General features: G+C 43.8%; 2 protein-coding genes across 6 annotated transcripts; both read left to right on the top strand.

The window, feature by feature from the left end:
- The first annotated feature begins 255 nt into the window (after positions 1-255).
- On the top strand, positions 256-9597 carry LOC121620289 (fructose-bisphosphate aldolase A-like). Its single transcript, XM_041956286.1, has 8 exons — positions 256-382; positions 2029-2145; positions 3958-4224; positions 5077-5237; positions 5502-5585; positions 7228-7402; positions 7482-7681; positions 9012-9597. The coding sequence occupies exons 2-8, from the start codon at positions 2034-2036 to the stop codon at positions 9108-9110; spliced, it is 1098 nt and encodes a 365-aa protein (XP_041812220.1). The 5' UTR covers positions 256-382; positions 2029-2033; the 3' UTR covers positions 9111-9597.
- A 13822-nt stretch (positions 9598-23419) lies between these two features.
- Positions 23420-47031, top strand: LOC121620571. 5 transcript variants are annotated; one of them, XR_006007581.1, is made up of 11 exons: positions 23420-23458; positions 24143-24211; positions 24358-24407; positions 24518-24615; positions 29021-29151; positions 30347-30574; positions 30688-31760; positions 31862-32025; positions 32186-32357; positions 34425-34793; positions 46582-47031. XR_006007581.1 is itself a non-coding variant. In XM_041956670.1 (3 exons), the coding sequence occupies exons 2-3, from the start codon at positions 34452-34454 to the stop codon at positions 46831-46833; spliced, it is 594 nt and encodes a 197-aa protein (XP_041812604.1). In that variant the 5' UTR covers positions 33559-34079; positions 34425-34451; the 3' UTR covers positions 46834-47031. The 5 variants fall into 5 exon arrangements, 2 of the variants coding, with proteins under 2 accessions (XP_041812604.1, XP_041812603.1); XR_006007580.1 differs by lacking the exon at positions 23420-23458 and having other exon boundaries at positions 23881-24211; XR_006007582.1 differs by lacking the exons at positions 23420-23458; positions 34425-34793 and having other exon boundaries at positions 23881-24211.
- Positions 47032-54237: the final 7206 nt, after the last annotated feature.

The following is a 54237-nucleotide window of genomic DNA, read 5'->3' as shown; positions in this document are numbered from 1 at the left end:
TTGTGGGCTACATTTGAGAAAGTAACTTAAATTTGACTATCTTTGGAATATTTGAACCAAGCTTGAGGACCTCTACAGATCTATCCGGCAGGAGTTTTGATCAACTCTCGAACTACTTGCCTGTAAGACAACGAGTAGGGTTTCAAGCAGCGGCTGCTCAGCATCATCGCTCAAACCGTCAGAGTCCGACGACACAGTGACGACATCCTCCTATTGGATGAAGCCTTGAACTGTGATTGGACAGTCGCCGATGAGGCCACGCCCATCTGCTCTGCTGTTATACTGTTCGTCCTTCTCGTGCCCCCTCCATCTCTCTCGCTTTACGACAGCAGCTTCCTGCATCTGTCTGCGTCCTCCTGTCACTGCTCGTAGCAACAGTCTGGTGAGTTTTATTTTCCCCATCCGACAATGTCAGAAGCTTGCTAAGAAGACGACAGTTTTGCTCATATTCACTTTATATAGAGTTTATTAATCTGACTTGCCAAGTGTTTTTATAGCGTATTCTTTTCAAGCGCTTGGTAACATTGCTGTTATGATTATAGTAACGTTATTTCAGTGTTTTTCTAAAGCCATAAAATATTGCTTTGCCACAGTAAAGTAGCCTAATGAAGTGGAAGTCGTTCCATAAGTTTCTCTGAGGGTCCATTTGTACTTGAACTCGGTACAACTCAAAGTCATTCACACGGTCCGGACGCGGAAGTGCCGTCATGAGAGGCTGCTCCGCTGTGCGCAGTGTTAGCATGGCCACCGCTGCGGAGCGCGAGCAGGAGCGGGCTGTCGGCAGAGCTGGCCGCAGTTCCTGACAGCCCAGCAGCCAGTGACCCTCCAGAGGGTCACCAGATAATTATGAGTGGTTGTGAGGTAATAAATAACAGAGGAAAGAAGAAAAAACTGAATATCTGATCATCAAATCTGTTTTTGTTTTGGGAGTTTGTGTAATCTTTTTTTTCATCTAAAATATTTTATAATTAAGTACTTCAATCCTAGAACAATAACTGCGAGAAGTTAAGTGGGCAAATGTCTCTTTGGTGGAATGTTACAGCCACCTGAAACATAGAACATGATACAATCAGACAATGCCTTTTTCACAAAATACAAATCAAACAGGTAGTGAACTGTTTATGGCACATTGTGCTTTCCAAGTTGTCCAGTGAAGATGAATCTGGGGCGTTCTTAGCTCCGTCAAAGGTTCAGGGTCCAACATCCCCAGTTCAGTTCTTGCAAAGAACCATTGTTTCATGTTCTACTCCTCTGTCCTCCCTTGCTTCCTGTCAGGCTCTATACTGTCCTATCCTATGATGGAGAAAATACCCACGAATTAATCTTAGATAAATAAATAAATCTTAAAGTAGCTTTAGCTATCACATAGATGTAGTGGAGAAAAAATGGACCGTATCTTTCTCTAAAATATAGTTGAAAAGGTATAGAATTGCATATAATAGAAATACTGATGTACCTGGAAATTGTATTTAAGTGTATTACTTGGAAAATGTAATTGCTCACATTCCACCACTGCATTTTATAATGTGAAGGTACACTTAATATTGTAATAAATGCTATTAACTTTTGCTGTTCTCCTGCTTTGTTTTTAAACCTAGTTTCCTCATTGTATTTTATTATTACAGTGCTGAAATACGATGTGTGTATTTTTGGAGGGGTGAGGGTGTGGGAGTTGACGCAGAATGTGTGCATGGGCTGCTTTTCTGTTTTGATTTTGTATGTTTTTGCATATGGAGGATGAAATATAACCTATCCATGTATGAATAAGTGAAAACTAAAAAAAAAACTTCAATTTTCAGGCCAAGAAAACTAAAGAAATATTCTGTTTAAATGAATAAAAAGAGCTGTTCAGTTATTTTCCTTGCTAGAATTAAATTCTTCTAGTTCTAGGGTCTCTCATAGCATTTCCTTTTCAGATGTAGAGAATTTAGTGTTGTCATCTTCTGGTTTGATTTTGTAAGACTGCACAATCTCCTGTTTCCTTTACTAAGAAATAAGTCTGTCTTTCTCTTCTTGTCTCCATCCCAGTCAACATGACTCACGCGTACCCCTTCCTGAGTACTGAGCAGAAGAAGGAGCTCAGTGATATCGCTCAGAGGATCGTAGCTGCGGGGAAAGGCATCCTGGCAGCTGATGAATCCACAGGTACAGCCACAACAGCGTGACCTGCAGATAAGGACGAGGCAGTAATGCATAGCGTGTAACTGGGTCACACTCATCCTGTTAACCACAATGACCAACGACAGTCCACTTCAGTTCAGTCGTACGATAATCACATTAAAACAGTTTATAAAACAGTTATATATATATGTGTCAAATAACTGCTCAAAGTATAGGAATCCGCTTAAAATTTAAAAGAACACACACATTTTTGTCCTAACATGCACATTTATCCCAGAACCTGACTGATAAATTATTATTACTGATGTCATTGGCTGAGATTAACTCATCTCAGATGTATCAGTATTGATGTAGAAATCAATATTGTCAACAGAAGATTTTACTGAATATACAGAATTTGAGTTTTGTTCACCAGAGAGCTCTGACAATTTCACTGTTAAATGTCCACCCACGACATATCTGGCCACAATTCTTTAATAACCACATTAAAAACTCCTTATCAACCTTATTTGTTCATGTTATGTTTCCAAGAAAAAAAGAATATTGGCTGATATATTGTTATTGAATTTTTTTTAAACCAATGGCATCAGTCACTGTTACCGGGTGACATGTCAGTTATACTCATGGGCTAAAATGTTGGTATAACAAACATTCCTTGACGCATGTAGTATAGAGGTTATGTAGTAGGTATAGGTTGTGGTCAAAATAACAGAGACGCCACACAAGTGTGATACAGACAACACACTTGGTGATATACCCCTGTCGTGTTTGACTGACATATCCTTCCAGCTACACAACTCAAATAATTACAGTGAGCTTTAAAAGATGATTGGCTGTCACCACTTTTAAGTTTATGTGGGGATGAGAAGTTTTGGACCCCTCTTCAGTTTTATTAAGATGCATGTCTACTGCTCTCTCAAAACACTTCCTCTAATTCATGTCTTGGTGACGTTTTTTTACCTTCAAAGGATATGACCAGTAAGAACTACTAGAACTACTAATCATACTTATCATTTTGAGGACCATTTTAGAATGAATGCGGTGAAGGTTAGGAGTTTGGATGACTGTTTAAGTTTAAGATGGATTTTGGTTTCTATTCATTTCTGTGCAGTATAAAAGTCAATTAGCAGACTCCTGAAACTGCTTATCTTATGAAATGCATTATGAACATCAGGTGGTTAAGCTTTAGGATTGACAGATGTCTTACACTTTAACCATGGTGGTATCGCTCTAGACTCCAGTTACTCTCAAGATCATGGTTGCTTTCAAATTTCCCTTGAGTACAACACCTCACTTCCTGTCTACCAGATGATTTTTGTTTTGATAGATTTACCAGATACGGAATGTTTAGACCATAGAGTTGTGATTAGCAGGACAAAAAGACAAAGAAGAAAAACATTTCTGCTGCCAATCAACAGTAGTGTTTTATTTTCTGACTTTTCCCAAACTTTTGCTGTTTCTGTGGAATAATGAAGACTTTTACCTCTTGAGGTAGTAAAAAGAGGCCATCTGAGGGGCCGTCACTTTTGCTCGTAGATATAACCTGTGATGAGGGGTCAGAAAAAGATGTGATTTGGACTTAAAGGTTCAAAGTTTTGGGAGTCAGGGGAGACGGATTTAAAAAAGAATGATCAAAATCAATGCTGAGATATCCTTTCTTTTAGTCCTTATATCCCTGAAGCTCCAGAAATGCTGGATTGTACGCTTCCTAAAATGCAGCTTAATAGTATTTGTGTTAGACCCTTCCTGACTGCTAAATGCCCGTGTCTATTGAACTCCAGTTTGTAATCTGAAGTGTCTCTCACACCTGCCTTTCCTGTCTACTGGCACTTCCAGGAAGCATGGCCAAGCGCTTCCAGGGCATCAACACTGAGAACACGGAGGAGAACAGGAGGCTTTACCGCCAGCTCCTCTTCACCGCCGACGACAAGGTCAACCCCTGCATCGGCGGCGTCATCTTCTTTCATGAAACGCTCTACCAAAAGACGGACGATGGCAAGCCTTTCCCCCAGCTGATCAAAGAGAAGGGCATGGTGGTGGGCATCAAGGTGGACAAGGGCGTGGTTCCCCTTGCCGGGACCAACGGAGAAACCACGACTCAAGGTACAGAGGTCCTGTTACAACAGTGAAGGCAGGAAAACCACTGGTGTCGCAAGATAGATTAGTTCTCCTGGAACAGGTGTGCCCTGAGCAAATATTGACCAGGCTACTGATTACTGCTGGGCTTTACTGTTTAGGATTATAGTGGAGGGATGCTGCACATTTACATTAACACCAGTATTATGAATGTGTATGTGCAGGCAGTGTAGGGGAGTAGTGCTACAAGTTAAATTACATTTGATTTAATGACATTGACCAGTAGCGGCTGGGTAGCGTAGCTATTTTTAGAATCATGTCACAATAATCATGTTTTTCCACCCAGTAGCATTGCAGAGTGACCAAAAGCTATGTCACTTGCTTCATTAAAAGAACCCAGAGGACCAGAGAGAGTTTTTGAGATTGTTTTAAATGTTGCTCTATATCATCCTGTTAGTGTACAAAGTGAAAACCTTTGTTTGGTTTTGGGGAAGTCGCATGTTGGAGCAATGTTAATATCAATTTTCTCACGTCACTCTTCTAAGGAAATATGTGTTTAACTATTCCTTAACTACAGCTATTGACTACAGGGCAGATGCACCTTGATATTTGACATTTAAGCTGATTTCTCCACTGCTTGCAAATCTTCCCAATGATACCAAGTCATGGACGCCTAGTATACACACAAACATCCCACTCACCTCCTGTTTACTTGTACCTGGAGGCACAATAGCAGAAAACACTTTTGAACAGTACTAACATTATGTATGCGTTGGAGGTGAATTTATGAGCTTAAGTCAGCCTCCTTTCTTCCTCATTAAGAAGGGTCCACCCCTTCTTTCATCACTCAAACCCACCGTCTGTGCTGTGTCCTGTCAGGTCTGGACGGGCTCTACGAGCGCTGCGCTCAGTACAAAAAGGATGGTGCTGACTTTGCCAAGTGGCGATGTGTGTTAAAGATCACCCCCACCACCCCATCCAAGCTGGCCATCATGGAGAACGCCAACGTGCTTGCCCGCTATGCCAGCATCTGCCAGATGGTGAGACACACACACACACACTCAAATGCCACACACATTCACATTCAAGTTTAAGAACTGTGTTTCCTCAATACAGTGATGTAATAAGAGCCGTTACACAAGTCAGTGTACGATTGGCCCATGAGGTTGCCTCAACTAACACAAGTACACAAGTCACAATCCCAATAGAGGAAGTGCTGTTGTCTGTTGTCATGACACTGGATGCTGTGTTCTCTTCCATCCATTACCTAACTTCCTCCCTGCTGTTCACACCCCCTCGCCCAGCATGGCATCGTGCCCATCGTAGAGCCTGAGATCCTTCCAGACGGTGAACACGACCTGCAGCGCTGCCAGTATGTGACTGAGAAGGTGAGTGACGGAGGCTGCAACAGATGGATGAATTGGCCAAGATCTGCTTTAGAAATAACAGCAGATCTGAGACTGTCATTGTGGTTCACCTCTGATATAATGGATAGGATGTAACTGGGACTCTTCATGGGGGAAAATGTCATCATCACCCTGAATTTGGCATGTTTTCATGAGTGTGTGTGTGCTGGCCAGCAGTCCAGTAACATGTAGTGACGGCCTCATCTGATAACATCATATCTGCTGACACCAACAGCAGAAGAAGTAGCAAAGGCATACAGAGGGTTTTTAAGCAAGCAGCTGGAGTTAACAGTGAATTTACTGGTGTTCATTGTTTCACAGCAGCCATTCCATTCAAAACACACCACGTTCAGTTCAGGTTTGAGTACATTACCAACACCACAAAGTCGTGTCGGGGTTATCCATGAGAAGAACAAACAATTTGTGTGAAGCACCCGAGCACTCTCTTCAGAAAACTGCTTTCTTCATCAGCCATTTATCTACTTTATCACCACTCCTGCTGGTGTCAGCCACAAACTATAGCAGCTTCAAAACTACTAAATGAGAACCCATATGTGGTTAGAACAGCTTTCAAATTATCTTCATGGCATTATGTTTTGACTGTAGAATTATGAGACATGCATTAGCTTCTGCACTACTGCCACTTTTCTTGAAAATCACATGAAAAGTCTAAGAGTCCACAGTGCAAAGTATTTTAGAGAGCACAGACGATAAAGCCACAGATAAAAGGAACCTTCCAGTGTGTTAATGGGAGTATTTTCATGCAATGTAGAGGCAGCAGCATGAGTACAGATGAGACTGTCCATGCTGACATCACTGAGCAGTGTCTGCTCCATTGCCAATAAAAGCTCAGACTGACCTACCTGTTTTCCAGACTGCTCGGCATCCATTAAAGGATAACTTTCGTTTTTTACAACCTGGACCTTATTTGTAGCATTAAATACGAACATTTACTCACCCAGACAACTTTGGTGGCATTTGGAATCGTTTTGAAGAAATTAGCCCCAGAGGAGCGGCGCGTATATCCGTATAATGCGAGTAATTGGGGCATCCACGCGCAGCCTCTATATAACGCATAATCTGCGGCGAAACTCGTTCATATTCCAATATTTTGTTCTGATATGCTGGTGCTATTCCCCTCTGAGCCGGCGGTCGGCTAGTTTAGCTGTAGTTTGGCACAGCTATGGTTCGTTATTGCGTATTCGTAGCCGACCGCCGCAGAGTCAGCCGTGTCGTGGCTGGCCGCTCGCAGCGCGCGGCGTTCAGAAATGACATCATCCACGTCAGAGGTAGTTGCCTAGAGACGCCGGATGTTGATAACATGCCACCACGGGCAATAATAATAGACGAACAAGAGTCTTAATGTATCTTGAATGCTTGAATGCGCATGATTCCTCTGCAACTGACCAACCAACATTGGGGGGGTGAGGGACACGTAGTGAACTACGTTGCTGTCACCGTGGTGTCTGTTTTGATGCGACCATTTAGGGGCACCAAAGAGAAGGTGCTTACAAACCCACAGCACTCATCCTCCAGCACAGTCAGATCTGTGACTGTGTTCATGAAAACAGAAGGTTTTAGTTGAACCAAGGCAGTGACAGAGGTGCTCCTCTCGCTCTCTCAGGTGTTGGCTGCTGTCTACAAGGCGCTGTCTGACCACCATGTCTATCTGGAGGGCACACTGCTCAAACCCAACATGGTGACCGCTGGACACTCCTGCCCCAACAAGTACAGCCCTCAAGAGATCGCCATGGCAACTGTCACCGCCTTGCGCCGCACAGTTCCCCCTGCTGTTCCAGGTGAGATGGACATACAGATATTAGTTCATCACAAGTATACTTTATGTCTGCCGTCCTGCTTCACATTCTCATCTCCCAGGTGTGACCTTCCTGTCTGGCGGCCAGAGTGAGGAGGAGGCCACCATCAACTTGAACGCCATCAACCAGTGTCCCCTGCATCGGCCCTGGGCCCTCACCTTCTCTTTCGGTCGAGCCCTGCAGGCCTCAGCACTGAAGGCCTGGGGAGGCAAGAAGGAAAATGGCAAGGCCTGCCAGGAAGAGTACATCAAGAGAGCCTTGGTAAGGAGGAGGAGGAGGAGAGAGTCCTGACAGAGTAGAGGGACTGCACCCGAGTGTTTATTTCACACAGGAAAAATCATATAAACAAGACCATACCTCCTTCTCTGCTCAGTACTGCACAATTTGTGTCCAGTTTCCAGTTGTGTAAGAGCGATTCACATCCTCGAATTAAGTAAAAGTAGCATCTATCACAATATAGATGTACTCCATTACAAGTACAAGTCCTACATTCAGATTTGTTGCTGAGGCATGATCTTAAATCACCAAGTAGTCATTTATTACATTTTATCTCATATTAATGAATCATTAATTATTATCATTATTCGTACCTTAACAAGTAACGTTCATGCCACTTCCTATGTGTAGCATGCTTTATGTGGGGTTTATAAGCAGTAACTAGTGGCTTAATGAATGGTTAGCAGATAATGTATTAATGCTATATAGATCAGTAATAAGCTATTTGTAAGAAGTGAGAAACTCTCGACCCTTAATTTATACTCTTTATTACATGGCTGACATGGCCATCATGTCATGTGTTACGTTCAGGGACCACTCGGAAGAATGCGTTTTTCCATGAACTGCCTCATGGGTTAGATCAAACGGTGTAACAGGGTCCCCAGCCCTGGGTTAATTGGTCAGTCTGTGTTACTGCTTAAACCACAAAATATTAAAGGATAAGACTGGTGTTTTTTCATTTTTATTCTTTTTTTCTGATTGTCAACAAATTCCACACAAAGACTAAAACCAACAATTAGTTTTACTTTCTGACTTCCCTACCCCGTCTGTGGCCCTCAGCCCCAAGCCCCAAGCCCATTGGTTCCTCCTTAGGACATAAATATTTAAACTCGCCTCAAAAATATATAGTTTAATTAAAACGCTCAGTAATTTCCTAAAACAGCTGGTCACTGTAGTTTTTATCAAATGTTGCTCAAACAGGAGGAAATAGTGCTTTTGTTGGGGACTATTTTCAGTACATTCATCAAAATTTGGGGTGTATGTGGGATTGAGTCAAACTAAACTTCAGTGTGTGCGTGGAGGAATATGTCACCCAGCGCAACAGTGTGGCTCAATTATATGTTTTTAATAGTTTTTGGACAAAAAAGGAGCTCAATGGCACACAATACATTCAGTAATGCTCTGGCTCTGCACATTTGTTGTGAGATTTGTTGACAATAAGAAAAAATATACAGTATTACCAGATGTATCCTCAACTTGCTGAAAAGAAAGAAAATCATGAGTCAACAAAACTTCTAACCGAGTAATTTAAAGTCATGAAGAAAATGAAAGCCATGTTTTAACGACTCTCTGTTTGCGTTGTGTTTTTCCACAGAACAACAGCCAGGCGTCTGTGGGGAAGTACGTGCCCTCTGGACAGAGTGGAGGAGCAGCAGCTCAGGAGTCTCTGTTTGTGGCTGACCACGCCTACTGAAGTCAGCTTCTCCTCAATGCACTTCATCCCCATTCCACCCCGTCACTCCACTCCTTCCTAACACATCCAGCTGGAACAGGCTGTAATCTGACACACACAGACTAACCAACAGTATTCTGTTAGTGATGAGAGCCTCATGAGTTCCTGGATTTAAAAAAAACACGATGGCTTGTAAGAGAAGACTATAATACCCATAAGCCCAGTTTCCTTTAAGCTTGTCTTTGAAAGTCAGTGTTACCCTCCAGCTGGTGTGTTGTGTCACTTTATTTTGTTTGTGCACTAAAACCCCACAGAAAGAGTTCCTCTGCAGAGTTGTCCTCAGTCTGTAGTTCCATCAGCAGTTTTCATCGTTTTAATGATTCTTAAGAACACGTGCCTTCATTATTGAACTGAGCCAGCTGCTGGAGGGACACTTTGTAGAGGATTTTAAGAATGAATACACAGTATTAGAGTGTATACACTGGAAATTAAAATGTTCCACAACAAATTTTGTCCTGGGTTTTTTTTTTAATCCTCTGTATGTTTGTTGGAAATTGTCAAGGGGCAGTGGTGACTTTTCAATGCATTGTGGTGAGGAGAGGGTGCAGCTCGAACTTAACCCTTCTATGTTAGAAAGTTCGATTCAGTTTTTAGATTTTCCAGTTCAGCATCCATATCATCCATATCATATATATATGCTGAGCATTCAGAGGTACCACTGGAACAATTTACAGCTCTGTTGCCTGCTATAATTTATTTACTTATTAATCTTAATATATCATAATCATAAATATTAGGAATACTCCCTGGTAAACAGCTGATCATGTGCGAGGTGCTGCTGCCTTGAAAAACCGGGTTAGAGTGTCAGGAAGGGGAAGAAAATGAAACAACAGTAAAATGTATTGTCCAGCACACAGTTATTATATTATTATTTGTCAACCACATGTTCAGTTCACCAGTCCAGGTCTGAATCTAACATTTAGTTTGTCATTGTTTCAGGGCTGCTGCAGCTCAGATAGCAGAGGTGTAATTTCCGTAAAAGACACTGAACTCAATGTAATGTTTAGCATGAAGGACACACAAATATGGTCGAACAAGAACATAATTGACCAAACGTGTGTCAGTGTGGCAACGTGGTGGTGGGTACTTTTATATTATAAAGGGGCTGTAATACAATGATACAAATTGCAAGCCAGACAACGCCACCTAGGGATTTTCACCCAAGGAGTTTGACCCAGTTCCAAGCAGTAAGGCAAACACAGGTTCGAGGACTACAAGACAGAGACGTGGCTCAAAAACAGATCAGGATTTATTTATTAATAATTATTTAAGCAAAAATAATTACTAAACTGGAAGTGTCTGTGGAGGGAAAGAAGGAATTAGCACTGAGCAATGAATGTGGGTCAAAATAACAGTAGGATGTATGAACTTTTCTTACAATTTATTCTCTTAACAATAACTGTTTAATTAAAACACTTCCAAAGTGAATTATTAAAACTATCAAAAAAAGGGAAGGGGGAGGCAAGCTACCAAAGGAAGTGTCCCAGGAGTGCACTTGTTAACCACTCGTGAACTCACAGCAAACACACAGCAAACTATCGCGTCCCAGTGCCCTTATCACTGCAACAGAAAGGTGCCGGGAACCACCCAGAGTGCCTAGGCTCAACCGCTAGCCAGCAACCACTGAAAATTTTAATAGCACTTACAAAACCATTGTGTCTGAGCAGGTAATACAATTACCCTGATGTCCTTCAATCAGTCTGGAACAATTCACCACTCAAATCCATTTTAATGGACACCACGACAACCAGGCCATCAGTGCACAACAGACAGTAAAATATTAATGATGATGCTCCCAGTTGTTCAGACAAAACCAAACAGGTTCAAATCACACATAACAAAGGGTGACGTATGGAAGACTGGTTCGCCTTTGACGGGTAAGATCCTCCTCCAGAACCTGCTAAGGGCAGACATGGCCAGGATTTCTTAGCCTATTTGCCACTGTGAGGAGGCACAAAACCATTACTTCAGTTAGGACCACTGTAGTCAAAGCATATTTCACTTGCAGGTGACAGAAACCATCTGCGCTTAGCCATGATCACCACGGCCCTTTTAACAACTCACATGATAGCGAGGCGGGTCTATGATCCTGCAAGTGGATAAATACCTGAGACTTCCCACCAGAAACATATTTATTAATACTTCATAATTTATACTTGGCAGTATGGCTCTGTGCTGGGACCTCCCTGTCCTTTCACACGCTTACATGAAAAGCCTGAAGCAGGAGGAGCACCTCTCTGCTCCTCCATGTGCCTACAGAGCAGGGAGAGCAGCAGCAAAGACCCCATAGGAAACAGAACAGAGCAGGCATCAATTAAAGGTGGAGCTGGGGTGGAGCTGGGTAAGCAGGCTATGACAGCTTAAATAGAGCGCCCTGTTTGAGATGTGCCAATGGGGTGCAAGCAGAGAATCAGCTGTGCTGTCAGCTGTGGGCTGGTTTGAGATCAGCTCAGCCACCAGCCAGTGAAGCTAGAATTCAAATTGAGCTTGACCTTGGCCTGCTTGAACTTGCGCTGTGCTTCATTTGTGTTTTTGTCCAATGTGCAGGAACACAGGATGTGGTTTGACAGGAGATGAAAAGATAGAGAAAAGAAGTGGGAAGTACAGAAGACTGTGGCTGGTAAGATCCTCCTGCAAAACCTGGAGCCAGCCTAAGGCAGGTACAGACATGTGTACTTGGCCTACTTGCCACTGTGAGTAGGCACAGTTTGAAACACCACGACTACTTGATTTTTGTACAATGTGAGGGAACACAGTGACCTTTTGATGTTGAGGGGAAAAAATGGCCTAACTCTTCACTCTATCTTAAAGTGCATTGTAATGTTATTGTGATTACTTGTTATTGAAATGCTGCCTCTTCTCAGAATTTAAAGCATGATCACATTACATATTACACAGATATTAATGCTTCTGACCCTGATCAGCACAACACCAGCAGGTCCAGAGCCACAACCTGCAGCACCATCCACAGCTACATCAGCTGCAGAGTGTGAGAGGCTTTAGACCTCACAGCTGTTCCAGCTGGGATGAAACAGAAGCTTTATGTGTTGCAAATCATCAGTGGCTGCAGTTTCCAATTATATCTAAAGCATCTCAACTTTTATTTACTTTCACAGTCACATGACGCTGCAACAGTAAAACAAGTAATGCTTCATCAGAGACATTCAGTGTGTTTCTGGCCTCTTCTTCCTCTCGTTCTCTCCCTCTTTTCCCTTCATATCAGAACAGTGAATTTGAACAGAACATCGGTCTACATGTGGAGGTCTGAACTGTCTATAGCTCCACCCTGTCCACAACCGGAAGATTTTAAAACCACATGTTGACACACAGGCCCTCTTCAAGACAGGGCCTCTAAGTCAGGTGGGGGGGGGGCATCATGTTACTTTATTTTGTTTTGTTGTCACAAAAACATTTCCAGTTAGATTTCTGCAAAGCAGCATATCACCATATAATGTATGAAGTTACTGCTGAGTTCAAGGTCACAGTATTTATGGTTCAGATTCAGAGTATGGGATGGATCTGAGCTGATAGAAATGAGTGATTTGATTCTTTTATTGAACAGTTTTAAAGATGAATTCATTATCAGTCATTTGAATGATTTTCTCTGCATTTCAGTAATTTCTTTGCTTTTTACCTCTTTTCCTGAGCGACTGAGCTTTTGTTTTATTTTTTAAATGATGATCATCGAGAAATGTTGTCCCTGGAGACAAAACATAGCAACCATCCATTTTGTGAGCATGTCTGCAGGCTTTTCCACCATTTTGTCATAGAAAACTACAGTTCAAGCACATTTATTCCAAAATGTTGACAGAGGATGTTGTATTTTTCCTCAGTCTGGATCTTTTGGGACTTTTCAGGACATAAACATCACAGAGAGCGAGCAGCAGCTTGTGTGGCTTTATTGGGGGCAGTCCACATACACAGACCACCACACAGCCACAAAACCTGTTCATGTTGAACGTGCTCTCGTTTTCTGAATAAAAACATGCACTAAAGTTCTCACAGTATTTGCAGCAGCTGCATTATTGTGCGCATAAAAGCGCGACATCCGAATCCCTCAATGTGTTTATACTGAAACTGGTTTGTTACAGGATTTCTTCCAGTAGACAAACTCATTAAAATAAATGACAAAAGCAGGCTGAGTCATTATTTCACTGATCCATGTTCCATCATATTTAGATAAAGATGGAAAGAAATTCAGTGTTAAACTTTCCACTCAGCTAAATATCAGAACTGGATGAAATCAAGCGCACATTTATGAACTTTTCCAATAAAGCAAATTTGAATTCGACAGTTTTGTTGAACCAAAATAAATATTTGCTCTAACAAAAGGCCACAGAAGTCAAGAATGGTTACGTGCAGACATTGCAACGGGCATCCCTCATGACAGAGGGCTCTCGTCGGTGTGGTAACAGCTGGGTTTTTCAACAGGACAACGCTGCAGCTCACAATGCTCGCTTGATAAAGGACTTCTTCAGGGAGAATAACATCACTCTTTTGGACCATCCCGCATGTTCCCCTGGTTTAAATCCCATAGAGAACATTTGGGGATGGATGGCAAGGGAAGTTTATAAAAATGGCCATCAGTTCCTGCAGAGGTTTTGCAGCATCAATTTAGCAGACAGGGTGAAGGGTGCAAGAAAACCAATGGGGTCATACACTGAGCTCACCATGGACAAGATACCCCGTCTCGTGGGTGGCCTTTACTCGATTGTCAGTTTTAACTTGAAGGTGTCCGTTTCTGCACACCATAGCAGTCCCAGAGTTCTTTCAACTGGGAGACTTTCTCTGTCCAAATCAAGCTCTTTCACCTCCTCTGCCCTTTTTTCCATGTCAGTGGACTCCAGAACTGACCTGCTGTTACTGATCCATTTTACCAGCTGAAATCCTCCCAAGTTGCAGACAGCTGCCAGGTTTTTCACTAGGGCTTTGGCCTCTGCCACTGAAGACACAGACTTCAAACAGTCATCCACGTAGAAGTTGTGCTTGATGGTGTCAATCACATTTGCTGGGAAAATTGCTCTATTGTCCTTAGCAGTCAGAGCAAAACTAGCACAGCTGGGTGATGATACTGCACCAAACAGATGAACAGTCATTCTGTATCCAGCTGGATGTTGTGTCAGTTTGCCGTCTGGCCACCACAGGAAGCGTAAAAAAGTCTGCATCCCCCTTTGTGACTTTTACTTGGTGGTACATCGCTTGATGCCACTGGCTCTTGACGAAACCTTGTGAGGACTCCAAGCAAGGAATTTGTCGAATCAGGTCCTGGCACCACAGTCAAATACCACTCTCAAGGTTCCCTTTTTTGGATGATGCACACCGTGATGAGGAATGTACCAGACCTTTCCTTCATCTCCTTTAAGTTGGTGTTCTGGCACCCTTTCTGCGTAGCCTTTGCTTATGATGTCATTCAAAAACTGTATGTACTCCTCTTTAAATGAAGCAGTTTTCTGCAGTTTCCTTTTCAGACACAAGGCCCTTTGCTCGGCAACCTGGCGATTGTTGGGCATAATGACATCATCATTTCTGAAAGGTAATCTAAGAGAGTAATGGCCGTCACTGAGGTCAACTGAAGTGTTCATAATTTCCAAAAACTTAACATCCTCTCTGGACATTTCTGGCTATTCATCAGCTGATTTCTCATTGAAGTCGTGATTGTACTGCTTCACCAACCATTCCTTCAAGGCGCTTTTAGGCGAAATTCTATTGGCTGTAATGGTGGGACAACTGTTTCCAGCCTCATCCTCTTCTCTCAGTAGTCCATTGATAACCCACCCCTGCAGGGTTCTCACGGCATAAGGTCCATCACCTTTGCTTATTTACAGCCTCCCATGGTTCCATTAATTTTGAAACATTGGTTCCAATTACCAGCTCCACATCAGCATCTATAACGGGAATTTCCACTGAGCTTAAGTGCAGCCAAACATCTAATTCTTCCTGTCTTGGAATGCTGTCACGTGTCACAGGCATTTCATTTTGTGTCAACACATCAGGCAACTCATGGTAGATATTACTGTTGAGCGCAGAGACCTCCAAACCAGATATGATGTAACTATCCACAAACTTTTCTTGGTTCATTGTTCTTAACAGGAACCTAGCTTTTCTTCCTCTTACCTTTAGCTCTCTCATCAGTCGCTCTGAGCAAAAGGTTGCCGTGCTGCCAGGATCTAGGAATGCATATGTCTTTAGTGTTTTACTGCCTTTCCTAGCCTTAATCTGAACAGGCACAATTGACAAGGCACAATCCTGTCCTCCGGCCCCTATATGGCCACATGTTTTGGGAGAAATTGCTTGACTCTCTCTTGTTGCTTCCTGCTGTGTGTCCTCTGTTTTAATTTCCTTCTCCTTTGAATGGATATGGAGGACGGTTGGATGTTTAAAATTACATAACTGGCAGGACAGACGACTACGGCAGTCTTTACTCATGTGCCCAACAGATAAGCACCCAAAACAAACACCTCTTTACTTTAAGAAGTCAATTTTCTCTCTGTGGAGCTTCCTTTCTAGTTTGGGGCACATCTCCAATTTGTGACCCTCTCCACATAGCAGGCAGGACATCTTCATAGGCTTATGAGATGAGTTTTTCTCCTTTTGCTTTTGAGTTACAGTTCCAGGATTGACAGCTGCAACAGAGGTAGCAAAACTACTTCCTTGATATGATTCTGTGATACTCTGTTTCCACTCTTATATTTTGGTGAAGTATCGGATGTGTCCTGAATATTTCCAAACAATGGATCAGAAGCAATCGACACTTGCCTCTCTATGAAATTAACGTTGTCACTGAAACCGGCTTGACGACGATGCCTCTCCTGCAGCTCATCAGCAGTGTTCCTCCATTTTTCTCTTATTTTGTTGGGTAATTTTGAGATTATGGCATGCATGTTAGAGGGCATATTCATCTCTGACATGAAGCTCACATCCTCCATAGCATTACAGCAGACACGCAGAAACAAAGCAAAAGCTTGCAGAGCCTTGACGTCCTCTGACTTCAATGGTGACCATCCAAGAGCTTTCTCCATATATGCAGTGGCTATTCTTTGCTCATTTCCAAAACGTTCTGGCAACAGAATCTTTGCTCGTTGATAGCCCCTGTCAGGTAGCATGTGATGACAGCTCTTGACCAACTCTCTGGGTTGCCCCTTTGTGTACTGTTCCAAAAAATATAGGCAGTCTACAGTACTAGTAGCCTTTGCCTCCACTCCATGCTCAAATGCTCTTATAAATGCTCTGTACTCCAGAGGGTCTCCATCAAAGGTTGGTATATCCCTTGGAGGCAATGACAATGTGGACTGTTGCTGTACTAGCAAGGCTGTGATGTCATTTTGCCTTTTCATGATGTTAAAGAGATTGTCTTGGCCCTTATTGGCCTGCATTGAATTTGCATATTGGTTAGTGTCCTGCATGAAATGAGTGGCGGATTCCTGAGTGTAACCTGTAGTATAGTGTGTTTGTTGGCATTCTTGAAACAGTTTAGGTTCATAAGCTTGAGATCCATTTACTTTCAAATTTGTTTCTTTTGTCGCTGCCTCCATTGGCAGTATGACTTTGCTGCCATCTACTGATGGATGATGGAACAGATGATATGAATGCTTGGGCCGTGCTTCCATTGACACAGCAGCTTTGTCTCCTGCTGCTGGGTGATGGAATTGATCATCCTTAAGATACTCTTCCATTGCCATTGCAGATTTGCTGCCTCCTCTTGGTGGATGATGGAACTGAGAGCTTGTGTCTTTCTGCTGAGTCTCCATTAACAGTGTAGCTTTGCTGTCTCCTTTTGGTGGATGGCTGAACTGATGGTTTGAACCTTGTGGCACAAATTCAATGGCAGAGGGTCTGAGAGAGGATTTCCTTTTTGAACTTTCCAAATAAGTATTCATTCCATCCGAATGAGCTCTGGAGCTCTGTACATCAGAACCTCTGTATTTAAGCACAGTAACCTTTGCTGTGTGGGCAGCAATTTTACTTTGCAACTCAAGCATTTCTCTCCTTTGCCTGATCTGCTCCTCTTGAGCCTTCAGAGCATGCCTTTCTTTGAGGGCAGCTGCCATAGCATTGAGCGCAGCCACTTCAGCCTCTGCCTCTAGGCATGCAGAGGAGGTTGATGACCTTGCAGACTTTCAGCTGATGAGCATGTTTTATCACCAATATTAGAAATGCTGTCATTAGGATCAATATCATCATTAACCACAGTTGTATTTGTTGCAGCATTAATATGAGCATCACCATCATCATGTTTAAATTGCTCCTTTGCAGTTTGCAACCATTTTCATCGTATGCATCATTTCTCTGTTACTGTGCATTCGGGCATCAAACCATGTATTTTGTTTCATAATTTCCTCTTCAAGTATTAATGGTTTCAAAGACTCATGCAGCTCCGTTGTTTCCACCATCAATCTCAAAAACATTTCAGACATGGACTGCACTTCAGACACATTTTTATTTGACATCAGCTGTTCAATATTTTTTGTTGGGTTGTAAAGTGTCTTTATCCTGGCATTTCAATCCTTTTGAGTTTATATTATTTTTGCCTCCAACGCTTTAACCGTGAGTCGGTCTTTTACCGAGCGCATCTCCTGCTTCACTTTGATTGACAGATGCGATGCTCTTCACGCGACTCATTTTGATAATTATTAATTGCTGCCGAAGGCTTTATTTAGAATTGTAGCAGGATTTACCTGTATCCTGATGCAAGAAGGCCAATCTGAAATAATCCTACCGTGATTCTTTGGTTGCTTTCACCAGACTTTCATTTGTCTGCATTCAGCAGGAGCAGAGCGCTGTCTTCTCGTGTCGCAGATCAACGCCATTCATTCATTGAAGCTGAGTTTTTCAACAAGATGTAGTGGCCATCTAACCACAAAAAAGCGCACTGGTGGGAATCAGAAGTCATTTCCAACGCGTGGTGTATCCAAAAACGAGGTCTGCCATGTTGTGCCGTTCAAACCTTTATTAACTTTTTCAAAGATTAAAAACACCTACAAAAGACCGGGTGCACCTATTTAAAAGAAGTGTAGTTTAATAACCTTTACTGAAGATGCTGAACATCGGACAAAGTCCTTGAACTTCACAGGAATCTTAATGGTTCTCCCTGATGACCTCATGACCATAGGAGCTGGTGTAGACGGTGCCTGGACCAGCACTCCCTCTGGTGATGCTTGGTCTGGAGCCTTTGGTGCTGATGCAGGCTGAGCTGGCTCACTTGCAGTCACACCTGCTGGCTGAGCATGGTCCTCTGGTGGTGTATGTCCCTCCAGGCTGGGTTGCTCTGGGACAAGCTGCAGGTGACGTCGATTTCGACGTGTGACTGTGCCTTGCTCAGTCCTCACCACGTATGACCGTGGCTCTGGTGCATTTGATGCGATTACACCAGGAGTCGTCCATCTCTTTTCCCCATCCAGCTTGACTTTTACCTGCTGACCAGGGTGTAGAGCTGGAAGGTCACGCGCAGAGTGTCTCCTGTTATAGAAGAATCTGTAGGCCTGCTTTGTCTGTCTGTCTTTTGCTTTCAGCTGCTTAAGATTAACCTTGCGGGGCTGCAGATGTTTTGTGAGAGTGGGGACTCTCGTTCTGATCTGGCGACCAACTGCAAGCTGGGCAGGGCTCTGTCCAGTAGACTGGATTGGGATGGCTCTGTAATTCATCCACGCCAAGTGTGGGTCTGGTTGGCGCAAGATCTGTTTAGCAGTCTGTACTGCTCGCTCTGCAGCACCGTTTGCCTGTGGGTAGTGTGGGCTTGATGTTGTATGCTTGAAGTCAGAGGTGTTCTTGAACTCACTGAACTCAGCTGAAACAAACTGTGTGCCATTATCAGTGATGATCTCAAGGGGAATACCCCAGCGTACAAACATGCTCTTGAGGCAGCTGATCACCTGCTTGCTAGTTGTATTAGAAAGGTGGGCTATCTCTATATCACGGGAATAATAGTCGACTGCGACTAAGTACTGCTTCCCGTCTAACTCAAACAAATCAGCAGCTATCTTCTGCCATGGCCCATTGGGTAATGGAGTAGTCATTAATGTCTCTCTGTTCTGAGTAGGTTTATGTGTGATGCAGAACTCACAGGTTGTAACACACCTGGTAATGTCTGTTCCTATGCCCAGCCACTACACTGACATCTTGGCTCTCTTCCGGCTCTTGGTCAAGCCGAAGTGACCCTCGTGGAGCTTGGACAGCACTTCCATGCGCTGTGACCCCGGGATGACGATTCTGTTGTCATACAGCAACAAGCCGTTCGCTTCAGACAGATGAGCTCTCGCTGTGTGGTAGCCCTGAAGCGTGTGTGGCAACTGCGACTTTGAAGTTGGCCAGTTGTGACGGATGTAGTGGGTGACTCTCTGGAGATCCTCATCCTGGACAGTCGCCGCTCGGATCTTCTCCAATCTGTCGTCCGACACCGGCAGGGTAGCCATCACGGCCTGCACGTAGGCTTTCCCATCGTTGTCAGTATCTGACGCTTCACTGACTTTCAGTGGGTTTCGGGACAGTGTGTCTGCAATTATGAGTTGTTTGCCTGGCACATGTACTGCCTTCACATTGAATCTCATGAGACGCATTAGCAAGCGCTGGCATCTCAGCGGTGCTTTGTCCAGGTCGTAGGTGTTGATCAATGGTACTAACGGCTTATGGTCTGTTTCCAGACAAAAGCTCTCCATGCCGTGTAGGTAACGTGAGAACCGTTCACATGCCCAGACTCCCGCCAGACACTCCTTTTCAATTTGAGAGTATCTGCGTTCTGTCTCAGTCAAAGTGCGTGAGCAGAATGCCACTGGACGTAGAGCTTCTCCCTGTTCTTGGAGAAGGGTGGCTCCTAAACCATAACTACTACCGTCGGCACTCACCACTGTTCGCTTGCTGGGGTCATAGTAGGCCAACACTGGTGCCGTGACCAGCATCTTTTTCACCTCTTCGAGGGCCTGTTCTTGGGCGGCACCCCTCAGCAGGTAGGTGACTGGATGCAGTACGGTGGCCAAGTAATTCACCATACCCAGCATTTGGCGCAGCTCACTGACGTTCTGGGGGCTTGGCATGTCTGTTATGGCTTTGACCTTGTCACCATCAGGCTTTATTCCATACGCTCCAATGATGTGTCCAAAGTACTGTAGCTCCGGCTGTGCAAAGTGGCACTTGTCTTTGTTGAGCTTAAGCCCTGATGCCTTGATTGTCTGCATTACAGCCTGCAGGTTGCTGTCGTGTTCTGCTTTAGTCTTGCCTGACACTAATATATCATCCATCACCACAACTGTGCCTTTGTGTTCACGTAGCAGGGTGCTCATTTCTCTCTGGAGTATTTCAGGAGCAGAGGTGATTCCGAAGGGCAGTCTTTTAAAACAAAATCTCCCTATCGGGGTAATGAAAGTAGTCAGCCTCTGGCTGGCTGGGTCTAGGGATAACTGCCAGAAACCACTGGACGCGTCAAGGGTTGAGAAGACAGCGGCCCCTGACAACTTCGGCATCACATCCTCCAGAGTAGGCAAGATGAACCTCTCTCTCCTGACTGCTTCATTTAGTCGCTTTAAGTCCACGCATATCAAGACTTTGCCGTTCTTTTTGACCACTGGAACCATCGCCGCACACCAGTCCGTGGCCTCTCTCACCTCTTCGATAATGGCTAGCAACTGCATGCGGGCCAGCTCCTGCTCCACCTTTGTGAGCAGTGGGAAGGGGACACGCCGTGGGGTGGTGACGCTGTAGGGCTGAGCATCCTCTCTGAGCTCGATTTTGACTGGTTTACAATTTAAACGTCCAATATCACCGAAGACACTGTCACACTCCAACTCGTCCACTCTCAGTACCAGTCCCATCTTGCATGCAACTGCACGGCTGAGCAGATTGTTTGTGCATGCGCCACTCACAACAAAAATCCAAAAGCTGTATTTTTGCTCTTTTCGTTCAGTAGTAGCTAGGAACTTCCCCATGCATTGAAGCTTGCCACCAGGACTGCGCACGTCTGCTGCGGTCTCAGACCTGCTGTCTGCTGTATCAGATCATACCGACCAAAACCCCATCAAAATAAAAGCTATCTCATCACACATACAAATTAATTCTGCCGCACATACAGGCCGACCCACACACACACACACGCACGGTTGAAAAACTGTGTGGCTTCCCCTGACCTAATTTCCATCCGTGGATCACCTGTGACTCCCATATGTAGGTCAACTGATTGTTTACCTGCCAATCACCGAGTGAGACAACGACATTCACACAACCTATCCCACTCCCACACACACACACCATGCACAACATGATTAGCCACAACACTGAGTCCTACTGAGAAAATGTTTTGTTCTGGTTTGGAGAGTTTTTTGTAATTTTTTGAGTGATGGTCTTAAACTTTTGATCAGCTGATAAACAGCCTATTTCAGTTTACTTGTTGATTTCAATAAATTACTTTTTCCAAGTGCTTTTTGTCACACTCCCCCTTCTTGCTTTTGCATATTGTAGCTCTACTTAAAAACTCATTAAGATCCAAATGTGCAAAAGGTAAATACTAGCTATTTTTCAACTGGTCTTAAGATTTTGATCAGGTCTGTATTGTAGAGGTGTTGTTTTAGCCTGGCCTGTATAGTGTTGACTGTCTCTCCTATGTATAATAAATTACATTCTGCACACTGTAGACAATAAACCACATTTTTTTTTTCTTTTATGGAGAAATATCCATTGACTGAGGTGCCTCTGCCACTGTGAGGGTTATAGAGGAATTTGGTGTGTTTAAATCTCCATTGAGCTTGTGGTTTATTGATATTTTTGTCTTTCCCAAAGGAGGCTTTTACTAGGACATCTTTTAAGTTTTTATTCTTCCTCAGTGCTGAAATTACTCTATATTTGTTCAAAACTGGGTGGTCTATCATGAGGCGTTGGAAATTATTTTTCTGAATATCATGTAATCCTGTGTATCTGTTGGAGAAAGTTGTGATTAGAGGGACTATTTCACCTGCGCAGTTGTCACTATCCTGTACTGGACTGTCGCCACTTTGTAATGAGCTGTTTAAATCTATTGCACCTGTCGCAGTCGGAGAGACGCCAGCGTGCTGCTTTTGATGGAGCGGAGGAATCACCTGGAATAACTTCTTCGTCTCAGACTGGTAAATAAAGTTGAGATTGCATTTTCGAAATGCGGTGGAATCTAATAATTTGGCATTTGACTGTTCCTTTGAAAGTGTGTTTGGGGTGAAAGCTAGTTTTATGGGCTTAAAGTAAACTCTGATAAGTAGTTTTTTTATTTCGTTCATTAACGTTGTGAAAATAAACTGTAGTGTCCAGAAAATTGACCTTTTGCGTCCAGATTGTGTTTGACTTTGATAGAGGGGTGATGATTTAGAATTTGTATAAACTGCAGAAACTTCTCTTCTCCATGTTCCCAGGCCCGATAATATCATCCAGGAAACGGAGATAAAATAGAGGCTGGAGGGGACACTTTTGGAGTGCTTTTCTCTCCCACTCGCTCATGTAGAGGTTGGCGTAGGAGGCAGCGTATCGGTGTCCCATTGCTGTTCCTTGGACCTGTAGGTAATTATCAAAGGTGAAGTCGTTGCAGGTTAAACAAATTTCTAATAGTTGTAGAATATCGTCGTCTGGTCTGTTCCTATCATGAATATCTGTTGAAAATTGTACGGATCGTTTGTAAGCCCATACGCGTGTCAACGTTGGTGTATAAGCTGGCAAATAGGACGGCGTTGCTCAGCAAAATTAGCGGCCGGATTTTTTCAGTAAAGTGTTATGTGTCTTTTAAATAACTGGGGTGTCGAATGGAAAGAGGACATAGAAACGAATTAATATATTGAGAGATATTGTATGTAACACTATTGCAGTCGGGGACGATCGGTCTGCCCGGGGGGATTTTAAATGGAACCGTCCACGTCTGCGGCTCTTTATGGATTTTGGGAAGTAAATAAAAGCGCCGTTCACGGGGATCGTCGGGGCCGAATAGGAAATTGCGCGGTTTGGCTGATCTATATTTCCATTGATATAAATTTTGAGTTATTGTTCGGATTCTGCTTTGTGTTGTATGTTGGAGGCTAGACTGTATGGGTTTATAATAAGTCGTGTTCGATAACTGTCTTCTAGCCTCCAGAGCATACTGTTGTTTATCCATGATAACAATTTTCGATCCTTTATCTGCAGGTTTTATGATTATGTGGGGGTTGTTCTGAAGTGACCTCACAATTTGGAGCTGTTCCTGGTGAGACGTACTATTATTTGATATTTCACGCGGAGAATAATTGTTCAAACTGCGCACGTCTTGTTGAATTAACCGTTTTATTTTTTCATCCAGGTATTCCCATGCGGGATCCCAATTAGAAGGAGAGGTAAACGGCGTTTTGTTTGATTTTGCGTTTTGAAGATAGTCCAGTAGTTTTATTTTTCTGTGATATTGATATAAGTCCCTGCGCAATTCCTCCGTATCAAAAGAGCGTGGAGTTGGAATGAAAGTGAGTCCTTCTTCTAACAGGTCAGTTTGAGCCTGATTGGGTCGGAATAATGTCGCTAGATTTAAAATGTTGGATTCCGAGGCCCAGTTGAAGTCCGGGGCAGCGGTAGCGGTCTGGCTCCGTGTGTGAGCCCGTGAGTTAGTCGGGCCCGGTGCAGCGGCAGAGGTGGAGGACGGGGAGGGGAGGGGCAGAGCGGAGGAGGGAGAGAGAGCGCTGCTCTCTTCTCAGGATGCCTGTGTCGGCTGCGGTGGATCTAAAAATTTAACTGCAGTTCTGCACACCAGTGTTGAAATATTATTTTAGCTGTGGCAGTTGTCCAGTGAATATTGTCGGGGCGGTGACAAACTGTTTTGCAGGGATTGGGCTGAGGAAGGGGAGGTGAAGAGAGATGCAGTGATTAATGGCTGCCAAGTTCCTCTTCTCCTCCTGTTGAAGATTGGGTGAGTGGTTGATAAGAGGCACAAAAATGCCAGCGTTAGGGAAGGCAGTCTGTGCTCTCTTAAATAACATTCTTAATTGTTTGTTGGTGGTTTTATGTGGGTCTTGATTTCTGTTGTTTAGCCCCACGGACAGCACCACCACCTTTATATGTGGATGAGGGGGAGTGTTTTCCAGGAGCCTCCAAAAATGGTAAGTTGAGGCCCCTGGGTAACTATTTGTATTTGTTTGTTGTTATGGGCCGGGATGTGATTCAGATTGGTTTTACACCTTGGAGGCTCCTGGTCTGGCTCTATGGCATACAGGTGAGAAAGTATCATTAGTGGAGTGTTTTTCAGGTGCTGGGTGCGGCAGGATCGGGTGGCTTTGTGGATCCCGCTGGCCAGAGGTAAGTGTAGTTTTAAAGGTGGGAGGATCAGAGAGGTTGTTTTTGTCTGGGTCATCAGCATCGTTATGCTTTTCAGACTCACATCTCATCATATGTTTCCTCTCCACCAGTGTTACCACTTTCTCTGGCTGAGGATCCAGACGCAGGCCCGATGTTACTGCCGGTCCTGTAGGAGGAGCAGATGGAGCAGGAGTTAGGACTCTAATGGGTGAGTTTTCCTTCAAAACAGCTACATTTGACAGGGGGGGTGCAGCTGACACTGACTGATCTTTGAGTTGACATTTCTGTTTTTTGGCACGTTTACTGAGGCCGGCCCTCCTTTTCTTTTTCTCCCTCCATGGTTTCCCATTTTTCTGGGGGCTGATGAAATCTTCTTCTGAAACTGATTGGGACAGGTCAGTGGATTTCTCTCCCGGGGGAGTCTTCCCCTGTCGGGTACTGGTCCGGGAGAGGGGAGCAGAGGTCCCATGTGAGGGGGGGGGGGTGGCGGGAGGAGGGAGAAGTGCTGGAGGAGAAGGAGAGGAACCAGGACCCACTTTGGGAAGGGTGGGACTGACTCTGGGATACCGCTTTCTGTGTTGTTTCCACCCCAGTGAGTTTTTTAATATAAACAATGGGGGAAAGTGGCAGCAGGGGAAGTTGGTTCTGTTTCTGGCTCAGGAGGGACCCGGATGTGCCTTCCATCACCTTTGGTGTGGACTGTTCCTGAGGGGGAGGGAGGCCTGTAAGTCAATTTTCATGACTATTTAAGATGTGGTCAGTTAAAGTTGGTTTGGGCCCCAAATGGAGGGATTTCTAAAAAGTCCCCTGTTTTGTGGGCATGGGGAGGGGTGGAAACTCCTGTGTGTCTCCCAGATTCAGTTCCCTGGGGCCCCTATGAGTGGCTAGTGGTTCTGTAGATGGTCGGGGTGGGGTCCTACAGTAGGTGCTGCAGGCTGTAATAAGGCCTGTGTTTTCTCAGTGGTAATGGTGGAAAGTCTGCGTAGCCTACATGGTCTATTTCTTGTATGGGGGAGAGGGGACGATTGTTCCAGGCTGGTAGGAAGGAAAGGCTGCTGGTCGGTCAGTGGGGTGATGTTAACAGTATGGTGGAGTGTGTGAATAGTGGTGTTGTGGAAAATTTTCCCGGTCTGCCTATAGAGAGCCAAACAAACCACTCTGGAAAGCAAGTAGCATGCACAAAGTGTTTAATCTCTATAGAGAGGAGACACAGCCACAGAACCACACGGCAGTAAGAGTTGTGCTCACTGATCAGATGTTTTCACCCCGTTCTTATACTCTGACATGCCTCTGGCCTTTGGTTGAACTTAGCAGAACTTGTTTAACAGATGGCAACAGAAAAACAGTTAAAGCTTATGGTATCCTCATCTCAGGAATTCACAGTCAGGTATAATTTCCTCATGCCATTTGCTCAGTACCCAGGGGTTAATTGCAGTGGGGTTACAACAGCTAATCCACCAGGACATCCTCTGGTCAATACAACAGTAAAACAGCTAAGACTAAAGATCAACTACATAAAATAGGAAAACAAAAGAGAAAAGTACAGAGACATGTAAAAATTTCATCATAGTGGTCTGTGTCAGTTTATTGCCATATCGCTTTCTGGCCCAACCAAGGGCTATTTGAAGGGCCAGGGGATCCTTTGGAATAGGTTGAAATGAAGTCAGGGTTTGGGAGGAGTGGTCTTGTAAAATGAGCATGTTGTTGTGCATCCAGGTGTTAGTATTGGATGCAACTTTTGTCCGGTTCTGTTCTGTTGGTGCAGCGTCGGCGTCGTGTGGATGGCATGAGAGGGTGTGGGGTGTAATTGTTGGTGTGTTCTGTGTGTGGAGGTTCTATATGTAGACTGTCAATTCATAATCTTTTGGCTACCTGTACAACCCGGCCTCTATGAAAGAAATGTGTGTTAAAAAATTGTGGAAGGAGGAAGCCTACCTCAGTAGTCTGATGTCTGGCAGTTGGTCTGCTCTCGGTCCCTGGGTCCGGAATGGTGGATTTCAGCAGTGGCTACTCAGTAGGTCAACGTCCGCTGGCTGGTCTCTCCAATGGTGGATTTCAACAGTGAATCCTGCAGGAGGAGAGACTTTGCTTCCAAAAGTTTGGTTGAATGACCAACTGCAGTAGAATGGGTCTCTGGTGCAGGGATCCTCAAGCCACGATTAAAATTAACTTTTAATTACTTATCAATTTAAAAGCAAACCATAAAAAACAATAAAAGCAAGATAAAAAGGCTTTTAAAAGGTGTAAAATACAATATAAACAGAGACGCAGTAAAGCACAAGGAGTCAAAAGGTTTTTACCCAACCCCAGGGTTAGGGTTGGGGTTGGGGGGTAAGGGTTAGGGAAAAGTCTGGGTAAGGCAAAGGGTTAGGGAAGGAGGTTAGGTTTATGGAAAGGGTGGGTCAAGGTCAGGGTAGGGTTAAAAATGGGATGGAGGTTGTGTTGTTAACCCTAGGGGGCACAATCTGCACTGGCACAGGTTATTCACATTCATTCAGATCATGCAGTTATTAATTGAAATTTCTTTCAAATTTTTGAAAGAAATGATGTCATGTAATCCCGAGAATCTAAAATAAAACTATATTCCTAAAGAAAAGAAACACCAACAAATCTTAAACAAATATAAGGACACTCAAAACAACATACTGTTATATCAGAATATAGGACAGCTTGAAGAGGGGTCAAAAGGTCACCTGGAACCATTCCATATATTTTTGATAGATTTATTATTTAGAAAACAGCAAATCCATCTCACTGGCCAAAAAGGGGGGAATCTAAAAGATACTCTCTTATAGTACTTTTCAAGTACAATTAAAACATACAAACAAGACAACACCAATTAATTAAGGGCCATAATAATAAGTGCTGAAAACATGCCATTCAACAAACAATGCATCGTTTGGTGGTGGTTTCACCCTTTCAAAACACCACCTAAAAAGAATATTTCGCAGCGCGATCTGTGGAGAAGCAGGAGCAGCGCGGAGATTTCGGACCACTTTGTCATTTTTAAAAGTTTTTACGAGAAGTCTACAATTTTAAGAAGTTTGTTGGTTGAAGTTTGTGGCTGTTCCATCGGAAATTGGAACGTTTGCACGGTGAGCTAAGCTTCGCATTTAGGCTACTTTTTTTCAAGACGAAAATGTTTGTGGAAAGCGCATGGTGTAAGCTAGCAGTAGATAGTTAGTATAATTAGTTCAGCTGAAAAGCTCAGAAGTCCCTTGAAATCCTAAAAATGATCACCTGCGTCTTTTGTAAAAAGCAATTGGATACATTAAGAGGATATGTACTACATTGCAGAGTGCATAGGAATGAGTCTCATTGTGTTTGCGCCAACTGTAGTTAAACAGTTACCACGTACTCAGCTTTCAAGGGACATTTTTATCGTGTGCACGATGCACCTGCAGTGCAAGCTGTTCCCAAAGCTGTGGTTGCAGATTTAAAATGCGCAATTTCATTATGTGTCCGCCATTTTCACATGGTGAAGGAGCTAGTGTCACACTTACATGATCATATTGAAGAGGGCAGGTCTGTGTCATGTCCAGTAAGTGGTTGTAAGTATGTCTTCACAAAAAAGTCATCATTTACTTCTCACATGTGTAGGAAGCATAAAGCATGCTCCCCTGATGGTATTGATGTCATGTACAGGGAATCTCGCCCTCAGCCCCCAAATGTCATTGCCAGCACAGATGAATCAGGAAACACACATGAAGCCATGCCAACAGCTAGTGCAGCCAGTGACATGCCAGAGAATGAAAGTCAGTCTTATCTCAGAAACATGTGTCTCTTTTACCTTAAACTACAAGGACAGCTGCTTATTCCTGCCTCTACTATACAGATTATTGTTGAGGAAATGCAAAATGCGCACGAGTTCAAGCCTACACAATAACTAAAGTAACTTCTTTATTAAAAAATGATATGGGCCTAGCAGATGAAGCAGTCACTAAAATCTGTGACTGCATTAAAGAGTCAGATTTGTTCTCTGCCTGTCATCATGAACAATTAAGAACAACATACACAAGAAATCAGACATTCGCAAAACTGTTTAAATACACGGAACCCCAAGAAGTGGTGTTGGGAATGGATGAAAACCTGACACAAAAAAGTGCTTACTACATACCAGTGGCAGAGACTCTGAAGAACTTTTTACAGCCAGATTTATGGAAGAATACACAGTCACACCAGTTTGGAGATAGAGGTTTTTACAGATTTATATGATGGACAAAATTTCAAATGTCACCAGTTCTTTAATGAAAACCCTGAAAGCCTCAAACTGATCTTGTACCAAGATTCATTTGAAGTTGTGAATCCCCTAGCTTCTGCTAAAAAGACGCACAAAGTACTTGCAGTGTACCTTTCATTAGCAAATTTACCCATTCATTTGCGTTCAAATACTGATAATATGTTTTTAGTCTTGTTGTGTGCTGAGAAGGACTTTAAGCATTTTGGAATAGCCAAAGTTTTCTCAGAGTTGTTGGCAGATCTGAAATCTTTGGAGACACATGGAATGGAGAAACAGTAAAAGGGGGGCTTTACTGTATTGCTGGGGATAACTTCGGTTCTCATTGCATAGGCGGGTTTACAGAGAACTTTAGCTGCTCTCAATATTTTTGCAGGTACTGTGAAATCACAAGAAGTGAGTTTGAGGCAGATCCGAATGTGTGTGGTCCTCCACGCACCCGAGACACATGACACGGCTGTTGCCGATCTCCAGGCTGAAAACATCCGAGACGTCAGAGGAATAAAGGTAAACTCTATCTTTAATACCCTTGAGTCTTTTCATGTATCCCAGCCTGGTCTCCCGCCTTGTTTAGGTCATGACCTCTTTGAAGGAGTCGTGTCCTATGATCTAGCACTGTACCTGAATAACATTATAAAAAACAAAAAATGGTTCACATACTCACTCTTGAACAGGCGTATCAAACACTTTAAGTATAAAGGATCTGAAGCACTCAAAAAGCCATGTGCTGTCAAACCTGATGGAGCCAAGACAAGAGACTCAAAATTGGAATCTTTTGAGATTACTACCAGTTTGATTGGTGACAAAGTGCAAAACCATGAGGATGAAGTATGGCAGTTAGCTCTCCAGCTAAAAGACATTGTGGATCTTGCTCAGATCGTGCTCAGAACATTTCCTTGTCCCAGATAGCATATCTTGACATTTTGATACAAGAATATTTGGAGCTGAGAAAGATGTTGTTTCCTGAAATTCAACTAAAACCCAAGCACCACTATTTGCACCATTATCCAGCACTGTTGTTGAAATTTGGTCCATTGATGAGGTCATGGACACAAAGTAAACAGTTATGATGTGCCTGACACTTGAAAAACTTCAGAAACATTTGTCAAACTTTGTCACAGCGTCATCAGATGTATCAGGCATATCTTTTAGCTGGGCAAGAATGCAGTAAACTACTGCAAGTTGTGTACTGTTGTGTGTTTTATCCCAGCCTCTACAGTGACACCATTAAACATGCAGTCAAGGAGTTAGCCTTTTCAGAAGGCAATACCACAGTTACCACAGACATTCAGTACAAGGGCACTGCATATAAAAAAGGACAGTTTCTCATGTATAGAAATGATGAGTATATGGAGTTTGGTGAACTTCTTCTCATCTTGATTCAAAATGACACATCTGTGTATGTTTTGATGGATATCCACAAAGGCGTCTTCCTCTCAGAATACCATCTGTATTCTGTGGCCAAGGACAGTCTTGGGTTACAGTGTATCAACATTAATGATCTGTCTGATTTCTATCCTTTGGTATCATACATTCTTGATGGATATCAAGTCATTCCACTAAAACACAGTTTTTGGCAAAATAAAGTCAAATTAAAGCTCACTCACTTCTCACTGTAAATAGTTTGACATTAATATAAATGCTACCTGATGCATGTCCATGTCTGTTAAGTGTATGTACTGTATATTTTTTCTGTTTGAAGGTGGCATTTCTTTTAGGGAAAAGATGAGTGACTCAGAGCGAACCTTCCTAGATGTTGCCATCATGGAAGTCCTACCAGAACTTCCAGCAGCAAACAAAAATATCCTGGTGGAGCACTTGCAGTCCATTGGAGTCAAGACGTGTGATGATCTACGCTTTGTAACAGAGGCTGATTTGATGACTGCATTAAGACCTGTACAAGCCAGAAAGCTCCTGTCTGTTTGGAAATGTAAGTAAAAACACCATACACCACTACAGAACTATTCCAAATCAAAAGCAGACATGGACATTGTGTAATATTGTAGAGTGTGAATCATAATCTTATTTTTTTGTCATTTAAAGACCAAACTCCTGAAAACAGCTCACTGACATCTGTGGAAGCCTCACCTACCCAATCGCTGTCATCGCTCTGTTTCACCCCGAAGTTCATCAACCTCCTCCACCAGCCCAGGACTTGACACACAGTGGGACTACAACTTTGAAATTCCATGGAGTAAAATTCCTGAGGAATTGATGGATTCTTTGGAGAGGAGAAAAAGGCCAGGCCCAAGACTGAGGAGGCAAATGGTCCGGATTGTTGTGACTCAGATGATGAAAAAAATGCCCTCATGTAGGTAAAAAACATTCAACTGACGTTGCAAGAAAAATGGTGGCAAAATATCCCAGTTTTCTGCAAGATGTAATCGAGGGCGATATTGTTGGAACAGGCTACCATTCTCTTGTCAAACAGTTGCAAAACAGAATTGAAAATGTGAGGCGCACTTCGACACCCAAAATAAGAAAAAGAAAACATCAGGCTGATGACTCAGACACAGATGAGATCCTGTTAGAAGAGAGAGCAGCAATGCAGGACACTTACAGATGCATTAAATGGAATGTAAAGTTTCTGCCCCGTGAAGAAACTCTACAGAGCCAGCAGCAAAAGATGGAAAAGCTTAAGGTGATGTTCCAGCACTCTGATGCCAATCCAGAGGAGGTAAAATGTCTGATGAAGTCCACTTTTTACACACAGCGTCAACATGTCAACCAGGGGAAAAGTATCAAATACCTTAGAGAGGAGTGGCCGTTTTTGTTTGATGAACTTGGCATGTCAGTCCACTTCAAGGAACTCACTGGGATTGACCTCAAAGAGACATTCACACAAAATTTGGATTTGAAAGGGAAAAGGCTTCTCAACTACATGACCACAGTTTGTGTCAGCAAGAGCACAAAGTTCCTTCAGACTTACACAAGGCTTCAGAGGATGCGGGGACAGCAAAGTGGCTGCTGAGATGATGTGAAAGAGATGCTCCTGCTTCTGCTCAGCTACTTCGATGAGAAGGAGGAGTCCATGTTCTTCCATGTAGAACATACATGTCTGGCAGAAGAGGTCCAACTGGAGCAAGTGCCTCTGACACCCACTGTTATTGTCTATGGTAAGTCTGTTTCATGTTTTTGTTTGTTTGCTTTTGTTTTTTTGTCATGTGAGTGCAGTGTTTATTAATATAACCTGTTAAATAATTTGTTCATTGGACAGTCCTGCTATTCCTCAACAAGGTACATGCCAAGTCTGGATCGGAACCTTGTCAACACAAACATCTCCTCCTTCATTTCTGCATTGTGCCTCATGTTCGGGAGCGACTATTGTTTCAACATTCACTATCCATTTGAGCTGGCTTCAACTCTGGAGTTTCTTCAAAGGTGAGTATGGTCTTAGTCTGGGTCTGACTCTTGGCCTTGGCTCTGGATGTGGATTAGCATTTCCTGAGGGGTGCCAATATTTTTGTCCATGACTGTATATAGTTTTTTTTTTTTTTTTTTAATGACCAATTGAAATTCTTAATATGCTTTTATTCTACAGGTGTTTCTTCTCCATTAACCTTGAAAAAGGAACCAAAGTAGAAAACAAAAACTCGAAGCATCGTCTCAACATGAACCCTTGTGTCCTCACCCTGATACAGGATCTCTCATGAGTGGTGTCAAACCTAAACATGGACTCTTTCTGTGGACCCTGACTGCTTGTTTGAGAAGAGGTATTTTTATTTTTACATTTTCTTAAATCTACAACATGTATTATGGTAATTAAGGCACAATATACACTTTTTGTTTTAAAGTCTGAAATATAAATACATTATGTCCCTGTGGAATATACAGAGGGTAAGTAAGTGATGGGAAGTTTGCTATAGATGGTGAGGAAATCCCAACAATTAGGGAGAAATCAGTCAAGAGTTTAGGACGGTGGAATAATGTGGACCTGAATGATGTTGAACAGGTTGTGCAATTTAGAAAGGATGTTGCAGAATGGCTGGAGAGAATAGATAAATCATGGCTCCCAGGAAAACTGAGGTTGTGGCGCTTGCAGTTTGGCTTGTATCCTAGGTTAATGTGGCCAATTGTTAGGCTAGTGTAAAGGAGAGTCCGGACCCAACAGCAGTAGTTCGGAGACGGTCGTTTATTCAACAACAGGGGAAAACAGAAAACCACCTGCGGTGGAAAAACACTGCAGCTTAGGGGAAAAAACAAATCGATGACTCAGCCACAACGGGAAAAGTAGCAACGTAACACTAAATCGCCTGATAACTAGGGGGGGAAAACGAGAAGATTAGCTCAAGAGGAATATCTCACGCTGGCGTATAACAAAAGCTCAAAAACAAAATCTGTGAAGCACAAGAGATACCAGAATCACTAGAGGCGGGAGATCGAGTCGTCAGTAAGCACGCATAGGGTAACTACAGTAATCATCCGGCACAGGAGTGTATCAGGAGGTGCCTTAAGTAGTCAGGCTGATTGGAGTAAATCAAGCAGGTGCGTTTGGGGAAGCCTGCTGTCGAGGAGATCGCCCCGCCTCTTTGTGCTCTGCCTGTGACAGGTGGAGAGAGAGAGAGAGAGTGTGAGAGAGGCACAAGATATGAGCACAGGAAAATCAGACCATAACAGTACCCCCCCACTAACGAACGCCACCTGGCGTTCTACCTGGTTTCCCTGGGTTTCGTGCGTAAAAATCCCGCAGCAGATCGGAGTCCAGTATGAGGGAACGCGAGATCCAGGAGCGCTCTTCTGGGCCGTATCCCTCCCAGTCAACGAGGTATTGGAACCCTCGGCCTCGCCTGCGGACATCCAGAACCCGATTCACTGTGTAAGCCGGGTGGCCATCGATGATGCGGGGAGGCGGTGGCGGCGGTGCGGGCGGCTGGAGAGGGCTGTGGGTGACTGGCTTGAGTAGTGAGACATGAAACACGGGGTGAATCTTAAGAGAGGCAGGGAGCCGGAGCCGGACTGCACTGGGGTTAATGATTTTTTCTATGGGGTAAGGGCCGATGTAACGGGGGGCCATTTTTCGGGAGTCGACTTGGAGGGGAAGATCCCGTAAGGAGAGCCAGACCTCCTGGCCCACCTGATAGTCTGGAGCGGGGGTGCGTCGTCGGTCTGCCAGGCGTTTGTTCCGCTCTGCCGTCCTGCCTAACGCCGCTCGCGCCTCCCGCCACACCCGCTGGATTCTGCGGAGCTGCGCTTGGACGGAGGGAACCGTCGCATCAGACTCTTGACTGGGAAATAGAGGGGGTTGGTAGCCTGTGGTAATCATAAATGGGGACATACCGGTGGCGGAGCTGATCAAAGTGTTATGTGCGTACTCTACCCAGGGAAGATGTGTGGACCATGAGGCGGGGAGGCGAGAGGCGATGCAGCGCAGCGAGCTCTCCAGGTCTTGGTTTGCCCGCTCAGTCTGGCCATTGGACTGAGGATGATAACCGGAGGTAAGGCTGGCTGTAGCCCCCAGAGCTCGGCAGAAAGCCTTCCAAACCTGCGAAGTGAATTGTGGGCCCCTGTCTGATACAATGTCTGTGGGGATCCCATGGAGTCTGAAGACGTGACTTACAAGCAGGTTTGCAGTTTCCAATGTGGTGGGGAGTTTAGAGAGGGGAATAAAATGGGCCGCTTTGGAGAACCGGTCAACTATGGTTAAAATGGTGTCGTTACCCTCCGATGGTGGTAGGCCCGTAACGAAATCTATGGCTATGTGGGACCAGGGACGGGGAGGTATCGGTAAGGGGTGCAGGAGACCCGCAGGGGCCTGGTGTGATGGTTTGTTTCTTGCACAGACCAAGCAGGAGGCGACGAAGGCTCGAATGTCTGCCGCCATGGATGGCCACCAGAAGCATTGCTGGATGAGCGACAATGTCCTATGCACCCCTGGGTGGCAGGCTATCCGGGAGGTGTGCCCCCAGAGGAGTACTGGGGTGCGGACAGGGGGCGGGACGAACAGCCGTCCGGGAGGACAGCCGTCCGGGAGGACATCCGTCCGGCGCCTGGTGGTCCTTCAGTGCGTCGGTGACTTCCTGCTCCACCTGCCACCGGACCGCCCCTACCACACACACAGGGGGAAGGATCGTCTCCGCGTTGTCCTCACCCTCCTCCGTGGCGAACTGACGAGAGAGGGCGTCAGGCTTTCGGTTACGGGAACCCGGGCGGTAAGTTAAGGTAAAATTGAATCGCCCCAGGAATAGAGCCCAGCGAGCCTGCCGGGAGTTCAGCCTCTTAGCAGAGCGGAGGTATGACAAGTTTTTGTGGTCCGTCCAAACAATGAATGGGTGAGCTGCCCCCTCCAGCCAGTGCCGCCACTCCTGTAAGGCCAGAACCACCGCCAGCAGTTCCCGGTTTCCCACATCGTAATTCCGTTCCGCTGGGGAGAGACGACGCGAGAAAAAGGCGAAAATAATATATTTTGCTACACGATATGACACTGAACCACAATCACTCACTATAGGTCTGCCTGCAGATATCTTAAAGGGAACTGTCCCAGTTTCAGGAGGTTTGTGGGTCTTGGATAACAGGTAGAATAAACGTGGGGGTAGGAGTAGTTGCAGGTGGAGTCCATCCCAGCCCGGAGTGTGGTGGTATGGAGTGATGGTTTAGGGAGCGAGTGAGCACGAGAGAGGCCAGGGTGTCATTCTTTATTGTGCGGAGGAAACATTTGGAGTGTCCTCTCTGTCTGAGGCTATGGAACAATGGGCGGGTGGCTGTCTGGAAGTCTGCGGGTTCTGAAGAGATACGGTAGAATCGGATTAGTTGTGATTTGATTATACCACTGAATGTATGCTTGGGGTGGTAACTGTGTTTGTGTAATAGTGCATGGGGGTCTTTGGTTTTGAAGTACACTTTAGTGTGTTGCGTTGGTGGACTGAGAGAAGACTGTTGTGTGTCTATGATGTGCTTGACGGGTGCTTGAAAGGGGTTGGTGCGTGTATTTGGCTTCGGCTTCTCGCTCCCACTCGCTCATGTATATGTTGGCGTATGATGGTGCATATCTGTGACCCATGGCTGTACCGTTGATTTGTAAGTGATATTCTTTGTTGAAGCAAAAGTCAATATTTTTCAAACAGATGGATCGTAGTTGGATGATTTCTTGGGCCGGTCTATTGTTGTCTGGGTATCTGTTGAAAATGGTCTGTACTGTTTGTAGTCCTAAGACTGTGTGTATGTTAGTGTAAAGGTTGTTTATGGGTGGTCATGGGTCTGATTATGTAAAGGAAATGGTAGGTATCTTTAATGTAGCTGGGGTGTTTGGTGGAGAGGGGGCAGAGGAAGTGGCCAATATATTGGGATATGTTGTAGGTGGTGCTGCTGCAGTCTGAGACGATTGGTCTACCAGGAGGAACCTCATGAGGGATCAGCCAAGTTTGTGGGTCTTTGTGGATTTTGGGGAGTAAATAGAATTGTCGGGGTTGTGGGTTGTCTTATAGATAGTTCTTTTGTTTGGCTTTTGATTGGTTCAGAATGTTTGAGTTGAGATTGTGGTTAGGGTCAGTCGGTGTGGTGGTAGGATTCCGGGAGGGGTTGGGAGAGGGGTTGTATCTGTGTTCTATTTCTTGTCGTGGATGTAAATGGCCGGGTTAGGTTGGGGCGGAGTCATAGATTTAGTTGGTGGCACCAGTATTGATGGTGGAAGATGGTGGTTGCTGTTGTGGGTGTCCAGTGGATGTTGTCCTGTTCAGTGATGAATATGTCATGTGGTATCTTAGCCAGAAACGGAAGGTATGTTGCTATTGTGTTATTGATGAGTTTGAGGTTTTGTTGTTGTCTCGGGGTCAGATTGGGTGAAAATTTGATGATGGCAAAGTATATGTCAGCATTGGGGAAGGGAGACTTGTTTGTTTTGCCAATGCCTTAACTGTTTGATGAAGGCTTGTTTGGGGTCCTGGTCGCTATTGTTTAGTCCTATAGACAGTATTTTCTTGACTGATGGGGTGATGGCTATTTTCTCGTATATTTTTAGACAGCGATGTAAATTGCCTCCGAGGTAGCTGTCCAGTTGGATGTCTGGGTTACTGTAGAAGGGAATGCGGTTGATATTTGAGTCACCCAGGACTAGAATTGGTTTCCGGGGTCTGAAGTGCCAGTCTTGTAATTTCCTGTTGGGTCTTGCTAAATGGTACGTTGGTCTGAGCATGGCTGGGAAGGCAAATTGCTCTACAGCCAGCAGTAACAAAAACAGTCAACAATTACAGAACAACAACGTATTGCACAGAGGAAATAATAAATGGATGCACTCTCTCACTATACCCTGCAGTCTGCTTTTGTTCTTGAGGGAAAGTAAGCCGTGCCAGCAAATAAAAGAAAAGGTCAGAATAGACTCAATAAAGCAGGAATAAAACATTCATAAAAGTGCAGTCAACATTAAAACTCTGCAATTTCCTAAGGAAATACATGCATTGATGTGCCTTCTTGCAAACAGCATCGACATGGAAATCAAAAGACAGCTTGTCATCAATGTTAGTGCCAAGATATTTATAATTATGGACCAGCTCAACGACTTGATCCTCAATGACAAGAGGAGGAGTGGCTGACAGATGTTTGCGGAAGTCTATCACCATTTCTTTGGTCTTTGACACATTCATACACATGAAAAATGAGGAACACCAGTCTGTGAATTCCTTCACTACAGGGCCATGGTCAGGGTCGTCACTGCTCAGTAAGGACACGATTACTGAATCATCTGCAAATTTCAAGATGTGAAAAGTCAATAAATAAAAGATGAGCAAAAGTCTTGGCTCCCTCAAGATGAGTCAAGACAAGATTTAAAAGGGTGGCTAATGCATCCTCAACACCTCTGCCTGACTTGTAAGCGAACTGCTTACGGTTATCTTGAACACAGGTCAGAAGTGTTTCCTTGACAATTTTCTCAAATGATTTCATAACTAGGGAAGTTAATGCCACGGGTCTAAAATCATTTAGTGATTTGGGGGATGCAGATTTGGGAACTGGGACAATAATGGAGTCTTCCCAAAGTGAGGGGACCTTATGAAGCTGGAGGGACATTGAAAAAATAAAAGTAAATATGTCTGACAGTTGGTCAGCACAGTTCTTGAGAACACGCCCTCCAATGCCGTCCGGGCTTTTCCTTTCCTTGACTCCCCAGAAAAGTTTACACACTTTGCCCCTGTCGACAACAATATTCTGTGAGGAGACAACATTTTTAAAAACCGACAGTTGCTCATTAAAATTAAAGTTGTTAAAACGGTTGTAAAAATTGTTCAGTTCATTTGAGAGCACCAGATCAGGCTTCCTAGTAAGACAGACATGGCTCTTCTTTGATTGCATCCCCATCATTTATTTGACCCCCTCCCATGTGGGCAGAGAGCTGCCTGCCCTTAGCATCCTCTCAACCTTGTCCTTATATTGGCATTTAGCCAGTTTAAGCTCCTTCTTAAGCTGTTTTTTAAGTTCCCTACATCTAGCAGTGTCACCCTGAGCGAAACAAATGTTCCTCTGATTAATCAAAGTTTTAACACTTTTTGTCACCCATGGTTTATTATTGGGGTAAAGGAAAATTTCTTTTTGTGGAATGATGGAGGCCTCACAAAAAGAAACATATGATGTGACAACATCAGTTAGTCCGTCAATATCCTCGCAAACATTTGTGAACAAATCCCAATCCGTGTTGTGGAGGCAGTCCTGCAGGCAGTGGATTGATTCCTCTGACCAAACCGGAACCAATCTTCTCTCCGGCTTGTTCCTCTTCAGGATGGGTTTGTAGGACAGAACCAAATATACCGTGTTGTGATCGGACATGCCGAGTGGAGCTCTGCTGAAGGACTTATATGCTCCTTTCACGGATCCAAAGCAAAGGTCCAGACAGTTCGCGTGTCGAGTGGGACACATCACATATTGGTAGAAGTAACCCAAGGACTTTGATGGTTTGCAGTGATTGAAATCACCCAAGATAAAGTGCGGTGCATCCGGCGTTAACCCCTGCAGCTGTTTTTAGCATAGCAGTAGCTACATCAGCATTAGTCTTCGGGTGGACATAAACAACAGTAATAAATAACTGTGGAAATTCCCTGGGGAGATGACACGGACAATAGTTCAATGTCTTTGGTGCACAGTGTCTCCCTGACAATCGCCGTATTACACCAGTTTTTATTGATGTAGAGACACAAACCCCCTCCGAGTGACTTGCCGGTCACTGCTGGGTCTCTGTCAAGGCGGAAGGGAACTTCAAGGGAAGGGAACTCCAAATCCATCGATCTCTAACTCTGACTGTGGAGCTTGCTCCTTGAGCCAGGTGAGGGCCAGGATACATGCCTGTACTCTGCCAGGTACTTGACGTTACCCTGAAGCTCATCCAATTTAGGTAATGTAAAGGTAGACTTTAGCTCAGCCTTTAACACCGTCATCCCAGACAAGCTGGCGCTGAAGCTACACGCAGTGGGTCTGCCTGCGTCTCTGTGCCACTGGATCAGAGACTTTCTCACCAACAGGCCTCAGGTGGTGAGAATAGGGAACACAACATCATCCCCTCTGGTCCTCAGCACAGGCACGCCACAGGGTTGTGTGCTCAGCCCGGCCCTCTTCACCATGTTTACTCACGACTGTGCTGCCATCCACCCCACCAACACAGTCGTGAAGTTTGCGGACAACACTACAGTAGTGGGTCTCATCTCAGATAACAACGAGACCCACTACAGAGAGGAGATATGCCAGCTCACCCAGTGGTGTTGGGCCAACAACCTGGTGCTGAACACAGGGAAGACCAAGGAGGTCATTGTGGATTTCAGGAGGTCCAGGAAGACGGATCACGCCCCCCTCCTCATGGACAGAGAAGTGGTGGAGCGTGTGGACAACATCAGGTTCCTGGGCCTCCACATCACATCTGACCTCTCCTGGTCCATGAACACCTCCCGCCTGGTGAAGAAGGCACAACAAAGGCGCTTCTTCCTCAGGAAACTGAAACGGGCTGGACTCTCCTCTCAGTTGCTCGTCAACTTCTACAAGTATCCTCTGCCTTAGTGTGACAGTGTGGTATGGCAGCTGCACGGTACAGGAGAGGAAACAACTGGCACGGGTGGTTAAAACTGCACAGGGCATCGTGGGCTGCCCCCTTCCTGACCTAGACTCTATATATGAAGGCCAGGTCAAGAAGAGGGCGAGATCCATCGCCACAGACCCCAGCCATCCGGGCCACAGACTGTTTGTACCACTTCCATCAGGAAAGCGGTACAGGAACATCCGCACCACCACTAACAGACTGAGGGACAGCTTCTTCCCCAGAGCTGTTAGAGCTATCACCCCCAGCAGCCCCTCACTGCAGTGAGAGACTGTGAGAACTGTGAACCACTGCACACTGCACTTTACACCTACACCTCTACCTCCACCTGCGCCTTCTGTGTACTCAACTTTTAGGTACACACATACACTTAACTAAGTTATATTCTTTTTTACTATATTGGCACATTCCATTTTCATTGGTATATTTTATTGTCCACTGGTATATTTTATTCTGTCGCTACATTTCACTTCCATATTTTATTGTTTATGCCTTAGTATATTTTCATTCTGTTATATTTTTAATTGCTTTTACAAATATTTTTACTGCATGTTTATTTAATTTTATTGTAGTTATCTTAATTTTATTCTTTCTAATCTTATCTTTCTTACTATCTGTTCCTAACATGGGGGTTGCAATGAAAATTTCATTGACATGTTCAATGACAATAAAGACTCTTGAATCTTGAATCTTTATTCCGGAGCAACTGGACATTAGCCAGGATCACGGTGGGTAGCGGTATCCGACCGTGGCCCTGCAGCTTGAGCCTCTGCCGTAGTCCACCGCGTTTCCCCCTTTTGCTCGCACGCCTCGGCCCGTCCGACCAGCTCCGGTTCTTCGTGAAGGGATTCAGCCGGTTGATCTCCGGAGAAACCGCTGTCGAGGGATCCACAATGTCCACCCTGGAGTCACGGAGCAGAAGTAAGAAGTCGCGGCTATACTGGTGAGGTTTACCACACTCACATACTCCAAGTAAAAAGTGGAAGAAAATTGTTAAAATGAAGAGAATGCCCCCCAAACTGGGTTGATTCCCTGCCGCCATCGTCTTCCACAAGTGGTTAAAAGAATTAGTAAAATAGAGTAAATAAAAACACTTAAGACAGACTTAAAACACAGCCAACCAAACGGACACCTCACACACTGCTGCTGCATGTCGCCATAACCAGCGCCAACTTAACTCACAACTCCCTCTACGAGCACTTCCAGTCTGGATTCCGCCCTCGACATAGCACAGAAACCACTCTCATAAAAATTACAAACAACCTCCTGATGGCAGCTGACTCTGGCCTCCAACTTCTTAAACTTAACAATGACAAAACTGAAGCCCTCCTTGTAGGCAAATCCACCCTATCCAAGAATTTAATTTTCAATTGACAACTCTCTTGTTTCCCCCTCCCCTCAGGTTAAGAGCTTGGGTGTCATACTGGATGGCTCTCTATCCTTCCACTCCCATATCAATAATACCACACGGTCTGCTTACTTTCATCTACGCAACATAAACCGTCTCCGCCCCTCCCTCACCTCCCACACTACCTCCATCCTTGTACACAGTCTTGTCACCTCCCGCACTGACGACTGTAATTCCCTCCTTTTTGGTCTCCCTCAAAAATCCCTCCATAAGCTCCAACTGATCCAGAACTCAGCTGCTCGTATCATCACCAAAACCCCTTCATGTCACCACATTACCCCTGCACTTCAGCATCTCCACTGGCTCCCTATTAAGTACAGAATTAATTTTAAAATACTCCTCCACAATCTTGCCCCTCCTTATCTGACTAATATTCTCCAAATTGCTATTCCCTCTCGCTCCCTCCGTTCCTCCTCCATTCTCGTCACTGTCCCCTCTGCCCGCCTCAGTACTATGAGCAACTGAAAGCTCTACTCCCCAGCTCTGGAAAGCACTTCCCCGCGACATCCGCAATATTGACTCTCTACCCCTGTTCAAATCCAGACTCAAAACTCATCTGTTTTAGTTAGCGTATTCACTATGACTTTTTAAAACTCTGTTCTGTTTTCTCTTATGTTTTACATTCTCTGAGCTTTTAATGTGTCTTGTTTATCTTTGTATAGTGTCCTTGAGTGTTTTGAAAGGCGCTTATAAATAAAATGCATTATTATTATTATCTAGTATAAAAAGATCCAAGGTGGCGGCCGGCGCTGGGCAGCAGCAGGCATTCCCCATCTCCCTCTTCTCCCAACCAGCCACACTTTGTTCGGCTATTGTGAAAATCATGTTTATGTGTTTACTTGGTAGGGGTGGACTGCCAGTTTTTGTTTAACCGTTCATTCTACCCTGTTTTGCTTATTTAGGAAGGTAAGAAGTATGTCTTTAGGTTTCTTTGTTTTTATTAGGTAAGTTATATCCTGCCCAGTTAGAATTGTCTTGTTTGTTGTTTTGGCCTTGGTCCACTCTGAAGCCCTTATTATCTTGAACATTCTGTTCATTCATTCTCTTTTTGTAAATAAATATGGTGATCGAGTGTAAAACTTTTGCTCTAGCTCTGTGGCTACTTGGGACTTGGGGAAGATGGGGGCTCTTCTTCCTGCTACGTCTGTGCTCCCCTAGGCCGGACGTAACACGAATTGGGGGCTCGTCCGTTTTCTTTTTGTGCTTTGTGGTAAGTGAGTATTTGTTTCTTCTGATTGGCAGTTTTTGGTGTGTGGAAAAATTATGGAATTTTCTTTGGAGGAGTTTGTGACCAGCCCATCTGGGAAAAAAACTGAAGAACTGAAAAAAACAGATCTAGTGGTCATTGCCAAATTCTATGATGTGCAAGTGCCTAACGAGTTTTGCTTTATAGACTATCAGGTCTTTCAGAACGAGCAGGGAATGACCACTGCTGGGAAATAACAGTCTTCACACTGTGTTTTACCTCTGGGATAAAACCGCTGTTATACTGAACTCTGTCGTAGTAACTCTGTCTCCTCTGGTCAGTTCGGATCGGTTACCTCTTCACATAAATAATACTTGCAAAAACAGAGGAATGGCAACATTTTTAATAACTACAGACCTGTGTCCAACTGACCATTTTTAACTAAAATAGCTGTTTTTTAATCAAGTAAATGATTTTTTAAATAGTATCAATATTTTAGAGAACTACCAATCTGGTTTTAGGATGAACCACAGTACAGAGACAGCCCTTTTAAAGATTTTAAATGACATTAGGTATAACGCAGATTCACAAAAACTCACAGTCTTGGTACTACTATATCTAAGTGCTGCCTTTGATACAGTAGATCACCACATTTTATTAAACAGACTGAGAAACCTGGTCAGCCTCTCTGGTACTGTTTTTAACTGGTTCAGCTCCTATCTCACAGATCGATATTTCGGGGTAAGTTTGGATATATGTTCCTCCAGAACACACAAAATAAATTGTGGGGTGCCCCAAGGGTCAATTTTAGGTCCAATTCTTTTTAATCTATATATGCTTCCCCTTGGGGGCGTCATCAGGAGACACAGTATCAGCTTCTACAGTTACGCAGATGATACACAGCTGTACATTGCCGTGTCTCCTGAGTCCTGAAGACACAGGGCCAATTGATGCACTTTTTAACGGTATTTTAGATATAAATTCATGGATAAATTTCTTACAGCTCAACCAGGACAAAACAGAGGTCTTAGTTATTGGTCCTGAAGGCAAGAGAGAGAAACTTTTAACAAAAATACAAGATTTTAAACCAACACAATGTGTAAAGAACCTGGGCGTCTGGACGTGAGCAACTGTTGTCTCCACCCCGAACCAAACCACGGTTTCTGCTCCTGCGTTTGACATCAGTAAGCACATTGCACTAGTAAATAGGCCCAAGTGAATTGGCCCAAGGAGTTCTGATCACTTTTGCTGCAGTGCAAGATTGTGGGGAAGGCTCAGGAAGTCTACATCAGTCTGTCTATTGAAGAGAGCTTTGACTATAAAAAAAAAAGACTAAAAAAGACTGTGTTGCAGGCTTATGAGCTTGTCCCTGAAGCATACCGCAAGAAAATTGGAAACTGTTTGTTTGATAAGTGGTGCCAATCGTGTAACATGAAAACTGTGGAGGAGATGAGAGAGTTAATTCTGTTGGAGGAATTTAAGAAGTGTCTCCCTGATTGAATTTTCGTTTATTTAAACGAGCAAAAGGTGTCCTCTGTAACTAATGCAGCCACACTGGCTGACGAGTTTATTCTGACTCATAAAAATGCGTTTTCTATGCCGACACCTCATGTTTTAAAGCTTGAGCGCTGAAACCAGTCCAAAAGTTTGGGCATAAAACCACCTCACCAGCAACGGGTGAGAGCCGCAAGTGTTCTATTGTCATGAGCCAGGTCATCTCATTGCGGTCTGTCCCGCTCTCAGAAAGAAAAAACAAGCCCGATAAAGATTGTTGATAAAGATTTTGAGCTATTTATTTCTCAAGGTTTTATTTCGTTGGGGGATAATGCAACACCCATGCCTGTCACTATCTTGCGAAATACTGCGGCAAAACAATCATGTATTCTAAGTAATATTCTACCCTTTTCATCACAGTCCTAAAATGAGTTTAGTAAGTGCACCTCTGCATTTCATTCAGTTGACCTCCAAATTGGTGTCAGGAAAATTTAAGATTGCTGTACGACCTAGGTTTCCGATAGCCGGTGTGGATTTAGTTTGGGGTAACGATTTGGCCGGAGGAAAAGTGTTTCCTCTCCCCGAAGTTGTAGACAACCCTGTTTCTGATATGTCTGCCTGCTGTCCCGCATCTGTCTCTGTGCCAAGTGTGTTCCCTGTGTGCGCAGTTACGCCCACCCAGGCTCGTAAAATGGGTGAAACCATGGATTTGTCTAATTCATTTCTGGCTACAGTAGATGAGAGTGAACCCTCCTCTTTAGTGCCACCACTGAGACTGAGAACAATGTGGGTAAAAATGTTTGGGAGTGTGAGTGTTCTCCAGCTGATGCCGAGCTGAGTTTAAATGTGAGCAGACATCCTGTGTTTTTCTTTGATAATGATGTTTTGATGAGACCGGAGCCCCGACTCCCGTGAAATAAATGTTGTTAACCAGGTGGTAGTGCCATAGGACTACCGACCGCAAGTGCTTAGTCTCGCACATGACTCCAGCTTAGCTGGGCACCTTGGGGTTAAAAAATGTATCGTGTGCTGCAAAATTTCTTTTGACCCGGTTTAAAAACTGATGTGGCGAAACACTGCCGCTCCTGTCACACCGGTCAAGTTGTGGGGAAGCCCAATCAGCCTGTTCCTCCAGCACCACTGCATTCGATCCCTGTGCTACGAGTGCTGGTAGATTGTGTGGGCCCGCTCCCAAAAACTAAATCTGGCCATCAGTGTATTTTGACTCTGATGTGTGCTGCGACGCGGTACCCTGAAAAGCACCCTGAAAGCCAAACCTGTGGTTAAAGCGCTGACCAAATTTTTCTCAACTTTTGGTTGTATTTGCACAAGTGATGACTGAGCTAAAAGTAAAACATTTCACATCAAGTCCTTACCATCCAGAGTCCCGAGGTGCGCTTGAGAGGTTCCACCAAACACTAAAATCCATGCTCCGAAACTTCTGCCAGGAGTCTACCAGAGAGTGGGTTGAGGGTCTCCCCCTGCTGTTATTTGCTGTCCGAGAAACTCCTCAGGAATCATTTTTAGTCCTTGTGATCTTGTCTTCGGCCATACCGTGTACAGTCCCCTTCGGCTCCTTAAAGAAAAGTGGTTGGCAGAGTCGCCAAAAAGTGAGCATAACGTGCGGGACTACGCTAGTTCTTTCTGGGAGCGTCTCAACCAAGAGTGTCAGCTGGCCAGAGAAAATTTAGCACAAAACCAAACAAAAATGAAACATTGTTATGACAAAAAGTCGGTGCTCTGTGTTTTCCACCCAGGTGAAAATGTTTTGGTGCTGCTTCCTTTACCTGGATCCAGCTTGCAAGCCCAGTTCTCTGCCCCATACATGGGTGAGAGAAAAATCAGTGATACCGGTTATGTCATTGATATGAGAGTCTGCCATATCAACATGTTGAAACGTTATGTTTCCAGAGAAAGTGATCCCCGGGTCCGTGTCCGCTGCTCCTCAGTATCACCTGTCTGACGATGAGTTGTCAGAGAAAAGTGGTTTGATGCCAGTGTGTGTGTAATTGCTTTGATTGAAGATAACTTGTTACTTTTCTCTGATCATCCCCGTCAAACCTCTGTCCTGTTCCACGACATTGACGTGGAGGTCCACAAACCCATGGTGGTTGGTGCCTTCTCCTGCAAGATTTTAAGATGCAAATTTCTCAAAAAAAAATGCACAGAAAATGTGATAGCAGACGCTTTGTCTACATTTCCTTAAGGTCATGGATATTAAACATTATAGGGGATGTTTAATTCTTGGGTATGGGGATGTTATGACTGTGGTCGTAATTTCTGTTTGTTTCAAGTCTATGCCGTGTCTTCTTTTATGTGTTTCTACTGTCCTGTTTATGCAGATTAGTGTGTGACATTGCGGGGAGCTGATTGGGAGATATGTTTCAGTGCTGGCAAGCGGATTGGCTGTCTCTGGAGATTACCTAGTATAAAAAGATCCAGGCTGGCGCCGGGCAGGCAGCAGCAGGCATTCCTCATGTCCCTCTTCCCCCAAACCAGCCACACTTTGTTTGGCTATTGTAAAAATCATATTTACATGTTTACTTGGTAGGGGTGGACTGCCAGTTTTTGTTTAACCTTTTGTTCTCTCCTGTTTTGCTTATTTAGGGAGGTAAGACTTATGTCTTTTGGTTTCTTTGTTTTTATTAGGTAAGTTATATCCTGCCCAGTTAGAATTGTTTTGTTTGTTGTTTTGGCCTTGGTCCACTCTGAAGCCCTTATTATCTTGATCATTCTCTTCATTTATTTTTCTTTTTATAAATAAATATAGTGATCAAGTGTAAAACTTTCTCTCTGGCTCTGTGGCTAATTGGGACTCTTCCTGTTACGTCTGTGCTCCCCTAGGCCGGGCGTAACACTCGTCAATGTGGACAACATCAGCAAGCCCTAACACAAAGATGGGCAAAGCGTCCCATGACATCTGACGTGTCCACAGAAAACAACTGTTCCTCTCAGCCCCTGATTATGTCTTCATCTCTGAGGACTCTCCTGGATTGTCAACACCTCCACCCTGGTCAAAAAGTGACAACAGCAGCTTCACCGTGTGGTATGGCGCCTGCTCCATGTCCTGCAGAAAGAACCTCCAGCGCATCGTGAGCAGCTGAGAAGATCGTTGGTGCTTCTCTCCCCTCCCTCCAAAACCTCTACACCTCTCGCCTCACCCGCAAAGCCCTTTGCATTGCGAGAGACCCCACCCACCCGTCACACAGCCTCTTCAGTCTGCTGCCATCAGGGAGGAGACTGCAGAGCCTGCGGGCCAAGACCAGCAGACTGCGGGACAGCTTTGCCCACTCTCTCCCTGCTCTGCCCCCCCTCCACACAAACATACACTACCATGTACATTTGCACTATTACACTCTCTTAATGTGTCATTGTTTAGATTGTACAGTTTTTATTTATTTCTTTTAAAAATATGTTTGATGTCTTGTCACAGAGGTTGGGAGTAACGTAATTTCAATTCTGTTTGTCCTGTACATACATAATTGACAATAAAGCTGACGTTGACTTTGATTTCACTCGCTGAGGAGATTAAATGTATGATCATGTCCAGACGGGGGGGGGGTCCCGGAATAATCTGATGAATATGAAAATCATCTGAATCATATATTGAGGCCGTCACAGTCACAGTATCTTAACCCAACTGAACAGCTACAGGAGGTGTTTGTGTTAGAGAGCGCTCTCCACCTTCAAAACAGCAAATGAGGCAATATATTTTGGGAGAGCTTTGGTCATTGCTCCAGTGGAGTTCACACACTTGGAGAATCTCTGACAAGCAGTACCAAAGCCTCGTAGTAGCACAACTTCAGGTCAAGATTTTACTCAAGTACAGTAGTATCAGTAAAATGGACTTCATGTTATGCAAGCGAATTTGTTCTGGACCCAGAGGCAGATGCCAGCACAGTGTTTTTAATGAAAATGGGTTGGCAAAAAGGCAGAAGGCTGGGAGCTGGGACTGCTGAACGCAGGGAAAAGCACTGGTGACAAAACATCTCTTCTGGTGACACTGGATACAAACGAGAGAGCGTGTGAATACCTAACAGGACAGAATTATCTGGCACAGGAGTGGAGTCATGACCGGGTTTATATGGAGAGGCTGATTAGTGGGAATTGAGACCAGGTGTGTCTTGTCTGCCGACATCTCAGCGAGAGAGTGAGTGCCACAACCAGCCACGCCTCCTGCCACACACACCCTGCAAGGACAGAAAAGAAAAGGCAGAACAGAGAGAAACAGAAAAAACAAAACAAACCAAGCACAAAACCCAGGCCACAACACTTCAGTCTCTACAGTAAAAGGATTCGTTATGCAAATTGTGTTCTCATATTATATACAACATTGAAACATTGAATTAACATGTAAGCAGCATTTTGATATTGTAGCTGGTGATGATGGAGCTCATCTTAACTACGTTATGCACCAGTGTGTTTTATAACTTTATAATGTGGAAAACACCTTAATCTGCAAGGTAGCTATATCTGACAAATGAATGGAGTCAAGTCAAGAGTATAAAGTACCATAACATGAAAATACTTTAATAAAGTACAGTCTGAGTGCAGTACTTGAGTAAATGTACATCCTTTCAACTACTGATTAAGAGGAGAAGAAGAAGACACAGAAGAAGACAAAGTCAGAGGAGAAGAAGAAATGAAGCTTCTGATGCAGTGATTTCAGCCATTTCTCTGATATTCACGTTCAGCCTGCAGGACCTGTTGCTTTAACTTGACAACAACTTCCTGTGAGGCCTGAATCCTTCAGTTATCATGTTGCCTTTTTTAACCATGACAAGCTCGAATCAGGCTTGACGACATCCTCAGACCTGGAAATGGCATTCATAGGAGAGAAACAAAAGCTTAAAATGCTTTCCTTTAGCGGAAACTTTTCATGGTGGGAAAAAGTTTGAAAACACTGAAGGAAACTCTGGTCAATCAAACTGTGTTCATATAAAACTGTTAACATCAGACTTACAAAGTGCTTCATAGTTCCACAACAATAAATATATCAATAAAAAACAAGCAAGAGTTGTAGAATAATAAAAGCATCAAGCATCAGTAATCCCATTGTTATAATAATTCTCTGTGGCCAATTTACACCGTCCATAAATACATCAGTCATATTTTACACAGTGCATGACACAGTGTGACTCTGTCGTCCTGCTTAAAGCTCAGAGGCTGCACAGTAAGTCACATATTGATCCATATTGTGGCAAACCTGTGTGCACACAACACACTGAGGGCCTCTGAACAGAGTGAAGACGTAGATTCTGCTGTGGGAGCTGTTTGAAAAGCTTCTGTGGAGACGATTCGGAAACTTATCACCTTTTCAGTCAAAGCTGACCACAGTTCTTTTTGCTGTTGGTGAGAAAGGAAACAAATGACTTTTACAACAACTACAGGAGCTGAGTGTCCACCACAAACTCAGCTGTGAGTCTGGCTAAACTGACAATTGATATGATCAAAGTATAAATGTGCCAGGAACCCAAAATGTAGGAATAATGGCATGGTTGTCTATCAAAGGCTCAGCAACGTAGAACACATTGTTTCACTGTTTATACACACATATACAGCAGAAAATCACCAGAAAACAGACTACAGTACAGTCTATTAGCATGTCAAGTGTTTTTATCTCAACTTGTTTTTCACTGAAAGTTCACATCTGCCTGTAAATCACTGCCACAGTTTGAAAATGTTCCGTCTTTTCTGGTTTACAGAAAGTATACTTCACACTTTAGGATCTTACATGACACATGATTATCTTCAACACACTAAATGTCTGACCCCCCTTCAATTCATGTGGCAGTTTGTTATCTTTGGATGCTGAGGAGAGAAATACATAGCATCAATATCGGTTGTGTAACTACTGCACACTCCGCACCAAATGTAAAGATATTTAGATTTTTAACAGACAGAACAATAGTGACATTCAGAAAATTGGGCTTTTTAAAATATGGATTCATCAGAGAGCTTTCAAACTTTAGAACATTAATGTCGGTGTGCCTTGATGAATCCTGTGTCACAGTCACCATCATTTAGAACTTCTGAGCCACATTTTCTCCATCCTGATGTCTGCTCTTTGTGACCACAGCAGTCTTTATATCTGATCCTCTCTCCTATAAATATTTCCTGCACATACTGACAATTCACAGCCATGCAGGGCCATAAGGAGACTGCACACCTGTTTAATTTCATTTCTTTTCTCTGAAAACTCAACACATATTAACAATATTTCTATCCAGAAGCCATCAGTCAGAAAATGAAATCTGTCAGCTGCCTGTCCCTGAAGCGCTCGATGCACGTCAAACTGATCACCAAAGCATTGATCACAGAGCCTGACAGATGTTAGCACAATTCATGGACAAGCCTTAACGCACATTAACAGTGGGAGCTGTCTTACCCACCACTTTCCACTGCTTTTCACTGTATATACAATCCAGAGGCTCCGTCACTAGAAGCTAACAGCTAATTCTGCACTCTGAGCTGTATGAATGAATTCCCTCTTCAGGTAAGGAACACTTTCCACCCATTGCTTTTGAGATTCAGACAGTTTAAGCCTAAAAACATCTTTTCATGATGATCTCAGTCATTCTGGTTTGTTTTCTCCCTCCGTGTGCACCTGGATCTCACTGATGACGTTGCTCGGAAACACGTCTGTACTGCAATACAGTTCAACAGCACCACGAAATACACTGTCCAAAATGATCAAGTTAAATCAAACCTCTCCAAAGAACTTTCATCAAAACTGAACATGATCATAAATTCCTGTTTCCAATAAGTTTGTGTGTTTACACCTGGTGCTGCACTGATTCCTCTGATTATAGCTGTACAATCTCATTCCCTCAAACTAAGCACTGAAACTGTGCCATTGATGTTAAACATAAATGATGTATATACCTCTGCAGAGCAGCTAGTGTTTCCTTACAGTCAACAACATCCACAAACACAAACAGAGCTGTATTAGAGGCCATTTTTGTTGGAGTTTTCATTTCTCTGCTGTTGACAGTAACTGTAGGAATGTTATTATTGGTGTCTTGGCAAAGGGGTCGAGCAGGTAACGTGTGCTGCTGCTGCAGGTTTAGGTGCTATAAAGCTGGCTCTCCCTGTTCTGGGTCCAGGTCCCACTACAGGAGCTCTGCTGAGGGTGGCAGGGGGCAGAGGCTGCAACAGACAAGTATGGATTTGGAGGTAGGTTGGGGGTGAGAGTGGGGGCAGCTGTTGGAGCTTTTGTATCCTCATGTGGCCACAGCAGGCTGTCAGATGTTCATGGGTCTGTGTGCAAGTGCAACTCTTGCTGCTGCCGTTCTTAAACTGTTTTGGTATCATCACATCAACGACTGGCAGCTGCATCCTGAACCAACTGTAAACGGTTCAGAGCAGCTCGACTGAGACACAGAGGGAATTACAATCATCAAGGTGGGACAAAATGAAAGTATGAATCAACAGTTCAAGATCTGTAGAAACAAAATATTTCTGATTTTTCAGTATTAGTAAGCTAAAGACAACAGGACTGAACAAGCTGAGTAGCATGTTGGTCAAAAGTCATAAACTGATCAAATATTCTGATTTCAAGATTCTTCGTGGTAGACTTGATATTTCAGTGTGACAGGAATCCTCCTTTTCCCAGAATCATTTCCAGATCATTGTTTTTGTCTTTCTGTTCCAACATGTATTTTTAATGTCCTTTTGTGTCTGTCTAAATATGCACAATATAACATCCATTCCATTAATGTACAAACTCAAGTCCTCAACAAGATCATAACACATGCCAGGGTTCACTTTTTCTAACCTACATACACATGCACTCTTGGCACTGAGCTGTTACTTAAACTGCATTTGAATTATATTTGCTTTACAGCAGAATCTCTTTTTCTGTTTAATGAATTATTCCTATAGCTAGACTGCACCCCTAAATGCTAACAGACAGTCATTTAGCTAGTGAGGCTAATGCTAAATATCATGTGCAAATCAGGTGTGGACAACGAGGTGGCTGCATGTCCTGAATCGAACAGGACACATCATGACTGATAAGAGCCAATCAGGAAGCAGACCATGAGTGTCTGCATCATCATTTTTTTAAACTCTCTGTTTTGTGCATCCAGACAAATGTAATCCCAGAGTTTTCAAACTAAAACTTGGTCGGCATTGTTTTTGAAAGTCTCCGTTTCATGGGTTTGAAAATTCCAGAATAGTGTGGGTGAAAATTCTGCATTTTAAATGAAAAACATATCTGTGTGGACGTAGCCTGAGAGGAGCATCTTCACCCAGGCCACACCGACCATGAACACTTCAAAGGTTCAGGTTAAGGTTGCTTTATTGTCCCCTGTAGGAGAAAATTGACTTGGATTAAGGGAACTGCTTCATCAAACCAGACAACAATAAAACACATTAATAAGAACATTGTGAACATTAGCCTGGGATAAAACAACCAAGCAAGTCAGTCACAAAGTCATTCACATTGTTAAAAATTAAAAACATTTGAAGGCACACTGCTCACAGCGTAATCATCATAGCAGCAACAACACATCTCACTTCACATGCTGACAAGCAAACAAGTGATTGGTGGAAGCTGCAGTTATCAGATCTGACTGAGCTCTTCTGTCTGTGTGCCAGGAGCTGCCCATACATTTACTGACAGAGGGACAAATCAGTGTTTATGACCATTGAACTAACATGAAGGAAACCTGGACGTCTGCCCACAACTCTCAAACTGAAACTCAGCTTTTCTTTGTATCAGATTGTTCTGCTCGTTCTCTCTGCTGATCAGCCTTTAGTTCTGCAGTATCTCCTGATCTGGAGGCCGTTTTCTTCCTATTAATACATTCCTTAAGTCATTTTGTGACAAGTGTTTATCTGGATCTGGTCTTTAAACTGTTTTCCAAGGCATGATTAGATCCACACAGAAAAAAATACAGACATAGTTAAAGTCTGTGACCAGGTCAACATCTGCATCCTGGAAGAAAATGTTCAAGTCTATAGAGAGAATGCATCTTCTCAGTTCGTCTGTACTGACACTAGACCACACATTCACTGTGTTAATGATGAGTTCAGTGGACCAACAAAGACCTCTTCAAGCACCAGTGGAAGAGCGTGCAGTTCCTAGCAGACACATTCTCTCCAAGATGGCAGAGGGAAATCCTGAGTGCACTCCAGATGCAGCAGAAATGGTGACACAAGAGAGCAAAGCTTCAGGAAGGTGACGTTGTACTAATGAAGGACATCAAGATGAGAAGGAACAAATGGCCGATGGGAGTCATGCTGAAGGTGCTTCCCAGTAAAGATGGCTCGACAGACGACAACAGACCAGGAGTGTGTTGCAACAGCTGGCGAAGATATACTCCCCCTGGTCATACATTTGAGTACTTCCTGTCAGAGCCACAGAAGACGTTAGACAGGAAGTGATGTTCAGGTGTTTATCCGTTCAGGGTTGGCCATGTTGTGTTCATGATGCTTAGACAGTCCCCTGCCATCCCATTGTCTTCCTGCCTTTAGATGCACCAGTCTGGAAGCTAAATTTCAGCTAATTTCATGCTACTGAATGTATTGCAGATAAAACTTACCAGTAGTACTTATTTCTCTACACGAAATGACAGATTATAATAGTTACCTTGGATAAATTGTAGTATTTTCAAACTTATCCCAATCTGTTCTTAAGGTTACCCTCTTATTTACCTGTATGTAACCACGTGTAAAAGGTGTGGGCAGCTCCACGCTGCCGACACATGATGGCACATGAACATGATGGCAGCAGATTGTCAGCCAGAGGTCCAAATGTAAACTTCCAAAGCTGTGGTCGTGTATTGTCTCTTACAGACTTCTGGTTTATCACACACTATTTGTGATCTGAGTAACCTAGAATAACTTATCTCATTACTATCTCTACTGCATTATCAATGATGTGTCAGATACAGACCTGATAAACAGCCTATTTCAGTTTACTTGTTTTTTCAATAAATTTTTTTCAAAGTGCTTTTTGTCACACTCCTCCTTCTTGCTTTTGCACATTGTAGCTCTACTTAAAACCTCATTAAGATCCAAATGTGCAAAAGGTAAATTCTAGCTATTTTTCAACTGGTCTTAAGATTTTGATCAGGTCTGTATATTAGACACATTGTGAATATAAGCATACAATTGCATCTGTAGTTTGACACATATGATAATACCAAAGTAACACTTCATATTCATACAAGGGTGAAAGATTTGCACTAATAAAACTCTGTGACCTTCAACCTCAGATATAGTGACCTCTAGTGACCTGAGGTGCTTCCTATAAGCAAACTTTCAACCCTGATTCCAAAAAGAACACAGAACAGAATGTGATCATTTGTCATTTTTGACATACACTCAATTGATAACAGTAGAAAGACTATATTTAATGTCAATATGTGGAATGTTAATATCTGCTTATTCTGAATTTGCCAACATGTTTAGCTGGTGTGTCTGGGTAGAGGGAAGTCTGGGCATCCCTGCTTAGACTGCTGCCCCCTGCGACCCGGCCCTGGATAAGCGCAA

The sequence above is a fragment of the Chelmon rostratus genome, chromosome 17, assembly GCF_017976325.1.
Source record: "Chelmon rostratus isolate fCheRos1 chromosome 17, fCheRos1.pri, whole genome shotgun sequence".
NCBI lineage: Eukaryota > Metazoa > Chordata > Actinopteri > Chaetodontiformes > Chaetodontidae > Chelmon > Chelmon rostratus.
Note: the sequence above shows the minus strand (reverse complement) of the source record. Positions and strands in the feature narration are given on the sequence as shown.

Coding starts and splice junctions, on each gene's coding strand:
- LOC121620289 (XM_041956286.1), top strand. CDS start 2,034: ATGACTCACGCGTACCCCTTCCTGAGTACTGAGCAGAAGAAGGAGCTC. Junction 5,238..5,501: donor ATGCCAGCATCTGCCAGATG/GTGAGACACACA, acceptor CCCCTCGCCCAG/CATGGCATCGTGCCCATCGT. Junction 5,586..7,227: donor GCCAGTATGTGACTGAGAAG/GTGAGTGACGGA, acceptor TCGCTCTCTCAG/GTGTTGGCTGCTGTCTACAA.
- LOC121620571 (XM_041956669.1), top strand. CDS start 34,335: ATGGCTATGTGGGACCAGGGACGGGGAGGTATCGGTAAGGGGTGCAGG. Junction 34,794..46,581: donor CGGTTACGGGAACCCGGGCG/GTAAGTTAAGGT, acceptor GTGCTCCCCTAG/GCCGGGCGTAACACTCGTCA.